This window comes from Protopterus annectens, chromosome 11.part0 (assembly GCF_019279795.1).
Source record: "Protopterus annectens isolate FY-2018-M chromosome 11.part0, PAN1.0, whole genome shotgun sequence".
Classification (NCBI taxonomy): Eukaryota; Metazoa; Chordata; order Ceratodontiformes; family Protopteridae; genus Protopterus; species Protopterus annectens.
The window spans coordinates 749,496,652-749,568,740 of record NC_056745.1 but is presented as its reverse complement, the minus strand read 5'-3'; positions in this window follow the sequence as shown (position 1 = coordinate 749,568,740).

Here is a 72,089-nt window from a genome sequence, read left to right as displayed (position 1 = left end):
CCATTTCTACAAAAATTGTGAGATGACAGCCTCACAGTTTTTCTAAAGCCATTTCTCATGAGACTCTACAGTATTTAGATGGTTTTCACCACCTTTCCCCTTAACTACAGATTAGGTGGCCTGGACATCATATGTCTAAATTGCTACTTGAGAACATTTTGTTAATTTCTGACTTCTGGGCTGCATGATATTGTTAGTTATGGCAGCATTTGGCATTCTCTTTCTCTAGAGTGCAGACGTTAATGCATCAACCACATTTTTACTTGTCTTCCAGTTTAATTATTGAATGATTCCTGAAATAATAGCCTACACATATGAGAAACATGACTTCTTTGAAACAAAACATATCAGTACCCTTGCTGCTCTATGGACAATATGCTACAGATCAGGCCTGCGTATCTTCTCTGCATTGTTTTTATGGTATGCAAAGAAGATGCCTCAGCTCTACCCTTCATGCACTATATGAGTCAATGTTCCTGACTAATATATTGTAGTACTCATTCTTTCTTTATGCATTACCATGTATTTATTTATTCATCCATGTTCACCTGGGTGGGGCCATGATCAACACTGAGAAATTTCTGTTTCAGCCCAAGTTACATTAAACAAGTAAAAAGCAGTTGCAACAAGTGAAAACACTGCAAAATGTAAAAAGTGTTGTAAACAAAGGTTACAATCAATAGCAAATATCAATTTGAGTATAGAGGGTAAGCACTCTCACAATATATTTACATATATACAGCTGTATTTATCCAAAAAGAGAAAATAAACGACAGACGAAGAAAAGGGGTGGAGGGTGATAGCAAATGAAAGTAAACAGGGCACAGAAGGAGAAATGCTGATGAGTACTGGAATAGAATATTGGTTGGGCTGAGGAAAGATGGTTGTGCAAAGGAAATTGATTTGTACATCCTATCCAATATTAGTTGTCTTAGATCACTGGGGGCCTGTTATTTTGTCAGCTTAATTTTAAGCCTTAAAGGCAACCTATTTCTTACAAAAAATATGATTGGATTCCTATCTTTTCTGTTTATTATTACTATTATTATTATTATTATTATTATTATTATGATTATCATCATCATCATTATTATTATTATTATTATTATTATTATTATTATTATTATTATTATTATGCACATATTAGCCAGACAGTGTCAGCACATTCTGGTACTGTTTTACTTTTTCTTCTGAAATTGGTATTACTCTACTGTTTGCAGTAACCCTCCATACTTATCTGATAAAAAAGCTCTGCTCAACATGACTGCAATACATGCTTACTTACCTGTTTGTATGTATCAGTAGATTATGCAACATCCGATTCAGTCAAGGTGATCCATTGTAAAAACATTCTACATATGTATTAAGAGTTGATTTAATCTGTTTTGACAAGAGTTTCTTTAAATTAAACATACCCATGGAATTTATCACTTCGAAACACTGTTGCTACTAGTTCCTGGTGGCGTGACTTTTAGCTTTAGATGATTGTCTCTTTTGAAGGAACACCATGACCCCATGTGCAAAAATGGAAAAAGAGGTTGTTGATGGATGGAAAGATCCCTTTAGTGCTCTTCTAAATTCTTCTATCTCTTAGGCATCTGGTTTACTGTCTTGTAGGATTACTTCCTGTATCTTTCTGACTGGAATTTACTTTCAACACATTTTCTTAAGCATGTCAAAACTCGAATTTTCCAAAATTCATAGCTCCGTGGTGGTGCTGCGGTAGTGGTATTGCCTCACAGTAAGACGCTGTCCGGTTCGATTCTCAGCTAGAGCGTCTTCTGCATAAAGACATGCATGAATGGGCGTACCTTCGTTGAAGGTTGTGCATCAGGGCTGGTAACTCGGCAAGTAAAAATCAACTACCAATCATTAGCGGACCAGAGTTCCACTGTGGCGACCCCTAACTGAGAAAAGCCGAAAGACACAACAACAAAAAGCTCCATTTCCAGTTTCTTGAGAAGCATAGTTATTTCAGATATATTACATATAAGCTTTACACAATACTGCCTCATTTCCATGCAAACTCTGTCTTCTAGCATTGGTATTTGCAATTTCCTCACTTGCAGCTCTTTACAAATGTCTGCTAACTCTAACTCTAATCCTGCCCCTATCTTCAATCCTACATCTTATCTTTGAAAAAATTTTCCATAACACTACCACTGCATAAGATACATAGTCACATATAAAGTACAAAATCAAGCATGCACAGTACTAAACCAATCCCTTCCCTAGCTCTAACTCCAACCCTAACCAGCAAATATTCACACACACTCCAGACACTGAAACACTGTGTATATACAAAACGTTGGTCTTAAAAGCAAAAATATGCATTTACCTTCCACTCAGACACACATCAGAAATAACAGCAATCATGCACAACACTAAATCTATTTCTTTTTCTAGCCTTTAATGTAAATTTAACCCATAAACTGAAAAACTGCCCAAGCCTAGTGGACACACTGGTAACAGGACTGGAAAAAATGACAGTATAGAATCCTCAAGACATGGAAATATTTCTACAGTGGGGTAGGTGGAGCTAAGCTAGGCTTGGGGGAGGGTGCCTCTCCTTGTTGAAGGAAGTAGCAATCAACATGCATCACAAAAACTGAGTGTGGACTTTTGAGGATAAGAAAAATAGTGTTACTAAGCTAGAATTTCCAGATGAAAGATGTACAAAAAGATTGAATGAAATTAGAGGAAAGAAAAATACTTCCCTAAAACTGTCAAGTTTCAAATAAAAATATGTTCATTACTGCAAGTGATGTGTGAAAAACTCTACATAGACCAAGCAATCTTGTCCGTTTGGAAAAAGAAGCGATTGCGGAAGTGTGAAAATTTAAAGAGCAAAATTTTAGTCAATTGAAGGGTTCAAAAGAAATATGGACATGGGAAATACATCTGATCTGGTGCAATAAGAGCCAAATTTAATAAAAAAAAAAGCCAGCCCCAAAGATATTATTAACAATCTGCTGTTTACATAACTTGCTGAGCAAAATTAATTATTAGCAGCACAGAGAGGTACACTGACCACTGTGACCTGGCCCCCACATACCTCCACAGATGGCAGCACAGACACCCAACACTTCAGGGTCAGAGCCTGACAGTGTTACCTCTGCAACCCCTGCCGTACCTGCTCCGATAGCATCATATAGCTCTGGCCCGATTCCTGGTGCATTGGTCCCCTTCAGCAGCAGTAGTAGGGGAGGTAGCGATTTTGTCACCTGGCAGGAGCTGACAGGGGTGGTGGAGGACATAATGGAGAGGAGCCTTGGTGCATGTATTGGCAGGGTTGCAAAGGCACATTGCAAAGATGACGTCTTCTCCGGTACTGACCCATGGAGCTGCTGCAGGGACAGTGATGACAGATCTGAGAATGAACACAAGATTCTCACTGTTCTCAAGCTGGATATGGGTGCACCTCTGATCTCCCCTACTTATTCTCAATCATGGTGCCTCCCAACCTGTCACCATCACCATCCCTGTATGTCTTGTATGTCTGTAGATTCTTCCTAACATACCTTACCTACCTGACTCTCTCATTCCTAACCAAGTTTCCCAATAATCCTCTCTCTCACTGTCCTCAAAAAAAAAAAAAAAAAAAAAGGGCACCGCTCCCACACAAATAATTACACCCCATACTTAGATCTCCACTTCACATATGTGTCATCCTGATACAACTGATCTTGTCCAATTGGTCATACAACAATATTCTGTTGTTGTCACCCATCATTGGTGTGGTGCCTCCTCAAAGTCATAAAAATTGTGTGCACAATTGCGCATATACATTAAGAAGTGGATTACTTTGGTGCTCTGCCATGACCATCCTGCAAATTCATGTGTTCTTTTTCATGTGTGCTACCCTCTGCTTGCCAATCCCTTTTTCACCACTGCCCTATCCAGCCCTTTTTCATATGTTTAATCTGATCAAAAAATAGATCCACACATGACACATATGACCTGAAGTGGCCCATGGAAAAACCTTCACTTTATGTTGTTGGCATTTGTGTGAAGTTTGCCATAGTGCAGCAATGCTGTGCTACAGTGAATGCTGTTTAACTTCTTATTGCAAAAGCTGAGGATTTCAATGTAATTCACAGTGGTCAGGTTACTTTCACACAAATGTGCTTACATTTGCTGTTTTAAGGGAATACAGAGTAAAGGCAGACTAAAGGCAGGACTGTAAAACAATTACTATAACAGTTCTTAGGCTGCTGGTTGTATTTATTTTATTTATTTATTTATTTATTTATGCTCATAAGCCTACTACTTATTTTACAGCAGGAACTTCTTATTGTAACAATTGTTAATGTCTGTTATGTACTTCACAGATAAAGATTCTAGTTGTCTACTGATGTACTATGTTCATCTGTAACTATGTAATTAATTGCTATGTTAATCAAATTGCTAATGCCTATGTAAAGCCAATGTAACTACTGTCTGTATATTTTAACTGTGGAGCTTTTCCCCATGGGCCTCTGCTGAAAATGGACTTACGTCCAGTCGGACACTCCCGGTCAACAAATGTAACTAAATAAATAAATAAATAAACACTCCCACCCACAAATGCCAAAAATTTTGCTATAAAAATTTCAACATTAGAATCTAAAAAATACTTACCTTCTGAAACCCAACTAGTTACTCTTGACACTGACAACAACCAAACGTAACTCCACAACAAATCGACTTGAAAAAATGTCTACACATTTCACTTATAAATACATTTTCTTGCATTCCCCTTCACAATTATTTAGTTTTACTGTTTGTACACAATTACATTCTACTAACCAATGTTTGATATGATCTGATTCTCACTTGAACGTTTTAACATCAAGTAAAAGTGCTTAAAACCCAAATAATTGAAACATAAAAAAACATATTAAATATTTTTGCAAGCCCCCTGCAGCCCCACATTCCCTGAGAAATATGTATATATATATATATATATATATATATATATATATATATATATATATATATATATATATATATATATATATATCTGGTTTCCCTTCAAAATTTCGAAGCTCAAAACTTTGAATTTCATATGATCAAGGATCATATGTTTGAAGTTTCAAAACTTCGAAATCCAGAACGGAGATCGACATACAGCCCGAACTGGGAGATTTCCCTTGTTCTCGTTGTAGTGCGATCTTGGAGTTGGTATAGTTAAGTTGTAGGGGTGTGGGGTGTGCAGGGGGGCTTGCCCCTCTGCATACACATGTTTTAGTGTGTTGGATGGTGTTTGGGGGGGGGTACAATTTCAAGATTCCAAGATCTAGAGATTCTGAATTCAATATTGTGAAACTCAAGATTTTGGGATTTCGAAATTTCGTAGTGACATATATATATATATATATATATATATATATATATATATATATATATATATATATGTAGAAACCAGCCAAGCCCAAAGTATATACAAGAAACCAAGTACCAAGCGAGCGTAGGTAACAAATCCAAAAATTCTGAAAAGTAAATCACCTGGGAGAACGAAAAGTCCACTGTATGAATGGCAATGTTACACCTCCAAAATATCAATCAAGTCCTGGCCCTTCGTTAGATGTAAATTATTTATAGAGTCCAAAAACAACGACCATTCGGTTCAAAACTGTAACTCCTTTATTTTAAAGTTAGCGCTTTCACGGCAAATAATATATAATTTACTAGGTTTTATTGTATGTATCTATTATTTATCAACAGCTGAGCATTTATGTACTTAGCGTTTTAACGCTAATGTTATTTTAATGTTTTTAAGGTCTTCAATGTATTTGTATGTTGGGGACTATTACAGCTTTAATATGATATTGACGTTTAATGGAAGCGACGTCGCTCGACTTAAATTCAGTGTCAGTTGAGCGACGAGTTGTTCTTCTTTTTTGTGTTTGTCTGAGGAAGCGGCTGATATTACTTGCCGTGAAAGCGCTAACTTTATAATAAAGGAGTTACAGTTTTGAACCGAATGGTCGTTGTTTTTGGACTCTATAAAGAATTTACATCTAACGAAGGGCCAGGACTTGATTGATATTTTGGAGGTGTAACATTGCCATTTATACAGTGGACTTTTCATTCTCCCAGGTGATTTACTTTTGGATTTGTTACCTACGCTCGCTTGGTACTTGGTTTCTTGTATATATATATATATATATATATATATACCAGCTCCAAAATTCCACTATGGTGTGCCAAATTCCCCAATTCCCACTGTTTCATGATCTTGCACAACAAAAAACATGGCAATGGGCGCTCATGTGATTATGATCAGTTGTCTCCTTTTTTTTTCTGTCTGATCAATTTGCTTCTTGACCTCCTAAAATACAGTCTATATCTATATCTATATCTATAGCTATATCTATATCTGTATCTGTATCTATATCTATATCTATATCTATATCTATATCTATATCTATATCTATATCTATATCTATATCTCTAACTACCCCTCCATTAACTGGGAAAACTACTCATGTACCAATACATTTGCCCAACTTTTCCTGGAATTCATTAATTCCAATGCCCTGGACCAGCTCATTCTTACCCCCACTAGAGGTAGCAACATCCTTGACCTGGTCATTACTAACATGGATGACCATTGCTCTACACCAATAGTCAAATCCTCCCTGGTTAGATCCGACCACAAACTAATCACCTTGAAAATCAACATCCCTCCCACCTCACCCCCGCAAAGATAACCACCATGAAAAACTTCTCCAAAGCTAACTTTGAGCTCTTAAAAACAGAGGTGGCTAACTTCATGGCACCCATGCAAATGGAGAATAGCTGCATAACCACCTAATCATACACCAATGCACTGTATGAACATGTATGAAAATGTAAACAAATACATGGATCTCACCCTACCCAACAGAACCAAGACGCTCTCCTCCAAAAAAGGAAGCCAATCTTGTGGTCCCCTGCCATAAACAAACACTACAATAGAAGGAGGAAACTGATGTGGAATAAGGTGAAGTCCCAAGTCTGGAAAAACTCTCTTATCAGCCTCAACAGAAAGTTGAGATCCCTCATCAATTCCTCTAAAGCTAGCTATGAAAACAGAATTGCAGCAGATAGTAAAGACAACCACAAAGCCTTCTATAGTTATATAAAGAATCTTCACTGCAATACCCAGATTTGCTCTGAGCTACTGCACAATGGTACCTTCTATACCAAGCCAAGAGATATTGCCAATATACTGGCCGACAGAGTCAGGGCCAACTTTTCCCCTTCCCCCACCAAAGGACCAATCGCAATGCCAATAGATTGCCAGGCACCCAGTATTACTGTTGCACAGGTTAGAACAGCACTGTCCAAGGCCAAGAATACAGTTTCTATGGGACCTGACAATATCCCTGGCTGTGTTCTACATAAACTACAAAGTGAGCTGGCACCTCAGCTATGTGTCCTGCTCAGTCACAGCCTCACCTCAGGCTTTGTCCCTAGCAAATGCCACACTGCTACAGTCATCCCTCTCTACAAAGGAGGAGTGACTACAGACCCTGAGAACTATCTCCCCATTAGCCTGATGAGTCTGATATGCAAAACTATGGAACGCATCATCATGGACCTAATAAACAAGGATATAGGGAATCTCCAAACTCTGGATCCCACACAGTTTGCTTTTGTGAAGGGTAGAACATGCCTGCTCAACTTGGTCAACTTCTTTGAGTCAGTCACCAGAGCTGTGGATGAAGGCAAGGTGGTTCATACAGCCTACCTTGATCTGGCCAAGGCCTTTGATACCATTCCCCACTCAGGAATCATAGAAAAATTCACTAAGCTAGGCATCAATCCCTATATCACTAGGTGGGTTGCAAACTGGCTCACAGATAGAACCCACAGTGTGAAAGTAGCTGACACCAAGTCCGACTGCTGACCAGTCATGAGTGCTGTCCCACAGGCTTCAGTCCTGGGTCCTCTCCTGTTTGATATCTACTTCTCTGAAGTCCAGGCCAACATGAAGGGACTCTGGCTGACAAGTTCACAGATGATTACAAGTTGGGAGCTATTATTAATTTCCTAAGTGATGTTGACATCCTACAGAAAGGCCTCACTGAGACCAACAACTGGTGTCAGAACCATGGTCTTAAGCTCAATGCCAAAAAATGTGTCATCATCCCCTTTGGGAAAAACCTGGTTCCCATGAATTACCACATCAATGTTAGTCCACCAAACACAGAAGGCATTATAAGAGATCTGGGAACAGAGACTGACAGCAACCTCTCTTTTGACCACCACATTGCCACTGTGGTCAGAAAGTCCTTCTATGTGGCACATCTCATTATTAAGGGTTTTGCATCCAGGAAGAAAGAGGTCATTGTTTCTCTCTGCTCTTCCCTCATTAGGCCAATCATTGAGTGCAATGCCCCATTTGGCATGTACCTCACTAGACACCTGCAACAACTGGAGAGACCACAAAAGTACTTCACAAAGAGGATCCTAGGCCTTAAACACTTGTCCTATATGGATAGACCCAAAAAACTCCAACTATTCTCTGTCTCATATCGCCTACTTAGAGGCGATCTCTGTTTGACTTATAAAGCCATGCCTGACCCAGCTCTTTTAGAAATGCTACAGCTAAAGAAATCCCAATCCCTCTGCACCACACGCTCCAGAGACCTCAACCTCATTACCACAATCAACAGAACTCGCTAGAGGGACAAGTTCATAACCAGAGACTGCCCATGCTATGGAATAGACTTCCCATACATGTCAAACAGAGCACCTCACTGGCCCTCTTCAAGAGAAATCTTGATGAGTGGATGGGAAATAGAAAATTCACCCCAGGGATCACTTTAGTGGCTCTACTCAACAGAGGCACTGGGAACTAAGGTCGGGTGGCATGATGCCAGGGTAATCCTATGTGCTAGGCTTGTAAAGGCTCCAGGGACATTAGCCTAGTACACACTTATGAACATGTGAACCTATATCTATATCTATATCTAAATCAAAACATAGATAGATAGATATGGACCTAAGGCATGAGACTGAATGAAAAAGATGAAGTGATAGGTCAGCTCATGTGCAAATACTCTCTCATAACCCATGTCAAGATCCATACTGTAAATATCAGCAGCAACTGAGCATGCCAAAAAAAAAAAAGAATATAAGGAGAAGGACAAGATGCAAAGGCAAGAAATGTGGAAAATGCATAAATATAGTTGCAAGTATAGAAAACTTCTGGAAGAACCTCATGTTAATCAGGAACAAATGCAGGAATGGTTAAGGAGAGCCAGATTCAAACCAAGAGATGAAAGGTTAATACTGGCAGCACAAGAGATTGGGCTATGTACATGTTGGTTTACAAAGTCCACTGAACATGTGGGAGAACCAGACAAATGTAGGTTTTCGAAAACAGAATTGGAAACAGTTGCACGCCTCCTAGCTGGTTACGAAATACTAATGGCAGAAGGTCTGTATGCTGAATGTACTTAATAATGTGGTGGGACTGTTGCACTGGGGATTGTGCAAACATTATGCTACTGAAGTGGCTGAAAAACACTGGAAACATCAGCCACAAAGCATCATAGAAAAAGATGACATCTACATCACATGGGATCATCAATTGTCAGCAGTTCAAAAGATAGATGCTAGAAAACTCGATATAGTAGTCCAAGAAAAGAAGAAAAAAGTAACATTGATCACTGAAATCGCCACACCCAGTGACTAGAGTGTCCTGTGTACAGAGACACAAAGTCATAAAATATCAGGATTTGCAAGCAGAAATGAGAGCAATGTGGAAGAAAGATACCCAGATAATTCCAATAGTAGTAGAGGCAACGGGTCTTATAAAAAAGAGTCTACAATTATATTTAGATATGCTTCCAATACATGTAATTTCATACAAATTGCAGAAGGAGTCATTACTGGGCACATTGCAGGTGCTGCGAAGAGCACCTTTGGCTGACATCAAAGAGTGAAACAATACTAATTTCATGAACTTTAATCGTACTTTGACTTAGGAATGGGGGACATTCCCATTATGGTATTTGAAACCCAAAAGATTTCGAGAAATTAAAAAAGGAGTAAATGTCACACCATATATTGTGGAAAATACCTCTCAAAGTCATTGTGCATTTTGACAAACTTAGTTGTGACTATGAAGCTATATGAGGAAACATTATTATGTGAAGCAAATAAAAACAGTGCATCAATCCAATATGTGATTCAAAAGTATAAGAGAAGAAATTTGCTTCAGTTTCAGACTAAGTGACAGCACTAAGGAAACCATCAACAGTACAACATGACCTGTTGTCCAAACCTCATCTGAAATGGTTGTCATAGCATTGCAGTTTAGGTTTCTTAGGAAAAGGAGTTACTCCAACCATTAGTCTAGTCCTAACCCTGATATCTTGCTCACAAAGTATTGTGTGTATAATACTGTTTAAATCAATTCATGTGTATGACGAGTAAACATCTAATGAGGTGATGCCACTCCTTAAAAGAATTTTTTATCCTAGGCAAACAAAGTTAAAACAACAAAAACACATTCCACATGGTCATGGAGAATATTGTTGACAAAACAATCACTTATATCACCAATGCTGGTGAATTTCTTGTGCTTTCCTAACACATACACCTATTCAAAGTACTTGAATAAGACACCTCCAGAGGAAAGCCTGGTTTTAAGTGAGCATACATAAGTGGGTGAACAATAGTAATACATCAAGTAAACATTGATATGAATGTTTAAAAGCTTTAGACACCTAGATATTAAAGCAAAAACTAGTGGAACTGCTCAAGTTAGACAGAAGAAAGACACAAAACCATAGTCACTATATAACTATCTACAGACTAGTCTACTAAATTGTGTTCTGTATCCTCTGTCTATGACAGTGAGTCCAGAGGCTGTATCACAGTATTTCTTAAAGACTCACCAGATTTCAGTTTCCAGTGAAATATAGTCAAACTCTGTAGAGTGGCATAATCAATAAATCATACACTTTAGAGTCAAGATAACTTGCATAATGAACGTGTGCCCTTCTTGAGGAAAACATCATCCACTGTTGCATCATTAGATACAGATGCCATGACATTGTCTAGATCAATACATGGTGAATAAAGAGACCTGGTGCCCTTACACCCAGAATTCAGTTTTCTTTGTAGAGTTTAACTTCCATTGCCTCAGATAAATGATGATATGGTGTAGACTAACTTTTTATAACTTACTGATGGCACAGATGTAACATGGTCTTTACATTTTTCTGAACATTTGGACTTACTTACCCAGTACTTCAAGCCCTTCATTACTTTTTGTAAGTTGTACAAATAGTACTCTGTGGAACACAGGTAAACCTCTGCAGGACTCTACGCTTTTATACACCTGCTTCAAGGTGCCACTTAATGCATGTAAGTAAACCTTAGACGCCGTTTCTGTTTTACAGCACCTTAGGTGACAATATAATACCTACCTACCTACCTATGTACATATTTATATACTATCCACTCAATATAACACTTCACACTTTAGATGCCTTCAACGTGAGGAAGATAAAATATTATTTGGATTTGTCAAGCTGTTGATTAATTAAATATATAAAACTGCTGTTTACACAAAAGTTTGATGTATGGACATTTTGGCTGCATGCCATTTCAGTTTTGCAATATTTTGATATAACTGGCTATGCAGTCAGAAGTTCAACTAAATCTAACATCGATCTCATTCCATAGGTCCATATATATAAAAGTCAACAACGCAGTGTCTTAGAATATTTAAAACAATACTTCAGTAAAAATGTGTCATGAGAAATTTTGAAAAGTGAAGCTCAATGGACAAGCACTTTTCTCTATAAACCGTACGAATCACCACAAATAGTGATCCTGCCATAACTGCATAATTTCAAAGTACTGCAGTCAGCAGACTGTAAATGGACTCTTCCAAATATGTTGGGTCAAGTCTCATTCCATGTGGTACCAGAACACCTTTGCTGGCAGAAAAGGGAAATACTTGAGGGGGAATTTTATAAAGCCTACATGGTCTTATTTACCACATAGGCATCGTAGCATGCTGCTTACATGAAAGTAACCAGTTTTGCAATCCAGTAAACAGAGCTGCGTGGCACGCATGCACATGCCAACATGGAAGTATCTGTGGCATGCAAATCACCTCATAAGCAGGTGAATTTCATGCAAATGAGGGAGGTAGAGTGATCTAGCAAGCAGAGAGGCAGTCCTGCAGACTTCGTGTTGGTGTCTGTAGTGTACACAGAAAAATTCTGTGTACAGGATTTTAAACAGACAACGGGGGCTGTAAAATTGTAGTTAGAGGGAAATAAAATGAATAGCAGACACAGATATGTGAAAAACTCTCCACTGTGTGTCCAAATATGTAAGGGAAATAAGTTAAAATAATTTTATTTTTTTTAATAATCTGGTTATGTTTGAACAGCACATCACAATGAGCAAACATGCAGTTATGAAAAACTAAAAAAGAAAAATAGTGAAAAACCAAATGTCATAGCATGTGACAGAAATGTAGTATAGGACCCTGAGTGGAATATCCACAATGGGGGAATGGTGCTGTTGCTAACAAGGTAGGGACTGGAACTGTGTAGTTTCCAGGCTGTGTGCACAGAACCCTATGCAAATGAGTTGCGGTTACTGAATAACATAAATGGGTATCTGTATGTCAATGTCCACAAAAAAGTTTGCTGACATCAACATGTCCATATGTGCCTTCTGTGTAGGCACAGAACCACGTTGATGTCCACAGAAGGGGTAGCTGTTAAAGGACTTGTAAGCTCATCGGAGCTCAGCTGCACCTGTTTACATGGCATGCCACTGTGCTCAGCAGGGGGGGGGTATACTGGCTGCTAAGCTTTGTTTACCTTCCGGGCACGTGTTTCAGCATGTTTGCATGGCATGCCACAGTGATGAGTGTAGCCAAAAGCCAGTGGTATATTATTTATTGAGTCACATAAACTAGAGCCATTAAATGCTCTTAATGATGTACTTGTCAGGTGGAATGCATCATAGGTAGCCAATCACACAGCCTACACCTACAGCAGAGCCCAATAAAGGTTGCATACACCCTACAATATGATTTCTCCACCAAACTCTGCACCAGTGGAGTACAGACTTGGGAATTTTAACAGAAGGAATGCTAGGAGCTTTTGCAGGCCTGCTACATCTGTAGGTGCTACATGCTGAAGTCAGTGCTGCTGCTGGTGCTGCTGACAATAGGCCTAGACTGAGAAAGAGAAGAGTGTTCAGGCCCAGGGTAACCTTCTAGAAGCTACATGAGGTGGAGAGTCTAGAGCACTACAGGGTGGACAGGGACATACTACAACAACTCAATGAGCTCTGCTCAGACCCAGAGCCAACAGACAAGAACCCATCCCAGTGGACACAAAGGTATGTGTAGCTCAAAGGATACTAGCCACAGGTACTTTCCAAAAACCAAATGGGAACATGATGGGGTTCTTGCAGGCATCAATATCCAGGGTATTCCACCATTTCCTTGATGCCATGCTACCACATGCCAGTGAGTACATTTATTTTCCCCTCACCCCTGCGGTGAGGGCCAGCAATATGCAACACTTCAAACATGTAGCACACTACCCTGAGGTACTAGGTGCCATAGACTCCATTCATGTACACATCAAGGCACCACCCGGTGAGAAGGGTAGTATCTACATCATCCGCAACCAGTATCACTCCATCAACTGCCAGGTCACTTGCAATGCCCAGGGCATTATGATGAATGTGTGTGCTGGCAGCCCTGGAAGTTATCATGACGTCCATATCTGGCATGCATCGCCGCTGTATGTTTGGGTGCTGAAGTCACGGTTCTGAACCCTCAATATACCTGGCGGAGTCCTGCAGTGCTGTCCAGCCACATGTGCACATATGTTCACAGTATGTGCCAGGCTACACAATATGATCCTGTGGCAACAGCTGCAGCAGGATCAGCAAAGGGAAGGATCAGTCACCTCTCACCATTAACTAGGTCCCCACAGCCACAGGAGGACTTGGAGGAAGAACCCCCTGAGGATATCTGTGTAGGCAGATGTAGGTGTGCCCAGTATGCCCTGGCCTTGGCCAAGAGACAATACATAGCACATGCACTGACAACCTAGGCCCTAAGGACTGACACTTTACTCCGACTTGCATAAAATATAGTAAAAATGATGCCATTCCACACAACCTGTACCTAACCATATATTAGCTGTGTACTGCATGCATCAGACAAAGTCATCAGCGAACCTCAGGTCAGTTAACTGCTGCATTCACAAGGTAAGTCACTCACCTATACACCACTTGTAAGGAGTACTAGAATATGGTAGCATATGTATGGACCTACCACATGTATGCAAGGGAATATAGTGGGTTACTGGGCTACTTGGACAGATCAAACAGCCACATGGGACAACAGGTACCCAGTCCAATAGTATGTGCTCCATAATATTCAATAGGCCACACGTCTGGAATATCCAGTACATTTGTCAAGGGAGATGGTAAACAGTGGGGTCGCAGGACAGTCACACAACTGTCTATATCAGCATATCATGGGCTGCTCGTCATCCACCACCATCACATCAGTGTTCCCATCCAACTGCTGTAACAGTACATCAGCAATGATATATCAGCAGACCAGCCCACCTCAGGGCTGTGACATAAAACCTGGGCACATGTTGGATGTCACACGTAATGCAGGGATGATAATTTATGTCTGTATGCTGCTGATTGTGTGATGAATGACATATCTCTGTCTGGTGGCCTATGTGGCTCAGTGGGCTAGGTACGTTAATATGGGTGATGGTGCTGATGGTTTGAATCTGCCAACATCCACAGCTTTTGCATGTGAGGTATGGGGTATTCTCACAAACTGTCATACCCCTAAATCTGTTACTACAAGAAAGCTGGAAAAAGTCAGAGGGAATGGGGAGACAAATGGCCATAAATAAACTGTCATACCCCTCAATCTGTTACTGCAAGAAAGCTGGAAAAAGTCAGAGAGAATGGGGAGGACAAAGGGCCATAACTACAGACAGGCATTACACATGCTCTGATTACCCTATAAGCTGGTTAGTATAACAGTGAGTTGCATCACAACAGAATATCTGCAAGATGTAAAGTCCATCACTCAAATGTTTCTGTAGGTAGTGCTATTCAGTGACTGCTTATACGATAAGTTATTGGAACACCACAAATGTATGAGGGACAGACCAGACATATGGAGCAAAATGCTGGACTTCCTGCAAAAACATGTACAATGAGAGGTATGCAGACTGTCACCCTGTCTGTAGTGTTACATTATGTACTCCAGTCACATATTAAGTACAACAGACAGCTGAGGAATGCTGTGGACAGGTTCAGAGAAGTGCTGTACTGCAGAATCAGGTGCAGCTGCCAATGTCTGCAGCACAAAAAATCCCGGACTGGAGTACAGGTAGCTATGGTCTGGATTCATCTTGTAAGTACTCACAATCCCACTGGGCATGCTCCTACACTTAGCTAACTTGAGCGCAATTCTGTTGCCTCTCCATCATCACATGAGTAGTGTATTTAGCAGTATTCACCCCAAATACATATAATACTGATATTATATATATATATATATATATATATATATATATATATATATATATATATATATATATAATTGATCTATTTAAATATATTACAATGATACAGAGTCTCGACATATATCTATAGAACACATATACATAACACACACACACAGTGACATTTATAGAGACATCCTTGTTACACACAAGTAAATATATATATATATATATATATATATATATATATATGTGTGTGTGTTTGTGTGTGTGTGTGTGTGTGTGTGTGTGTGTGTGTGTGTGTGTGTGTGTGTGTGTATATATATATATATATATATATATATATATATATATATATATATATATATATATACAAATATATGGGGATGTATGAATTCCCCACATACCCTATGAAAGTTGTGGTTATTAGAACTTTCATATCAATGCAGTTGCCCAGAGGAACAAAACCAAGGCCACAACAGTACATATTACACTTACCCTCAGACCCCTGTGCCTGCAGAATCTTACCCATGTAGACAGACACAGGTAAGCAGGTGGTGTAATGTATAATGGTTCCAACGCATGCCTTTACATGGAAAAGTGTCCCTGGTCACATGTTTGCATATATAAATGTGACCAGCCACATATGGCCATATTGGTGACTGTACACACATAAAAGGGATATTAACAGGTACCTACTCCTAGGACAATAGATACAATAATAGTACCAAGCAATATCACTCTGCAGGCCACATATGCTGTCCAACACAAGCCTTCTATAATCTTTGGTTCATAGGATAAGTATTGTGAGCTATAGTATGTAACAGTAGATAGGTAGAAGTTCTAATCTCATAGCAGCCAACACAGTGTGTGTGCATGTGTAAATGTATCTCCTCATGTTCTATCCCTGTCCAATGGTCATTCACTTTTTGCCCTGTAACTAGCTGCTGCCCTTTAAATCTCCCTAATCTACAAGGCCTACTGAAGTCATCCACCTTAGGAATGCTAGCTGACAATCCAATATTAGATAAACTCCATGGCGCATGCAATAAGTACTGTGAGCTGCATCAACTCAGTGTGTGTGTATATCCATACCACATACATATGATAAACTTTGTAATGTACTCGTTGATAGGATTTTGCATTATTTTACTGGTTGTGGGTGATGTAGCCTCCCAAATGAATGACCACAACATGACCTGCTTATATCAACAAGCATTATGTGTCCTACACAGATAGTACTAGCAGAATGAGACATGGTGTGTGCATACGGTATTGTCCTCTGTACTGTGTACCACTACATAGTCAGTTTTCCACTGTGCATGTAGCTAACATGCACTTTGTGTGTGCTGTGGGGGTCCTGCATGCAGTGAGTGAAAATGCTGCTAGCCTGAATGTGGTCATTTTTGCATATCAGGCTGTGACAGCATTGTGCATCATGTCACAGAGCAAAACGAGATGTGTACATCACTAGCATGATGGCCATACAACCATCACAAATGGAGACATTGCTACCCCTCATCACAGGAAAAGCACATATTGCCCAAGTCCACAGGAGATGCAGCCAAACCCCTGGTGTTGAGATGACATCTGCCCAGTCAATCATACAAATGACATGTGTGAAAGTGCACTGAGGTACTATCTGTACTGCACCAGTATGGAGGGTATGTGTTAAGGGAGCTTTACGTCTGCTACACAAATGTCACCAACAAGCATGTACTACTAGCATCACATAGTGGCTTAATGTCCTAGGCAGTATATACAATTAAGTGGGGTCACACCTCATCCTGTATGCACAGCACAGATCACCCATGAGTATGCTGAATGGCACAGGCGGCACTGACATGAATTGCAGACGAACAGTGGTGAGCAGATACTGATGATCTGATAGGACCCTGTGAGGGGCCAAACTGTCATCTGGATGTACCAAAACAGTTTGAAAAGTATGTCAACACATGGCTATTGTAGTCAGATAGTGGAATATTGAGGGAGAAGTATATGAAGGGCATGGGTATGTCACCTACTGGTGACTGTGACCACAGCTATGCCATATGAATCCTGCCATATCACTGTACATACATGTTGATATGTGGCACATGAGCTGTACACCTGTGTGGCCAAGTCTGTGTGGCTACCTGTCACCCCTACATATGTACATCACATATAGGGACTGCCATGCTACTAACCGGGGACATTGATATCCCCAATGGAAAAGATAGCACATATATATTCAACTGGGGTATATGACCATTACTATGTCACCAGGCATATATTTGCATGCAAGGCACCAACATAATGCAGTGACTGTATAAGTGCTCACAAGTAGCAGGCAGCAGCCAACATTGTTAGCCACAGTCACTCAGCACACCCATGTACTGTGGAGACATGCAGCCAAGCAGTAGAGGACCTGTGACTGTGCCCTGTTGAGCACTGCTGCTTACAGAACAGCTATTGGAGTTGGATGTCCCTATGCTATGTATGTCTGCCATCAGTGGGCCACATAGAGACCACCATGTTGACAGTACTGTGAATGCCTGAGTGCTTTGTACATGTTGCCTAAATGGGTGGTAAAGTAAGATGGCTTGGCTCAGTCTGGGAGTTGTATGCTTTTATGTACCCCCACCCATGTCCCTGTTGACTGCCATGACAAGATTTATGGCAATAGTAGGGCAGTGGGGCATGCTGCCAAATGTGCATGCCATGTACAGACTGGTATGTCAGCTGGTGCATACGCAAGTGTCTAAGAGTCAAACCCTGGAAACATAATCAGCGGACACAGGATATCTGTAGATGTGTCAACTCCATCACCACACCTTGTTGATTTATGTTAAGAGAGCCCAGGTGACATGTATCAAGGGTAGTAGACCTCATCATAAAGTATGAATGGATGATTACACAGACTGACCACACTGAACCTGTTAGCTGTTATAGACTTATGTAACTAGGGAGCCATGCACGTATGCTGCCGTACCTTGCTGATGTCATATTTCTGCTGTGCTATCATGCATCTTGTGCTGCTGTATTGCCGCCATGTATCCTTAGTTTATTCCCTCAGACTGATGGAATAGAAACATACACAGATCCATGAGACACATATCATCCTGTAACACTACCACTAGTACAACATCATGCGACATAAGGTACAAAAAGTTTGGTGCATAGTCATGACACATGCCAGCATACAATATCTGTTGTGTACCACAACAAGTGGCATGGCAAAATAATACTGCATTACAGGTGCACATGTCAAGAGATGTAGTCACACTGTCTATCAGACACATAACGTCATTTCCCTGCATTGATTGCAAGGATGACAGGGATGTGGCACAGGTGTCATCACATGCACAGCATGTGGTGTAGAGGTGCTGGAGGCCTAGGCTGTGCCAAACAGTTGATAGCATGTGTGTGAGTCAGGAAGGGATGGGAGTTAGACTGGCCATAGAGAAGTGTTGTGTGTCTGTAGGGGACCTGCATGTAACAGTGGTGTTTGAGTGTGTGCATGTACACAGTCAAAGCCAGTGTTAGCCCTACATGTGTGTATGTTGGACAGCTGTAGACCATATATGGTAGAGTGGACAGTTCACTGTCCCTCGTTATGAACACGGGAACTGGCACTGCCAGGAGTTGCACTGGCACCACAATGCACAAGGTCAGATGTGGTGCTAATATCTGATGGTGGCTGCTGTCTGCTGGTTCTGTGTCCCTCATGGGACCACCCAGGACCATATGTCCATGGCCTGCCATGTTGTGGTCTGGACAGCACACTTCCCTCTGTAGTGCTGGAGGTACTGCCACTACGGGACTGCAACTGCACATGGTCACATGAAATCTCAACAGTTGGTGTTGCTGACCTATGTCCACAGGTCTGGCACCCAACTCCAGCCAGATGTTCCAGCACAGACAATGTGTGGCCCAAGACAGACACTGTTTCAGTCCCCTGTCTGTCCACTGCATCAATGAACAGATCCATGGTGTCCTCAGTGTGGTGGAGGCGGTCACGGATGTCAGACTGTGCTGCATCCATAACCCTAAGCATATGTCTGGTGTTCCATTCAGAATGTGCCTGTGTCTCCATCATGGTCCAAAACATGCATTGAGTGACTCGAGATGTGACACCAGCAAAATGTGGTGGATGGACGGCAAGCTTCCTACAAGAACCCCTGTCAATCCGCCTGTGTGGGACATTGCTAGTTCTCTGGCTATGGCTACTGTCTATACTCACTGGAGCCATAGTTGCTACACTTCCCTGTTTAATGTATCCACCCTTTGACTGTCCAGTATCTGTGGCCTCTGGGGACTGGGTATGTGTGGGCATACTGACTGTGTGTGGAGACAGTGGGGGCAGAACTGGGATGTCAACCTCTGGGACAGATTCAGCCACAGACAACCCTGTTTGTGCCACACTTTGCCTACCATCATCATCAGAGTCCGATGAGACACTGACATCAGATTGTGAGGGGGACAGACTCCAACCCCCTGATCACTTGTGGAAACCAAGACAAAAGCAGTACATTACTATCTGCAGTTTTATGTATGGTAATCCACACAGACTCATACAAATGAGGATCCACAACTGCATTACCAGTCTTACATCTTCTCGTCTCTGCTCCCATGCACAACAGTCAACCACCCAAAAACTTACACATACAAGTCAAAGCCTTTATAACATGCACATCAGCTAGATCCAGTTAAAGTTGCCAGTACAATTTACCTATAAGGCATGCAATATAGCACTATACATGATAGATCTGCACATTAAACCCAGTGCACCTATCTTGAGAATGATATGTCAGTACTAGTGTTACTGCCTGAGGTATGTAACATCTACCTTTTGTGTTTGAACAGGCATCTTGGATTACTTGCCTCATGTATACCAGGCTGCGTAGTCTCTCATAACTATAAGTACAAACATGTTAATGCTCATTCAGATACATACCTATAATTACCCAGTCTCTGAGCTGTAGTCAACTGTTCCAGAATGGTACATACAAATATTCTAATCTGGATAAACATAACATTAGTACATAGTGCAATATGGCAGCCCTTAACTTTCATAGGGTATATATGATCCATAAAACAGCAGTATCATACTTACCAGGTACAGGACTATGGGCTTGGGCAACTCCTGATGGACCTATGAAAGGGTAAGGGAGAGGTATTGTCAGCACCACATGTTGCAGCACTACAGGGTAATATGTGCATATATCCACTTGTACAGTAGCCACTATTACTGGCTGTATTGCTGAGATTCAAAATATGTGGGCACACCCAAGCTTAACCTCCAACCCCTTGAATGCAGATAGATCTGTCACCCATGTACAGGTATACACAGCCTGCTAAAATGACTGATAAAGTATTAAAATGGTGGACACAGTAAACTTGCCTGGATACTCCTCTGCTGGGGGGAGTACTGTGGCACCCACCTCCAAGATGTATGGTGTGATGGATGCCTGTGAGCTGTCATATGTTCCTAGGTTCACCAGGAATTCCTCTGTGGTCAAGAGTGATTGTACTGCTGCAGGCCCTCCACCAGTGGTGACATGATCCCTGGCAACTTCAGCTGCCCTTCATCATGCAGCCTTCACCATATCTGTGGCTCTGTGTCACACCTGCTCATAGGTCCTGTCCTGCTGGCCAATCTGATTAACATCCTGCACAAGGTCTGCCCACAATGCTGCCCATTGTTCACGATTATGCCTCCTCTGGACAACAACATCTCATGATGTTGCCTTAGTGCATTCACTATTACCTCATTCTCTGCATCAGAGAACAGGGCATGTCATCTGTAATACATGGTTCCTGAAAGACAACAAAAGAGGAACACATTACAGGACCAGATACATGGATGTCCACTATGTACAGATTCAGCACACCCGTAATGGCCTGTACTACCCACTGCTCCCTCACACATCATACCCCACAATCTGGCAGCATACTACATGTGTAGATCCCAGAAAGATAGTAGTACTACAGGGGTATGTCCCAGTGTACCGTGACAGATTCTGCTGTATAATCCTACATCTACCACTGCAGTGTACTGTGGTGTGTCCCCTACGGGTAACATCCCACTACTATGTCATATGGCCACTGTAAAACAAATGGCTGTGTGCTATTACAACCACTATATGGGGACAGTCCAGCAATACCAGTGTGCCACAATGACAGAAAACAATGCAAACCTGCTGTAGAATACATTCCCTGTAGGCATCCTACCCCTCAACTATACAGATGTTTGCAGAATATCAGGATGTTTGCATCATACCTTTGGTCATTTTCACACAACATTGCAGATTTCTGACAAAAGGTTGGACAATCATCGATGTTTGATGTCAGAAAATAAAGATAGACATCTAAGTTTTAGACATCATACCCTCCAGAACACAGTTATGCTGCTGTAATATCTGTTATTCTATTCTCTTTGTTACTTTGTACGAGCAATAGTTACAGTGTCCCTAATTTTGGACCTTTGTCCCTTCATTAATTATGGCTTTGTTCAGATGTCTTGCTGTAACAGGTTGACAGCTATAAGAAATATACCAATATCGTTCGCTCCTAAAGTATCCTTGCAGCAAAACACACTCAAGTACTTGTAGTAGCAAAAACTGTCAGGATACACCACGAGAATAAAACGTAGATAAATCATAAAAACTTCTTTATTCACATAAACACAGGGAACGGATAAGCGCTTTCACATGCTCAACGCATGCTTCATCAGATCAGTTAAACTAAATATTCAAAATCCTTATATACCCAACATTCACCAATCATATCTTCTGGTTAGGTTTGTGATTAAACAATTAATTAATTAAGCATTCAAAATTTGTAACCAATCTATTCTCCATTATAGCTGTAAGTCTTAGAGCAGTATTGTTATTTGCCCTCTTTCAAAAGAACAGCATCGGATCTAACGCTCATTTCTTATGTGTATACAAAAGTCATTATTAAAAAGTGCTTAAATATGATATTATCTTATGATAAAAACTGTTAAAACATTCATAAAAACTTTCTTTATAACATTTCAGATCCATTTAACTTGTGCTTGCAACAAATCTCATCAACAACAGCAAAACAACAGCAGCAAAATAAATGCATATGTTAGGCATAGCTCTCTACCAGACAGGGACAGATGTCAACATAATCATGGACTTAGCCAGAGTACAGCAGGGACAATCAGGGACACTTTTAAAATGTTCAAAGTATTTATGTGAGACATTGACAGAATGAGAGGAGATGAATTAGTGTACATTGTCTGACATTACAGGAGTATACACCCTTACTTATTGTTGCTATGTATTATGTGTAATTCACTAGCTTTCCTACAACAGCCAACCATTGTAGGAGGGATTAAGAGGGATAGAGCTAAGATGTGAGTGGAAATTAGGGACATTTAAGAGGCAAGCCTGTAGGTGTAGGACAGCTGAGTATCAATGACATGTCATTATCATAAATCTAAGACAGGCTTACTGCTGTAATCCCAGGTCCCCATACCTCCATCCTCCCATCTGCATCCTGTTATATGGAGAACTCAATTACATACCTAGTGGATTGCAGTAATCCTTTGTTGAGCTTTGCTTACAGTAATCCTTTGAAAATATGTTGTCTGTGTGAAGTAAGTCTCATACAGACTTGTTCCCAATAACCAGCTGCTTGCCTTTTTAAGGTACTGCTCATTAGCAGGTACTTGCCTCTGCACCAAATATGTGGCTCTGATATGGTAATTCCAGCCAAAACCGCTAAATTGCACTATCATTAGTCAATGACATGCCACCACAGTGCAATATATAAAGCCTTTATGTAGACCTGGGCTCCTTTCTTAGCTGTTACGATGGACATTACTGAGGTGTGAAGACTACAGCATCGCAGAGCGTAGGTACCATACCTGTCAACTGTAGAGATTTTTTGCAGTATGTCCACAGTTTCACCTCATATGTGTGGTCAGTGTCCCATGAAATTGTGGTCATCTGGCAATTCACTGGCACACATTATGGGTTGAGGTCAGTAATGGAAGACACACATTTGAGTGTCAGACTTCATACCCCTCTGTATATGCATGCCAATGCAATAGCTGTTATTCTATCAACTTACTTTCTATGTAGGAGCAAACTGTAAAACATGTCCCAATCTCTGGACCTTTGTCTCCCCCATTAAGTTTGGCTGTGTCCGGATTCCTTATGCTAGGGGGTTGGAAGGCATGGCAGGTCTGTACTAGCTACCTTTACATACAGGTGTGTGTGTGCTAAGCAGCCTAGAATACATAAGGGGGAGTGTGAAAACTTAGAAGGACAACAAGCTGTACGTGTAACTGTGGCAGCTGTGACAGCCCTGTCATTATGGCAAAGCCAGGATAAGGGTACCCTTTACAGACCAATCAAGTCATGTGATTAAGATACATCTGTTTTGCAACAGTGCCAATAACAGAGTAGTAGGTGAGATATAGTTATGCTATACGGATATGTGCAGTGTGTCCCTAACTGCAGGCCTTTGACTTGCAAAACAGGATAGTAGTTCATTAATTAGCAGCACCTGTGCAGATAAAGATTGCATGACTCAGTCATTAATTGCTGTCTTTACAATAATGTACTTGAACTGCAACACAAGATATGAACCCAGGACTGTGTGTGGCAAAATGCACTGGATGCAAGGCATTTAACAGACTGAGCTACTAAGTCACTGCTACAGCAGGTGTATTTGCTAGGTATATGTGCAGACATATTGGCTGTGACACCCATCATACCCATCAGTCTGTGCATGATTTTCTATGGCTGTATTTCTGCACCAGGGTCCAAGTTGACCATGTTCTTTGTCGTTGATGCCTTAGCAGGTGTCTTTCTACATGTTGCTGATACAAGGGCACATTTACCTGCTATCGCAGGCCTCACTTACATGCATTTTATATCATTGGCTGTCTAGTGGTGTATTATTGCACCAGAGTCTAAGGTACACTCACATTTTTCCCATTAATTTTTAATTCCAGATTGTTTGGTGTGGCATGGCACACAGCTCTGCTGAGACATGCCTAATGGCTGTAAGTGTCATTCACTATGTTTTGATGAAAACACGTTTTAATTAAGATCTGTGTGGTGTGTCAGGTTAATGCAGTGTGCTGTGGCTGTAATGGTCTCGGGTTTAAAACATGGCAGAGGTGTCTATTTTGTACATGTGTCTAACAATATTAGAAACACTTTTATTCATTAATGCTCTATTTAACAGAGCTAAGAGAAGCTACACAATGGGGCAAACTGTGCAGCTCTGCAGTAAACAAATATAAAGAACAGAAAAAAAACAGGATATTAAAGTGGTGAAATGGAGTAAAGCAGGAGGAAAAACATAGTAAAAGGCAGGTAGGGATGTGCAGGAAGGGTGTAGGAAAGAAACATAGCTATCCATTTCTTGTACAGCAACAGCTGTGCACTTTGACAGATTTTGTAGGTGAATTTGGACTCTCAAACCTTAGAGCGAGGGGTGAGGACAACATAACTCTATTGTCAAGCCAACTGGACAAAATTACTTGTGTCCAGTGGGCATGTGTGCAAAATGGAGAGCTATGTATGAGGCAATTCTTTTTTGGGGGGGATAGGTGCCAATTTTCTTTTTACAAAGATGAGAGTGAAATGTTGGGGAAGAGACATAGGTACATGTGGGAAGGTAAGTTGGGTAGGAGACGATGCATTTGCAAACAAGACAGACAAGAAAGCAGACAGAGGTGGTGTGTGACACATGAGGTGGGGTAACACCTTGGATGGGAAGAGTGTTGTGGAATCCAAGTCATACATGCCTCCAGATGGCAGCCTGACTCACATCCTCACCCATGGGACTGTCTTCACTACTCATTCACTGCATCAAGAGTGGCTATGCTGGATGTTGGGCTCAAGGGTGAGGCTGCCCCACCAGGTAGGCCAGTGTGCTCTCAATCTGACGCAGGTGATGTTCATAGCTATGATGAAAAATCCTGCCCACAATGACTGGCAGTTGATCCTGGATGTCAACAGCCCCTCTGCCACCGCTCCCAGGGGGAAGTCGGGCCCCATCCCCTGAGGTGGTCCCACCCAACACTGCAGGTTTTGCAGGGGCAGCAAAGGGGGAACCACCAGTCTGGGTGCCAGATGTGGCAGGACCCAGTGCCACAGCCTGTTGAGGCAAGGTAGGGGGATCAGCCGGAACCAGCCTACCTTGACATGCTGTGGTAATGGAGGTATAGCAATAAGTATAGATTAGTTGTGAACAAATCATTGCTAGTAATAACAGCATGGCAGAACATTGGAAATAACCCAATTATATATCAGTGCATATTATGTGAAACACAACAATAAATAACAAAACAGTCAGTACATTAACAGCATGCCAGTAACAGTTACAGCATAATGCTAACAAAATAGGTAATTTAACAAGATATGTTAATATGCAGCCATTATAATACATAACAATAATAAAACACATGTCCCAAATACAGTTAATGTAACAACATATGTTAATAGTAAACCATAACCAATGAATAACAGTAAGATATAAATGAAGATAAGGGGTGGGGAGAGAGAGAAAACCACTCCATTAGTAACAGTGCAGATTATTTCCTCGACAGCAATACTGCTGTCTACTCTATGGGTCTTTATTTTCTTTATGTATACAGTGACTACAAGCCTCCTATAGCTGGTGTAGCATGTACGTACCTCTCAAGCTATTTGCATGGGACAATATGGGCCAAGCAATAAAAACTGCAGGTACACAACTACACAGAACACTTGCACATCAGGTGGACCTATATAACTACCAAGGTGTTCTGTGGGCTGATTTGTTGATACTTTGCAATCTAGGTAATCATTTCAATGGTAATCCTGTGACAGATGGATTACACATTATTAATCACATAATGTGAAATTGTGACACTTGAAAGACATGTATGTGTACAGTGCAGGCACTAAACAGCTTTCATGCTTTGGTTGGCAGTCATCAGAAAAGAACCCAATAGCAGTGACTACACGGGACATATGCATAGAATGTATTAATTGACTGCAGCAACTTTTAACAGACACTCCAGGCATACAGCCATATTGGCATTACACATTTTATTTCTTTAAACATTGCTGATGAACACAATCTTGCTAATGACTTTAATGGTCTGTGACATCTAAACACACATGTATCTACTCATAATATGGGCTACCTCACCCATTTGCCTGTAGTTCCTTTCTGTGAAGAGAGAAATTGTAAGCATTACATGGCTGCTACTATAATATTTACTGCTATATACCACTGGATTTGAATCCCTGGACTGTGTGTGGCAAAATGCACTATATACAGAGCATTTAACAAACTGAGCTGCTGAGTCACTGCTGATTACTGACCGACTAATATTTACTTAGACCTGACCTGGAACCAAAATATGACCTGATAGTACTACTACAGTGTTATACTGGACTGCAGTGACAGTAGAATGCACATGCATGAAATACAAGCATAACGTAGATAGTAGGTAAGCTATATTTCAGTATCATATATGTGAGAACAAAATACCAGCAGCACAAAAACGTTTAACAACAAACGAATGACTCAAATAGCAACAGTACATTTATTGAATCCAGACTGCAAAAGGTTGAGCGCTTTCACTTGTATGAATACAAGCTTCATCAGAACACTATAACTGATGTTAACAGATCTTTAAATAACTTTTTTGGTGCCAATTCTTTTTGAAATCAGTCTTACTAATTTTTAAGACATACATACACATTAACTAACATAGCAATACTACTATAGTAAATTGTTGTATTACATACAAAAAAATAAACATGAATTGTAGTTAAAAATATACTTCAAAAAATCAGTTAAAAAAATCAGCTTAATAACCATAGAATATATAAAATATATAAGAAAATGTCAAATATATAAAATATATCAAATATATGGATTATATTATTCTAGTCACAGAGAATATAAAGAATTACAATTAAAAAGTTGATATTTAACACTCCAATGTCAATGGCTTACTACAATGAACATAAAAGAAACTACTTAATAAATATATCATTTCAAGGCCAATAATGGTTTAATAGATATAGTGTCATTTAAATCTGGTGAAACAGAGGCATCAGTATGAATTTACCACCATAATTCTTTATATAGGAGCAAGCCTTAATCTCCCCCTCTTGGGTTAACCTGCACAATGTATACTATACCAAAATTAAAGAAGTGACTGTCTCCGTGCTCCTTAATATGTCTATAGAGCGCATTTTTGTCATCCTTTCTTTTAATACTATATAGATGGGAATAAATGCGTCTATTGAATCTCCTTTGTGTCTTGCCTATGTAGAACTCAGAACAGGTCCTACATATAGCAAGGTAAATTACCATTTTGGTTTGACAGTTACCTCCACAAAACTTTATACAAGTGTGGTTATAGTTGTGCAACACCACACTGTCACTCTGAAATATAGTGTAACATTGTTTGCATGCCCCACATTTAGTTGTGTTCCTATATATGGGGGTCTTATTTATATGACCGCTCTCTAATATAAGTTTAATGTTAATGCCAATTTTATTGACAAATCTGGGGCCTTGATCTAAAATAGGGGCAATATCCTGATCTACTAATATAATATGCCAATTATCAGTCAATTAACCTTACCAATATGTGCTCCATATTCCAAAATACATGCCCTTTCAAAGGAACTATCATCTGTCATCTTAACAGCTAAGTTTTGCACCACCTTTTCATTACTGTTGTTATATCTTTCTCCCAATAAGGGTGTATATTTTTCCCCCACTCATTAATTACATATTTCCTAACTTTGGACATGGCTTTGACATCATATCCTCTTTCCTCAAATAGTGAGGTGATGAATGTCACTTCATCTAACATGTCAGTGTATACTGATGTCATCCTGACTGCTCTAATAAGTTGCCCCTTATATATATTCATAAATTGCCTTTTTGGATGATTGTTAGAATATTTTAAATAGTTATTTGAAAATGTGTTTTTCCTATATATCTTAGAACTAAACTTGTTGTCATCTCTAGAAACTAGTGTATCTAAGTAGAGTTATAGTTAGTTGGGGGGTATAGTTATTTATGACAGTCTACTGTACACCTGTAAAGTACATGAATTGTTACATACTTCAGGTACTTCACAGCGCTCCATGCTGTGCCGCACAAAAATGCTTTTTTTTTTTTTTTTTTAAATAAAATAAAAATAAAACAAAGGGGCACTGAAGGGAGTCTCATTCTCATTTGCAACCACGGTTAGCACTACACTTCTCCCTACACTGATTCAATAACCCCATTCCTTGGCTTTCCCTCAAGAACAAGCATCATCATTAACATGCATGGTGCACTGCAGAGGGGCAACCATGACAACAAACATGGATACATTCCATGTAGGCTCTACATGGTGCCTACATGGATTTTATTAAATCCTGGGTTGGTTTCTGTACAAAAATAAAGTATTTGCCTGTCTCCTTTCTTTGTAGTGGTTAAATAATTTGCAAAGTGCAGTGCTTGCATTAATACATTTTACCCACTTCTATTTAAAGCTATAGAGACTGAGTTTTAAAAAGTGTGAAGTCAAGATCATTCAACCAGTTAGTAATATTTTATGACAATATTTACTTGTTTTTGTTTTCTTTAAAATGATTATTTTTCTTTTCTGTGAAGTGTTTGGCTATTGCTTTGAGCCTGTGGAAAAGATTCTAAAACAGTTTACTCACAAATGGCAAGATTCATTCATTTGTTTGTATGACTATGTAATTATTTCTAAGTTGTGTTTACATTTCCTGACCAAAGACTTAGATGTAGAAAGTTTTCATGTTACTGGAGTCCGAGGAAGAAAAGCTGAAGAAGTTCCAAAGTATTTAAAGTTAAGGCATATGAGAAATATTTATAAGACATTATGGCATAGTATGTGGTGGGCAGCCACGGTGGTGCAGCGGTTAGTGTTGCTGCCTCACAGCAAGAGGTTCTCTGGTTCAATCCTCAGCTGGGGTGCCTTCTGTGTGGAGTCTGCATGTCCTCCCTGTGGTTGCGTGGGTTTCCTCCGGGTGCTCCAGTTTCCTCCCACATCTCAAAGACATGCTGTAGGTGGATTGGACACTCTAAATTAGCCCTAGGTGTGAGTGTGTGCATGTGCGTGCCTTCTGTGGAAGGTTGGGCTCTGGGCTGGCAACTTGACACTGTAAAACTCCACTGCCAATCATGAGCGGACAGGTGATCCGCTGTGGTGACCCCTAACTGGGAAAAGCCAAACAAAGAAGAAGATGGCATAGTATGTGGTATGATTCAAAGCAACGTGAACTGAGACAATAATAAACATTGCAACATGCAGTAAATACTAATTTTAGATGGTAATGTTAGATGTCTTGTAAAGGTTATTTTAAAACATAGAAAAAAGCTGTATGCAGCTGCTATTGAAATATCGGCTGAGAAACTGAAAAAAAAACAAGACAGAAAACAAAGAAAAATATCGCTCTTCTCATTTAAACTTCTTTACTGCAGGAGGTCCAAGCCCCCACACACCTCCCAAAGTTATATATACCAACTCAGAGATCACTATACAGCAGAGAAAAGGTAACATTCTGAGAAATGGCCATCTTGGACTTAGTATATGTAGTCCATTTTCTAGCCATTCAGTCTCCATGTTTCGGAACTCGCACTGGCGGGTCTCAATGTTTCAAATCATTACTCTTCTATGCTTATGTTTCAGTTGATAAAGCTCGGAATAAACTGGCCAAACACTCACAAAATAGTAGAAAAGCCACAGAAGAACCAACCAGCAGAATGTGAGCAATCCAAAGGACACCAAGTTTATTGAAGTTAAGCACTTCCTCTCTATTACAGAGACTTCCTCAGAACAATATTGCACAAAAACCAGCCAAATATAGGTGAGGGGTGGGTATATATTTGGCTGGGTTATTGTGCAATATTGTTCTGAGGAAGTCTCTGTAATAGAAAGGAAAGCGCTTAACTTCAATAAACTGGCCAAATGCACTGAATTTGATGAATTTTTTTTCAGAAGGTTAACTCAAGTCATGGACAGTGGTCATGCTGTCCATGCAGTATACTATGACCTCGCCAAGGCATTTTATACCATACCACTTAGCGACATTATCAACAAGATAACTGAACATGAAAATTAATACTTATGTAGTCAGATGGATAGCTAATGGGCTAAGAGACAGAACCACACTGTAAGGATAGCAGGAACATACTCCGGCAGCATGAAAGTAATCAGTGGATATCATAGGGATTCTTGCTGGGTATTCTGCTGTTGAGCATATGGTTCTCCGAGCTCCAAGTCAGAAAAGGGGAACTCGAGTTAAATTCTTATAAACTGTAAATTATGCTTAAATACAATTTCTATATGCAGAACCTGCAAAGTTAATTTACAGAAATTAACAGATGATGGTCTGAAAACAGACTAAAACTAAATGATAAAAATGCAATACTGTTGCATTTGGCAATCAAACTGTCCACCAGCTTATAGTATAGAAGCACCACAATCCAAATGAAGATTTTGTGAGATACTTAGGAACATGGGTAGAAAACTTCATCTCCTTTGATCATCATGTTCCATCAGTGGACAGAAAATCCTTCCATCTGGCATAACTGATCACAGAGAAGTCCATACCCTCTGTATTCTGCACTGATGAGGTCCATCATCAAATATGATGCACCTAATCTATTTCTTAGATTTTCTTAAAGGGACCCCCAACTCAAATCCAAATTCTCTGTTCTGCTACAACTGTTACTGATATAGGCCATCAGCTCTTCCTTTGATATTCCACTTAGCCTACTTGCTGGTGTTTGGTGATCCTATCTATGCTCCTTGTTATATCCATCCAGCATCCTTGGTGGTAGCAGCATGCCATGTTTTATTTATACACACACACACACACACACACACACACACACACACACACACACACACACACACATATCTGTGTGTTTCTGAGTGTGTTTGTCTCTCTCTCTCTCTCTCTCTCTCTCTCTCTATATATATATATATATATATGCTTATATTTTTTTCTCACACCTTTCCACCTGATCCTATTGCACTGACAAATACTTATTGATTTGCCCACCATCCTAGTTCTGTCTATTCTTACTGTTTTATGCAATTTGCTAAACTTTATTATGTGCCTATGCATACCAAAGCAATATAAAGAGTTCACATGCAATCAGTTAAAATACCTTATTTTCTATTCTGTTCTGCAACTATTTGCGCATTGCTGGTAAAAACATAACATTCTGCTGTGGGCCTCCCGTTGGTTAAACTGAACTTCATCCACATTATTGTTTAAGACAAGATAGCCACCATGTCCTCTGACTTTTTTGATAGCACAACTTTAATTACACAACATTGTGCCCTTCCAGACCTTCCTTTAATTGGGAAGTATATTTCTATCAAATAAACAGTGTTGCAGGACACTTTAAATATGTAATTATGTCATAATTCATGCTGACATTAGCATGATAGCCACAACCATAATTAACATTTTTTAGAGAAGAACAAAGACAATGTGATTTAAATGCTCAAACATACAATTCAGCAATTAAACTGTCATCTAATAGCATTCTGTTCCCATAATTGCACTTTTAAACTTTCAAATATCACAAAATAAACAAAGTTATGATTCTGAAGTGTTAGACATTTCTTCAGAGTATTATCAGATGCTCAATTGTTCCATCTGTTTTAGGAAAATGGCAGACATTAATCAACAGGGTAATCCTATGGGCTAGGCTTGTAAAGGCTCCAGGGCCATTAGCCTAGTACACACCTATGAACCTATGAACAGCCATGAGAGTTGAAATCATGACATGCCCCAGATTCTGTAAGCCTTGCACAGTGTGCAGGATTAGTGCAGGAGCTCCAGCAGGCAATATATCTGCCGTGCAATCCAGGAATAGCCTGCAGGGGTGTGCACTAGCACTCCTGCACTAGTCCTGCACGGATTAAACCCCTGTATGCAAATTACCCCATTTGCAGGAGAAATCCATTCAAATGAGGTGAATTTGCAATCTAGGAAGCTGGAAACCAGCCATGCAGGGCTAGTGTAATCTGCAGAAATGTACTTGGTTAGTAACCGAGTACATTTCTGCAAATTCCGAAATAGAGCCGTGACAGCTCCAAATAAAGGGTGCATATCAGTCAGGAAGCATGCCAATGGCCAAGTATAAGGCTACTGGCATTGAAAACAGCTTAAAATATAAAAAAATCTACTTTTATTTTTTTTTTTTAGCCGATCTCAGCTGTTTAAGCATAGGCAGCGGCACGCAAATGGGATTGTGGGGAAAATAAGAAAATAAACCTAAAATAAGCATTCTAACTAAAATCACTATTCTGCCATTAAAGTCAATGGCAGGCAGAATACAACATGGCCAGTGAGTAATGGCTGCTAAGGGGGAAGGTTCAGTGTGAGACATGTAACCAGGCATTAGTAGGCAATCCTATGCAAAAGAGGGGAATGATAGTGAATCCCAGTTTTCCCCAGCATGCTAGTCAGGTCGCAACAGTGTAAGAGCAGGAATAGCTTGGTGCAAGCCTAGGTGTTAGCTGACATCATAGGGGCATGTGTCAGGCATACTGTAGGTGGATTGGAGCCCTGTGGCTCTGGTTTGCTTCTAACTAAGCACAGCTAAGCATGGGGGTGTGTCTGAGTCTGCCTACCACTCTTTACATTGCCTAAGCTGGTGTGTGTGGCTCGCACTGGGTTTTAAAGGAAAAAAAAAAACTTAAACCAGGAAATAGCATCTCTGTACGCATTTAAGCACTGTGTTTGCACAGCATGCCCCTGGGCATAAACAGGAAGGCAAAGGGAAGGGAAAACAGCAGTAGGAAGGTAATTTAGTAGAACTAGCATAGCTGGCATTTGAAATGTATCAGAATCAGCCAATTACACAGGCAGCAGACTAGCCCAACCCAGAACATTACTATAAACTATGCAAACACCTTCCCCTCTGGTTTTTCCCACACTCCACACCACCAGTGTATACAAGTTGGGAAACTTTAACAAACAAAACAACAAAATGATAGGGGCTGCAATAGCTATCATACAACAACTTGTGGAAGAGGCTGAGGGTGGTGGGGATGTAAATGCTGTCGACCAACTCACAGTGAGGAGAAGGAGAAGAGTGTACAGACCCAGGGTAACATACCAGGGGCTACTTGAGCTGGAGATAGTGGAGTGCTATAAGGTGGACAGGGACCTCCTACAGCAAATTGTTGAGCTGTGCCGGCCACGCCTCACACACAGAACTAACACAGAGGAACCCATCCCAGTGGATATCAAGGCATGTGTAGGGCTAAGAATACTAGCTACAGGTACCTTCCAAAGATGAACTGGGGATATGATGGAGATATCACAGGCATCAGCATCCAGGGTACTCCACCAGTTCCAGGATGCCATGTCAGCATATGTCGGTGAACACGTATATTTCCCCAACACCTGTGAGGCGTTGGCCAGCAATATGCAACTGTTCCACAAAATAGCATAATGCCCTGAAGTAGTAGGTGCTATAGACTGCATGCACATATGCATCAAAGCACCACCCGGTTTGTGGGGTAGGGTCTACATCAACCACAAGGGCTTTCCCTCCATCAACTGCCAGGTCATGTGCGATGCCCAGGGCATAATAATGAATGTGTGTGCTGGCTGCCCTGGAAGCTATCATGATTCCCACATCTGGCATCTGAAACAGCTGTACCAGAGATTTGCTAATGAGGACATCCCTCACGGTCACCTAGTGGGGGATGCTGGATATGGACTGGAGCCGTGGCTGATGACACCCATCAGAAATGCACACACACCTGAACAAGAACTCCATAATAAGGCACACGCACAGACCAAAATTATAGTAGAGTATGTGCTTTTGATGCTCAAGTCATGGTTCCAGTGTATGGACACATCCAGTGGAGCCTTGCAGTACTCACCAGCTACATGTACCCAAATTGTCATTGTATGTACCATGTTACACAATATGATCTTGCGGAAACAGGTGCAGCAGGAACAGCACGGGGCAGGGCCACTTAGCCCCCCACCATTGCCAAGGCCTGCACAGTCACAGAGTGACTCAGAGGAGGAACAACTTGAGCCTGCCCCAGTAGGCAGAAGGAGGCATGCCCAGTATGCCCTGGTCTTGGCAAAGAGGCAATGCATAGCACATACACTGACACAGGAAAGACCCAGGGAATAACACCTCTCTCTGACTCTCACATACAGTAAAAGGGATGCCAAACATGACACTACCTGTGCTCAACCATGTGTAGGGAGTGTACTATGTGCATCCGACATAGGCAGACCTGCAGCACCATCCTCAATACTGGGATACCCACAAGGTAAGTGACTCACACATGCCAGTCAGGAGGGTTCACATACCCAACAACAATCACAACCAGCAGGACAGGTGTAGACAAACACAAACAAAGGCTGTGCTATGGCCTCTGAATGATGCCTATGGGTAACCTCCTCCCCCAGGCCTACACAGACAGACTACAGCAGGTCAGGCAATGGAACATTAGTTTTGATGGGTAAGAAGGAAGTCAGAAACTAATATGTAGGCCAATCAAAGATAACATCTGTAGTACACTGATATGCCTGTAGTCAGCATGATAGGTTAGAACAGAGAATGAAATGGAGTACCTGACATACCAGTACAGTCATAGCAAATGTGTAGAAGTGTCAGGTGCCCCCCCATCCTACATAGTAATGTAATAACAGTCAGGTGCCCCCCCAATCCTGTGTAGAAATGTAGAAATAGTCAGGAGTGCCCCCCAATCCTGTGTAGAAATGTAGAAATAGTCAGGTGTGCCCCTCAATCCTGTGTAGGAATGCAGAAACAGTCAGTTGTGTCCCCCCCAATACTGTGTAGAAATGTAAAAATAGTCAGGTGTGCCCCACCCATCCTACATAGAAATGTAGTAACAGTTAGGTGTACCCCCCAATCCTGTGTAGGAATAGAGAAACAGTCAGGTGTGCCCCCCCAATCCTGTGTAGAAATGTAGAAATAGTCAGGTGTGCCCCCCAATCACACAAGCTGGCAGTAAGCCATTGCAAACATATGGTGGTAATATGTGTCACCATCTGAAAGACTGACATGGCATGGCTGTTGGACTAGATATACAAGCAGTACACAGGGGAAAGTACCCCAGAACTACAGTATATATTGTGTCACTGTGAAATGGATACACCCTTGGAAAGTACATACAAGTATGCATCACATTATCTGGTCCTGTAGTAGGGGATACTGGTGTTGTCTGTCCAAACACTCGCAGATCACAAAGGAGGTAGGACTGATGTATTGGGAAACAGCTGATGTACTTGCACATGCAAGCATAACTGGAATGTCCAATGCATATCTGTGTGTCAGATGCAAGTAGTGTCCATAGCACACATGCACCCAGCTCATGCAAACACTACCCACAGACATCTCTCTGGTTATGTCCCTGCCATGGGGAAATGGGTACAGTAAGAACCCTCCTGTATATGGCAATAGTGGAAGACTGCAGCATGCAGTGCAGGTGTCCCATGCAGGTGTGACCCTAGCTGTAGCTAGCACCCTGCCAGCATCCACACCACCTGAGCAAGACTGTTAGGAGATATTTGCATGAACACCTATCACACCTACCCTGTCACCCCAGGGGAATATACCTTATGGTGGTCTGGGACTGTAGGGCTGACAGAATGCAACAACCTGCCACATCTGGCATGCAGCAACACCTAATGCCCCACAGGCGTCTGCCAAAGGCCTGTGTCTCAAACATACTGCCAATGCATGTTATGTCATGGACACCAAAATAACAACATAACACACTCCACATCAGCCATATGCAAGGCCATGTGGACAAACCACAGTAACATGTCCACCATGTCCCACTGCATGAACTGTGGACCAACACTAACATACACCTGTGATGGGGTGATAACCTTAGGGAAGGTATCAGAGAATGTATGCATAATGTAGGAAGTGGTTAGAATAACAGAGGAGGGGGTGGGAGCATGGGCAGCATGGAATGTGCAGGGTCTGACACCAAGCTGTGTGCACACACTATCCCTGGTTGCAAACACATACATGGGTGGCTACACACCTGCCTGTACACCACGATAGGATAAATGTCCTGACCCATGGCCCCTGCCCCTGGCTAACCTGTGCGAATCTGTACACCTGTGAGGCATTGCCACAGCAAGATAAGCCCATACTGCCATGTTGATGGGCGTACAAGTATGGTATCTTCTGCCAGCACTATACCAAGATGCTGAACTGGATACACAAACTCAGCACCAAGTGTCTGTAGCTCCCCCTCCAGAATGGCATAACTTACCATGAATACGTAGGTGTCTGCCCACAATACCGGACACAGCTGCAGTCACCCTTGTCCCCCAAGACATCACTGTGAGCAAGAATGTTCACCTGACAGTACATGAGGACAGAAAACATCACTGTGTATAACAGTACACATACGAATATCTCTGCTAATAGCAGTACCATGCAGCTGAAGCAGCACAGACACAATCACCTACAGTACATACAATCCCCTGCACAGTTTGTCCCCATATTGCCAAATGACCGATGGATACCCTGCATAAATGGTATGCTACCTATAGGCGTACAACACAAAGTTCTGCACTGCAGTACAAACTACCTGGACTCGATCCACACATTCAATACAGATGAGCATACTGGGCATGCTCACACACTTAAACAAATGAAGGCCATGTCTGCAAACACCAGTGGACCAGACATATCTGGCAGTCGCAGATGTTAGTGCAGACACTCCTCATTATGCACCACTCATGCTTTGCACACACAGTGGATAGGAATACAGACATATATTTAAGGACAACACACTATAATAAGCCAAAAGTAGACATACATAGATGTGTGGAAGAGGGTGGCTGTGACAAGAAGCCATCTAGGCCTGTCCCACCCAGCACACAGCCAAAGGGCTACAACCACATGAGGTTCAGATGTCACTCACTGTAGATACTAGCCACCGGTATCTGTCAGCATTACAGACTATGTGGTGCAAATGCTAGCTGTGCAACATCACTGTACAAGGAAGTAGTCATCTAAAAGCTGTATAGATGTACCTGTGGAATATGACCCAGAGTGTGCCCGCATGTGGTGTGTCAACATCTAGATGAATGGGTTATGGCCCATGCGCACACACTGCCCTCTCCATAGCCCTACAATGACAAGCCTGCTGAGGTTATCCACTGTGAAATACACCTTTGGGAAAGTTGCAACCCAGTAATCTCCGTGGTGTGACCTATAATTGTGTACTTCTATAGTGTGATAAACTAGTTAGATAGGAGTTCCAATCCCAGACATGACAACTGTGTGTGTGTGGGTTTATGTGTCTGTCTCTGTCTGTGTAGGGAGCAATGTTTTTTAGGTTAATCACATTCCCTACAATTCAAATGCCCTACTTTGGTAAGGCTGCTGATGTCATCCATCTAGAAATACACCTCTGGAAGGCTGTAGCCCAGTAATCTCCAAAGCCCATCCCATAACTGAGTACTGCTATAGTGTAATAAAATAGTTCGGTAGGAGTTCTAATCCCAGACTTGGCAAGTGTGTGTGTGTGTGTGTGTGTGTGTGTGTGTGTGTGTGTGTGTGTGTGTGTGTGTGTGTGTGTGTGTGTGTGTGTGTGTGTCTGTCCCTGTCTGTGTAGAGAGCGATGCTTTTTAGGCTAGTCACAGCCACTACAATTCAAATACCCTACTTTGGCAAGGCTGCTGATGTCATCTATCTTAAAATACACCTCTGGGAAGGTTGTAGCCCAGTAATCTCCATAGCACGTCCCATAATGACGTACTGCTGTAGTGTGATAAAATAGTTAGGTAGGAGTTCTAATCCCAGACTTGGCAAGTGTGTGTGTCTGTGTAGAGAGTGATGCTTTTTATGCTAGTGACACACTACATTTCAAATGCCCTACTTTGGCAAAGCTGCTGATGTCATCAACCATGAAATACACCTCTGTGAAGGCTGTAGCCCAGTAATCTCCGTAGCACATCCCATAACTGCATACTGCTGTAGTGTGATAAAATAGTCAGGTAGGAGTTCTAATCACAGACTTGGCAAGTATGTGTCTCTGTCCCTGTCTATGTAGAGAGCAATGCTTTTTAGGCTAGTCACACTTCCTACAATTCAAATGCCCTACTTTGGCAAGGCTGCTGATGTTATCCACCTTGAAATACACCTTTGGGAAAGATGTAGTCCAGTAATCTCCGTGGCATGTACTGTAACTGTGTACTGCTGTTGTGTGATAAAATAGTTTGGTAGGAGATCTAATCCCAGACATGGCAACTGTGCACGTTTGTGTGTGTGCCTCTGCCTGTATAGGAAACAATGTATTCTAGGCTAGTCACACTCAATGTAATTCAAATGCTCTACTTTGTCAATCCTGCTGATGTCATTCACTGTGAAATATACCTTTGGGGAAGGGGCATTCCAGTAATCCCCATGGTGCACCCTATAACTGCATCATGCTGTAGTGTGGTATAGAACTCTGGTAGGGGTTCTGTTCCCACACATGGCAGTTGTGGATGCTTTGTGTGTGTTTCTATGGCTGTGTAGGGAGCAATGCATTTTAGGCTAGTCACACTCAGTACAATTCAAATACCCTACTTTTTCAATCATGATGATGTCAGTCACTGTGAAATACACCTCTGGGGAAGGTGTATTCCAGCAAGTCCATGGTACGTCCTATAAGTGCATCATGCAATAGTGTGATATAGATCTCTGGTAGGGGTTCTATTCCCACACAAGGCAGTTGTGGATGTTTTGTGTGTGTTTCTATGTCTGTGTGGGAGCAATGCATTTTAGGTTTGTCACACTCAGTACATTTGAAATGCCCTACTTTGCCAATCCTGCTGATGTCATTCACTGTGAAATACATCGTTGGGGAAAGGGCATTCCAGGAATCCCCATGGTGTGTTTTTTAACAGCATCATGCAGTAGTGTGATATAAAACTTTGGTAGGGGTTCTCTTACCACACATGGCAGTTGTGGATGGTTTGTGTGAGTTTCTATGTCTGTGTTGGCAGCAATGAATTTTAGGCTACTCACACTCAGTACAATTCAAATGCCCAACATTGGCAATTCTGCTGATGTCATTCACTGTGAAATACACCTTTAGGTAAGGGGCATTCCAGCAATCACTGTGGTGTGTCCTATAACACATCATGCTGTAGTGTGATATAGAACTCCGGTAGGGGTTCTATTACCACACATGGCAGTTGTGGATGGTTTGTGTGTGTTTATATGTCTGTGTAGGGAGCTATGCATTTTAGGCTAGTCACACTCAGTACAATTCAAATGCCCTACTTTGGCAATCCTGCTGATGTCATTCACTGTGAAATATACCTCTGGGGAAGGAGTACTCCAGTAATCTCTGTGGTGCATCCTATAACTGCGTTGTGCTGTAGTGTAATATACTAGTTAGGTAGGAGTTGTAATCCCAGACATGACTGGTATGTGTGTTTGTGTTTGTCATTTGTATCCTGTGTGGAGGTGGTTGTGAGTGTGGAACGACTGGACTCAATGTGGAATGGGTTTTGCAAACTTCTTATATGGTGGCTCAAGTATATATTACAATGTCCACCGTACAGGGTTAATAAATGTGAAATAGCTGAGAGGCTGGGGTGCAGATCCATACCCCTAAATGTGACATCAATGCCAGCTGAACAAAGTTAGCAACCCTTGTATTACTCAGGGAACACTTTCAACCCATGTTTCATACACACACACATTTGCCTAGGCAACAGCCACTATGTTGGTAGCACCCTGCATATTGCCCACTGATAATAACCATGGTGTGATTGCAGTGGGCTAGAGAGGGCATGGCACCCTGTCCATTAGTCCAATAGGCATGTACATGCAGACAGTGCACCACCCCTATGTTCCCCACTGGACACCTCCGATACCTGTGGTGCCATCAAATGTGACACACAAAGGACATACCATGCCTGAAACACAAGCCCTGTATGGGCAGATGCCACTGACACAAGAGAATACCAGTATCATGCTATCAATGTAGGTGCAGGGTCAACCTGCTGTCCGTTAACAGTTCCCACCACATGAGGCCAGGACTGGCACATCTGATGATAACAATCTCTGTACACAACATGGGCCAGACACCCCAGGTACAGTTCAACATGTCACTGTACATGCATGTGGGAGGTGTGCACATCCCAGACACTGTCCATATCATGGACTAAGGAACACATACATGGCAAGCAATGCACAGTATTGGCCACATGCAATAGTTACCCAGGTGACTGGATGGTGAATACAATACCGATGTGTGTGTTCAACTCCAGACACTACACTACTAAGCCACAATGCAGACCATTGTCATGTGGCCTGATGCCAAGGTATACCCATCACCTAGCCTTGTATAGCCATCTGGCACCGTCAAGCACAACACACCAGTGAAGCAGTGCACCCATGCATGTCAGTACTGGCAGCAGCATCTGTGTGTGTGTTGTATGATGTGAAAGACCACATTCACACTCACTACAACCCCCACTGGCATACAGAAGCATGCTGTCTGATGTCAGACACCTCCACATACCCTTTGCACAAATAACCTCCGTATGACCTTTGTGGTGCATGTGATAACTGCACAGTACTGTGTTGTGGCAATCCCACTAGTGATGTGTAGTATTCCTAGTCCTGCTAAGTGTGTCAATGTGTGGCTGTGTTGACGCTGACACCTGTTCATGCAGACAGGCACGTGTACTATATCTACCACATAGCTACCATATCCCTGTTGCAGATGTCACTCACTATCACATATACATTCAGAGGGTTCCTCAACATGTAATCTATGTGGCGCATCCAATAACTGCATGGACATGTGATAGCACTACATAGTCATCAGGGGTTTGATACCCTGTACTGGTAGGTCTGTGACACAAACGTGCTTAAGTTTTACTCTCCCACCCCTCTCCTGGCTTTTCTTTGCCTCTGCCTGCCTCTCTCACTCCCTCTCTTGTGGATGTGGAGATTTATACCTGCTTTGCTTAGGCAGCAGCATGTGTATTTTAAGTGATGCTCAGGATCAGCTGATGGCCTCTGCATGAATTGCAGCCCTCCTCTAGCTGATTGCATGTGGACCAGCTGTGGTAATATTCTCATAGCCAATTGCATTGAAACACACTCCACTGTCTAGGAACATCATGTTAGTGTTGGGCCTTTCATTCACTGTGAGCAGGAACTTGATCTGTTGTTTGGCCAAAAGAATCTCCGTTGGATTGGGGATTTTCCTCTAACAACATACACTGTGGAAATAGGCCAACACACAGGTGGGGGATGTGCCCGACCTGACTACAGACTGTAAGTGCTTCTACACTGCATTTGGAGTAATGCTGGTTTAATAGGGTGCGTGGGGATATGGCTGTCCTACATGTTTTAATACCTGCCATGTCAGTGCTATGTTTATGAGGAAACACCTATCTGTAGGGTCATCTGCAGACTGGCCAGTGTGTGGTGCATTTTGTTTCAGGTGTTACCTACAGAGCACCTATCTGTGAACTGCAGAAGATAGTGTGAGGATTGCAGTCTGTAGATGGTGACAGTCGTGAGAGTTACTGACTTCATATCCCTCATAGGACATATGTTGCAACAGAAACTGTTACAACAGTAAATGTATGAGGTTATCACAGCAACATGTCAATACTGGCCCTGCGTATATGCATCTTGCCACAAACCTGTCATCCTTTGTACATATGTCACGCAGTAAGGAGTGCATATGTGCTGTACACCATAATTAGTGTCATCGTATCTGACAACAAGCTGGTGAGATATCAGACTGCTATACATTATGTATAGTAGGGGTTATATTTGATGACATAACCTGGACATTCTGGGTTGTTTGTACAGTACTGAGGTCTGTGTACTTATGGTGAATGTCGACAGTGTATGTATTGTTAATATGCTCCTTGGCCTGTGTACAGACTGTGGTAGATGTCATTGTTCTTGGTCCTGTTCTATCTGATGTTACATGTTGCTCCACCGTATGTTACGCTATCGGCTTACATGTTGGTAGGGCCATACACGCACATGTCTCATACCACAGACAGGCATTGGACCACAATATGTAGCAGCCCAGTATATGTAGAGTTAGTGTGTGAGTGGCACATATGAGGTTGGTGTTGAACAGATAGTTCATATACTGTAATACCACCCTAACATACCATATGTGGCTGTGGTTGTGTTCACATTGGTTGTGGTTATGCACTTTAACACAGATGTATGCTACTCTGTGCTGTGGCATGCCTGTAGAGCTTGCTATATATGCAGGTACATGTGCATTCTCCCATAGAAAATGTAGGCTAGTGTTGAGCTGGTCTGCCTGTAGCCTGCACAGTAATGTCCAGATACTTGCCAGATGTACTGCTGCTGGACCACCATAACAGTCATGCATGTCAGACAGAGCAGTGGGATGCTGTACAGATGTATGTCAATATCTAGTGGGTAGTATCTGGCCATGGCACGTCTGTACCAGTGATTATTATGTGGCAGGACAGACAGGGATGTGTGAATGCATACCCTATGGGGGCGCATGTATACCAGTAGCTACATGTTATACTCATCGACATGGCTAACATCCACATTGTCAGGATTGGTCTACATGTCTTGCAATAAGGGGTTATGTGTATACCTCTGGACTGTCCAGAGTGTGTCAGACTGTCCACATATATTGCCCATTATCTCTGCTGTAGTCCACAGGAGCATTACGTGCTAGCAGTGGTACTGTAATATGATGTCCTTAGGATGTCTGTCAGTAACCAGTGGTGCACATGTTAAATACAAATGTGACCTCCCACATGCACCATGTCTGGGAAGACACTCCCTATTACAGTAACAATAGTCTACAAATATACCTGCTATACATACCTGATATCCACTTTCACTACGAAGTTGGGACTATAGGGGCTGAGGTAGGGCTACACTCCATGTTAAGGACATATGGTGAAGATATATGTACATATAATTATCTCTCTCTCTATATATATATATATATATATATATATATATATATATATATATATATACGGACATACACATATACATGTCGACATACATAGATGGATATGCATATGTGCATAGATATACATATACATATAAACACCCAGATATATACAAATACAGAGCACTATATGTCTACACATATACAGATAGAGATACATATTCACATATATATATATATATGGATATCTACATATATATATATATATATATATATATATATATATATATATGGATATCTACATATATATTGACAGTAGTAGGTATATCAGAACAGATATGTATGCACATATAGTTACTGATATCTACATATATACCAACATAACTAGGCAAATCTGCACACATAGGATGTGCCTGCATATATAGCTATATATTCATATATCTATATATACATATGCATATATCTATATATACATATATCTATATATACATATATGTATATGGGAATGCTACAGAATCCTGAAAGCCCAAAATCCTGAAGACTATCAGGGGTGAGCTGCCTTAAGGTATATGGATGTACATTACCATACAATCCACCTTGGGTTTATGCAGGCCTACTGCCACCTGCCATACAGACTGTTCTGTTTGTCAGTGTGCTTCTGATGGTGTCAGTTATGCCTTGTTATAAACAGTTACATCCCATTGTGTCAACTGAGGTCTTTACCCCCTAGGGATTGTCTACAGATTGTAGATAGAGGCAGCTGAACTATACATCTGCATTACTTACTGTTGATTGTTTGGTATCCTGTGGCCCAGTCTGTCTTTACTATTGTACTACTTGATGGCATGGACTGGACAGCAACATTTGTTATCATTTCCAGATTACTGTATTAGTATAACTGTTTCACAGTTGCATTACTCAGTTTATATGAATGTCCATGTCTAAACAGCTTGTGAAGACTGGTAGAGATGGGTGAAGGCTGCCAGCCTAGTGAAATCTGGTACATAATTCTGTCCTTTGTAAATATGAATGTTGAAATGCAGGCTTGTTTTCTTAAATGAAAGAATATGCTGTGAAATATTGAATTTCAAAAAAATGTAACAACATTTCACTTTGCTGTAAGAAAGCTAAGACAAACATTTCATGTATGTCCTTTGAAGTTAGAATTACTTCATGTCTGTCCTTTGAAGTTAAAGATCCAGAGTCACTCCATATGAGCTAGCACATTCTTTCTATTGTTTTAACCAAGAGTTAGGCTGCTAGATTTAAACATGCACATGCATTTTTATTGCTCTGGTTTTTGCCTAGGTGAAAAAGAATGTAGATGCTTTTTCTCTTGGCCTGGGAATTCCAGGAAGTGTGAAGAATGATGTAATGTTTATCAGAACTGCAATTTCAATTTAAACAAAGAGAACCAGAGAGATATAAGCATTTTGTCTTGACCATCCAACTCACAACACTGTCTTGCTCATATGTAAGTTATCTTAGACTTGTGTTTTCTTTTAGAAATAGCTAGAAACTAGAAAGATTAGACTGTGTTTTTCTGTGATATCAGAACTGTACTACTGAATTATGTTAAATATTTCTTTGTGATCTCTGAACTCTAGACTAGCACTGTATAGTAAGAAGTATTGTCTTGTGTTTTTATTATGTATTATTAAATATTTTAAAACCTTTCAACTGTGGCTGTTTTGTGTAGAGATAAGTTAAGCTCTAAGAGTACATTGCATGCTTATATTGATCCTGTACCAAGTCACTCTAATAAGCCTTGACTGTTTAGTCACACTTACCACTTGGATAATAATTTTGCACAGTAATAATTGGACACCTTTTTACAGGCCTTTGAATAGCTGATAAGTATTAGTGGGTGGTGGCAAGTGGAACTATCGTATAGTCTGGGAGAAAGGGGCACAGCTGGAGAAACTGGACCAGCCTTCCCCAGGAGTGTCTGTGTGGCTGTATAAACTCTTTTCAAAGTGTGTGTGTGTGTGTGTGTGTGTGTGTGTGTGTGTGTGTGTGTGTGTGTGTGTGTGTGTGTCAGCTACTTGGACAGGGACACGAAGCATTGGTTGGACAGAGAGGGTGGTAGAAGTTTCAGCTTGCCCACTAAGCTGAGATCTGGACTCTATAGCTGTGCCAGTGGGGAGTCTTACTGGGGACCTGGAGAGCAAGGGAGCAACCAGCCTCGGACTGACTGTGATCTCTGTGTGCTCTTAAGGGAAATTGCACTTTACTGTGTGTATTTGTTATACTTTCCTCATATATGAGACGCTCTCTCTGATGTTAGTGATGAAGACTGAGGCTCCTTGATTGCTGAGCCAGGGCATGGGCATCACATTTGTATTTGGCAGCGGTGGGACATCCACTTCACATATTAATTAGCTGGCAAATACTAATTGGATTGTAGTGGTGTGGGTAGGGTGAATCCTGTAGCTTGTGTACAGTGAGCTTTGAATGTGTTTTCATACTCTAAAACAGCCATGCAGTGAATACTCAGAGTTCAGATCACAATTGTTTTATTTCTTTTGTTAGCTTAGTTAGTCAGGGTGAGCAGGCAGCATGCCAGCAGAAGAGTATGGAAAGCTGACAAGGAGCCAGCTGGTGGAGATGTGGCAGGCTAGGGGACTGCTGCATGGAAACCTGACTAAGGCAGACCTGATTGCAGCCTTGGTTATAGCTGCATGAGAAAACAGCAACCAGGAGGACAATCAGACTGGCAGCAGAGATATAATACCCTTGGAGAATGGGCAGCTCAATCTTTCTCCAGTGGACTTAAAAATCCAGCTGAAGCTAAAAAGACTTGAGTTGTAGGCCAGGTGTGTGGAATTAGAAGCAGCTGAGAGACTGAAGCATCTTGAGAGTAAGGAGAATGAGAAACTGCTACTCCTAGAAGCTGAGGAAAAAGATAGGCAGAGGCAGCATGAGAAGGAGATGGTGACCCTTTGCCAGAGTCATGGAGATAATTGGGAAGGGGGCAACCTGACCCCAGAAGCACAAAAGGTCAGTACATTTCTTCTGCAGTTTAAAGAGGAGGATAATTTTGATAGTTTCATTCATATGTTTGAGAGGGTATGTAAACAGTATGAAGTTGACCACGGGCTCAGGGTACTGTTCCTGACCCCTTTACTCCATTGTAAAGCTGTAACTGTATTATCTAAAATGTTTAATGTTGCATGTTGTGATTATGTTGCTGTAAAAAAATGTCTATTAGAGTTTTTTAAGCTAACACCTGAAACGTATAGGAAAGAGTTTCGTGAGCATAGATGCAAGGCCGATGAAAGTGTGTGTGAATATGTTGCTGAATTGAGCACTTATTTCCATAGGTGGGTGAGTGGATGTCAGGTCACCACTTTTGAAGGGCTGACAGACCTTGTGGTGAGGGAACAAGCCCTTGGCACTTTACCTGAGGACATGAGGATCTGGTTAGCTGATAGACAATGTGCTACTTCAGATGAGTTGGCGAAGAAGGGGAGACCTATACATGGGAAGCAGGGCAGCTCTGCACAGGAAGGGGACCCCCAGTACTGCTCATGGGTCTAAAGGAACCCATGGTGGGCAGCACAGACTGCCCCAACAGAATCTGCCAGTAGCAGGGGAAGCCACTAGTCCAGGTACACATCCAGGAGCTAGGGTTAAATGTTTTGAATGAAACCAGTGGAGCCATGTGGCATACAGGTGTCCACAGAGGCAAGGTGGGTAAAAAAAGGTGAGGAAGCCAGTAAGTGGGAAAGACAAAATGTCAATAGTAGGTTATCTTGAGACAACAGGGGTACCAAACTACCATCCTGCAGATGTCCTGATAGGGAAGGATTTGGATGAAGCAATACCTTGTGCTTATGTAGTTACACGAAGTCAGACTAGAAGACAAGCATGTGGGTCTGGTAGTCTGGGGAAGACCCGGACAGACTGCATACTTGCAGCCAGGATGGGTGAGGTGGTTACTTCAGTGAGGGAGCTACCCTGTAGCAGTGAGACTGAAGGTGAGCCACAGCTGCTTGTGGGTACTGATGTTCCCTTGGACAGAGTGACTGCAAAGGTAGAGGTGAGTAGTAGTACCCAGGCTGACAGTGAGGCACCACTGTCAGAGGATACCAAACGTCCTGTGGAAGGGGAGCTTGGAAGGATTACAAGGAGAGAGTTGAGACAGGCTCAGCTCTCAGACCCTACATTGCAAGGCCTTAGGCAGGTAGCTAGGGAAGCAACTAATCCTCAAGGAAAGGGGGAATCTGTATACTAGGATAAAGGGTTACTATACAGAGAGTAGACCCCTGAGAGAGGGCTAGAAGGTGAGAGAGTACAGCAGTTGGTAGTGCCTAGAGCCTACCACCCAGTGCTTCTAGCCATAGCCCATGATATTCCCTTTGCAGGTCATATGGGCATAAAATGTACAAAGAGGTGTATTATGCAGAACTTCTTTTGGCCTGGAATTTCCAGAGATGTAACAGGGTACTGCAAGACCTGTGAGCACTGCCAAAAGGTAGGCAAGGCAGGAGACAAGGTGAGATCTCCTTTGATGCCTTTGCCTGTGATTGATGAGCCATTTCAGAGGGTAGCTATGGATATTGTGGGTCCTCTAAGTACCCCAATTTCCACAGGAAAAAAAGTATATCCTAGTGGTAGTGGATTATGCTACACGATACTCTGAGGCAGTCGCTTTGTCTTACTTTGAGGTAGAGAAGGTGGAAAATGCTTTGTTAGAGATTTTCAGAAGGGTAGGTTTTCCAAAAGAAATACTGACTGACAGAGGTGCCAATTTCATGTCAGACCTGCTGCCTTGTCTGTGTAAGTCCTGTGGGGTTAAGCTCATGAATACCACTCCCTACCATCCCCAGACTAATGGTCTTGTTGAGATGTTAAACTCTACAGTTTAGTCCATGCTACGGGCATTTGCAGATCAGTTTAAGCAGGAGTGGGACAAATATTTGCCCCATCTGTTGTTTGCTTACAGAGAAGTCCCCCAGGAATACAGAGGTTTTTCACCCTTTGAGTTGCTGTATGGGCATTCAAGATGAATGGGAAGGTGAGTGTGAATCTCACAAGGAGCCTGTTGTGGCATACATCCTAAACCTCAGGACAAGGCTCAGGGAATTCATGAGCTTGGTCCAGGAGAACCTGGCAGAAGCCCAACAACAGAAAAAGGTGTGGTATGACAGGAATTCTTGAGCTAGAGAATATGCTGTGGGGCAGCAGGTAATGGTTCTCATTGCTGTCAGACACAACAAGCTGCAAGCAGCTTGGGAAAATACCTACAAGGTGGTAAGAAAGGTAAGTGATGTTAACTACATAGTGGAACTGCTAGGCAGAAGGCAGGGGCACAAATTGTACCATGTTAACATGATGAAAGCTTACAATGATAGGGAGGCCCTTGTGCTGAACATTTGCAGTGGATTGCAGGAGGAGCCTAAGGGAGATCTGGGGACTGATCTCCTCAGTGCGGCTCTGGCTGACACCTCAGTGGAAGGGGTAGCAATGTCCCAGCAGCTATCTCCTAAGAAAGATCTGAGCAGTGTTGCAGGAATTTGGGGACATGTTCACTGGGAAACCAGGGTATATTCATCTGGGGCAGCACCAGGTGGATACAGGACCCCAAAGGCCTAATAGGCAGGTCCCTTATAGAGTGCCTGACAGAGTTAAAAAGACTTTGAGGGAGGAGGTACAGGAGATGTTGGAACTAGGGGTGATTCAAGAGTCCAACAGTCCATGGGCCTCCCCAGTGGTGCTGGTGCCAAAGAAAGATGGCAGCACCAGGTTCTGTGGGGACTACAGGAAATTGAATAGTCACACAGAATCAGATGCTTACCCCATGCCTAGGACAGATGAGGCCCTAGAGCAGCTGGGTGGGGCTAAGTATCTTACTACTACTGATCTTACCAAGGGTTCCTGGCAGGTACCCTTGACTCCCAGTGCTAGAGAGAAGTCAGCCTTTGTGACCCTTTTAGCTTGTATAAGTTCACAAAGATGCCTTTTGGGATGAAGAATGTCCCAGCAACTTTCCAGAGGCTAGTAGATCATATCCTAGCAGGAGCAGGAGGGTTTGCCCTTGCTTACTTAGATGATATTGCCATCTACAGCCATTCCTGGCCAGAGCACCTTCAGCATGTCAGGGAGGTGTTTGGCAGAGTACAGAGGGCAGGGTTAACCTTTAAGCCGAACAAATGTCAGGTGGGTATGGCAGAGGTCTCCTACCTAGGACATAGGGTGGGGAGTGGTAAGATAAGGCCAGAACCTGCCAAAGTGGAAGCAATTCAGACATGCCCTGCACCTGTTACTAAAAAGCAGGTGAGGGCATTTTTAGGGACAGCAGGGTACTACAGAAATTTTGTCCACAGTTATAGTACCATAGCTGCTCCCCTCACAAACCTGACAAGGAAGAACAGGACAGATAAGGTAGTGTGGACCCCAGCATGTGAGCAGGCATTCCAGAAGTTTAAAGAAGCTTTGGGAGGACCCCCTATGTTAGCCAGTTTAGATTACAGCAAATAATTTGTTGTGCAGGTGGATGCTTCGAACCATGGGGTGGGGGCTGTACTTAGCCAGATTTCTTCCCAGTGGTTTATCTCAGTCATAGGCTCCAACCCAGGGAGGAATGCTATGCAGCTGTAGAAAAGGAATGCCTAGCCATAATCTGGGCAATGCAGAAACTTCAGCCTTATCTGTAAGGAAGGAAATTCACTGTTATGACAGATCACAACCCCCTAATATGGTTAAACAGAGCCACCAGCAAAATGCCAACTTGCTAAGATGGAGCCTAGGGTTGCAAGCAAATGATATGTCAGTGCAGCACTGCAGTGGGAGTAGCAATGCCAATGCAGATGGGCTCTTAAGACAGGAATGGGGTAGGTATACTTATAAAAACCTGACCCTCTCAAGCAGCGTTTCTCAAGGGTCACTTGAAAAACTAGCTTGAGTTCTCTGTGGGGGGGGGTTGAAGACTGCTAGAGATGGGTAAAGGCTACCAGCCTAGCCAAATATAATCTGGTACATAATTCTGTCCTTTGTAAATATGAATGTTGAAATATAGGCTTGTTTTCTTAAATGAAATAATATGCTGTGAAATGTTTAACTTCAAAAAATGTAACAACATTAAGAAAGCTAAAACAAGCATTTCATGTCTGTCCTTTTAAGTTCGAATTACTTCATGTCTGTCCTTTGAAGTTAAAGATTCAGAGTCATTCCATCTGGGCTAGCACATTCTTTCTATTGTTTTAACCAAGAGTTAGATTACTAAATTTAAACATGCAAATGTATTTTTATTGCTCTGGTATCTGCCTAGGTGTAAAAGAATATAGATGCAGTTTCTGTTGGCCTGGGAACCCCAGGAAGTTGTGAAGAATGATGTAATGTTTATCAGAACTTTTTATGAGAAAACCAGAGAGATATAAACATTTTTGTCTTGACCATCCAACTCACATCACTGTCTTGCTCTTATGTAAGTTATCTTAGACTTGTGTTTCTTTTAGAAATAGCTGGAAACTAGAAAGATTAGATTAAGTGTTTTTCTGTGATGTCAGGGCTGTACTACTGACTTATTTTAAGTATTTCTCTGTGATCTCTGAACTCTTGACTAGCAGTGTGTAATAAGAAGTATTGTCTTGTGTTTTTATTTATTATTAAATATTTTAAAATCTTTCAACTGTGGCTGCTTTGTGTAGTGATAAGTTAACCTCTAAGATTACATTGCATGCTTATATAGATCCTGTACCAAGTCACTCTAATAAGCCTTGGCTGTTTAGTCACACTTACCAATTGGATAATAATATTGCACAGTAATAATTGGACACCCTTTTAAGGGACTATGATTAGCTGATAAGTATTAGTGGGTGGTGGCAAGTGGAACTACCATATAGTCTGGAAGAAAGGGGCACAGCTGGAGAAACTGTACCAGCCTTCCCCAGGAGTGTCTGTGTGGTTGTATAAACTCATCTCAAAGTGCATATGTGTGTGTGTGTGTGTGTGTGTGTGTGTGTGTGTGTGTGTGTGTGTGTGTGTGTGTGTGTGTGTGTGTGTGTGTGTGTGAGTTACTTGGGCAGGGACACGAAGCACTGGCTGAACAGAGAGGGTGGTAGAGGTTTTAGCTTGCCCACTAAGCTGAGATCTCGACCCTATAGCTGTGCCAGTGGGGAGCCTTATTGGGGACCTGGAGAGCAAGGAGCGACCAGCCCCTGACTGGCTGTGATTTCTGTGTGCTCTTAAGGGAAATTGCACTTTACTGTGTGCATTTGTTATCTGTTCCTCATATATGAGATGCCCTCTCTGGTGTTATTGGTGAGGATTGACATTCCTTGATTGTTAGGCCAGGGCACGGGCATCACACAGCTATATGACATGGCATATACAACTGTAATAGTATACAAATACAGCTTTCCCATTTATGCAAACCTGTGTTTGGTGTTATATCCTTTGATCTCTCTGTAGGTATATGTTGCAGGCAATGATTGTTATTTGATGGGTGGCTCATACAGTCTCCAGTTGGTAAGGTGGTAACTGTAGGAATAGTGGCTGTTCCATATTGTGTACACCTTCTACATATTTATCTTACTATTCATATATCTGCGTGTGTGTATGTGTAGTTTATATATATATATATCTATATATCTATATATCTATATATCTATATCTATATATCTATATATATATATATATATATATATATATATATATATATATATATATATGTGTGTGTGTATATCTGTATGTGCATATATGTGTCTGTGTATATGTATCCTAGGGATGTTGATTGCTACCACATTGTACATTCCCTATGGGAGCCAGACTGCACTGCATGATATGTTACTGATACCAGCCTGACATCATGCAGGTCAGATGCAGTACTGTTAACATCTTGTGCCCATGTCATGTCAGGTCCTGGGTATCGGGGCTGCAACATTTGGCAGTGTATTGCAGGACAGATGTGTTTGACTGTGTGGGGGGAATACCTAATCGTATAAGACATATGTTGTTTGGGGCCTCTCACCCCCAGTAATGGTGCATGTGGACATATATGTTTATGTTATGTTCCCATTGTTGTCTACAGATGTATAGCATATATACCTATGTAGATACATATATCTGCTTACATATGTATAACTTGCTGTATATATGTAGACATATAGATGTAGACATATATATCTATAGATGTATGCATTTGTATGTATATATGTTTACATTTATATATATGTTGTTTGTCTTTCGGCTTTTCTCGGTAAGGGGTCGCCACAGCGGAACTCCGGTCTGCTAATGATTGGCATTAGATTTTTACAAAACACTGAGGTGCCAGCTCGATGCCCAACCTTCAACGAAGGCACGCCCATTTATGCACGCATGTGTTTCGAATGCTACCCAACCGCGGGGAGGACATGCAAACTCCAAACAGAAGGCACTCCCAAGTCCAGCCGAGAATTGAATGGGAGAACCTCTTGCTGTGAGGTAACAATGCTACCACCATACCACCGCGGCATTTATATATATATATATATATATATATATATATATATATATATATATATATATATATATATATATATATATATATATTTCTATATTATATCTATATCTACATATATAGATATGTTATATCTATTTAGATAATATCTATACACACACACACACACACACACACACACACACACACACACACACACACACACACACACACACACACACACACACACACACACACACACACACACATACATGTTGTAATACATTCCCTGTACTGTTGAATGTCTGGGCTGGATGATATGTTTGTGAAAACACCAGGTTTATATATATTTGATATGGCTTAGTGGTAAATGTGCAGGGTCTGGGTTCAAGACTTGCAGAGGCTATTTATTTTGTTGCTGTGCAAAACAAGGGCCATTGGATACAGAGTGATTAAGGCACTTTTGAGCAGTTGTAAGCGGGTTTGTGTGGGTTTGCACAGAGGTATGCACTGCTAACTTCTGGTTACAGTTTCTTATACTCAGGTAGCTTCTAAATTTCTTAACCTGTGTAGGCATTGCTTACCCCAACGCAAACAGGCTTAAACCCACTTACTGCTGCTTAAAAGTGCTTACTCCCACTTACCCCCATGCTAATTTCTTTAAAAGAAAAGAAAAAAGGGTTGATAGGAAAGTGGTAAAAAAAGGGGCACAAAGAGGGAAAGACACTAGGAATAATAGCTAGGGATGTGCAGGAAGGGTATAGGGAAGGTCCATAGCTGCCCATTTCTTCTACAGCAACAGCTGTGCATATACACTGAATTTGTAGGTAGATTTGGACACTCAAACCCCTGAGAGAGGGGTGAGGACAACAATAGTATGTTATGATACCAATTAGACCTGATTACATGTATCCAGTGGACATGTGTGCAAAATGGACAGCTATGTATGGGGCATTAATTTTTTTTTTGGGAACAAATCGCTCTTTTTTATTTTTCTTAAGATGAGCATGGGATGTTGGGGAGGGGTAGTAGGTATATGTGGGGAGCTAGGTTTGGTAGGTTAACAGACAAGACAAACAAGACACATACAGGGGCAGTATATGACATATGTGGGGGGTAAACACCGCGATGGGGAGGGGTGTTGGGAAATCGGAAGCCCAAGAGCCTCCTAATGGAAACAGTGGGACTGAGGTCCCCACCCATGGGAAGTCACCACGGCACCTTCACAGCCCCGATGGTGGCTGTGCTGGAGGCTGAGTCACAGAGCCAGACTGATACTCTAGTCATGACTCACAGCTTTCAAGCTGGCATAGAATATCACCAAGCTGCTGGATGAGCTCTCTATGTACCATGACCCGGACCTGGCAATGGGTGACACCCACTCTTGGGGGGGTGATCCCCTGAAGTGGTTTCACCCGAAGATGGTGCAGGACCAACGGATGAGGAGGTCCTGGGTTGAGCCCCAGACATGCTGGTGCCCGGTGCCACGGCTAGCTGAGGTGGGACAGCTGGGTCCACCCTTCCCAAAAGTGCTATAGTGTTTAGATTTTATCATCATATGTGGGTTAGTAATAGTCAACACATTCCAGGGTTAGGTATAACAGCATACATAGATATTGCCATTAACCCAGCCACCAGATATGGAACAGTTGCATAGCAAGCAGAACACATGCATATATAGGAACACAGTGGTAATAACAACAGCATGCAGGTACATTGATTGCACCATGCCACCAATGTTGGAATAATTCAATATAGCACATGCATGGAAACAAATATAAATATTTATTAACCAATATGGCATAATCAGAACACTGGAGACATTACATACTGGTTGGGGTGGGTATCTAGTTTATTGTTGGAGATATGGTGGGAGGGAGAAAAAGATGTCAATTAACAACTAGTATATTCCTGTAGTCCACATTACTTTCCTAGTCAGTGCTGTTATCTGTACCTTACAAGTCTTACTTCACTACCCTATAGCCTTAGTGTGGACAGTGATATTGCTGTTGTCATCGTTATACATGAACTGGTTTTACCTGCAGTATACACTTCTTACCTGGTATACCTGTGGATGAAATGTTTGTTAACACTAACTGTTTCTACACATACTCCTAGATTCCAGGTTGATGTTGTGCACATAGCTATCCCATTCTTTCTGCACAGACTCTGGCCATGCCTTGACCACATGCAGGTGTACTATGACATATCTAGACTATTGCCTCTTCATCCTTTATTGACTTGACACACACATATACATGCTTTCCTGCACAGTTATATTATGTAGTACATTGTGGGTGACAATGATCAGTGATACTTTATTATTCAGAGAAACTGCAACACTCACTATTCCCTACAGTACCAGAGCAAACAGTACCAGTACAGGGTATGAAGGGTTTTATTTCTTGGCACAGTGTTCATATCCGACATACCTGTGGGATCACAATCATTACTGTACCTCTCACTCTCTAAGAGCAAGAAAGCTGGACAAAGCCATAGATAAAAATGGGACAACGGCCCAAAGATAGGGGTGATTTTAAACCTGGCTCTTGCAGGCTTAGAAAGTTGATATAATTAATCTTCTGTATGGTATGAAGTCTGAGACTCAAATGTCTGTCATTATTTTCAAACTTCAGTCTTTGATGATTTGCCACTAATTTGCCAGAACCATAACTTTATGAAAAACAGACCACACATGTGAGACAAAAATCTGGATATTCTGCGAAAATCTGTACATCTGAGAGTATTGTTAACTTGAAAAGTTGACAGGAAAAAAAAGAATGTGAATTAACATGCATTTTATGAAGCAAAATAAGTCTGTAATTTTAATTATTCCATGCCCTTTTATCTCCAAATCGTCAGTTTAAAGAAGGATTAGGAGGGACAAATCAAAAGTCTGAGCCAAAATCAGAGAAGTCCCTGAAATCAGTGATTTTTGTGAGATATAACCATTACAGATCCCCCAGCCTCATTAAATCCAACTTTATTTCTGACCCCTTGGATGATATAACATGCCTGGGTTTGCTCACCAACTCTTAAAAACTCACTTGTGGTTTACACAAGGCTATGCGCATGTCTGCACGTGCACCACATGTGCACATTGTAACTGGCTAGACAATTGGCTTTGGAGCATCAGTGGACTGCTGCATCCTCCCTGTATTGGTACATTGAGATCACATTACTTCAGGATGAGCCACAATGGCAGTAAACAATGCCTTCCTAATTTTGACTCAGATTCTAGTTCTGGGATTTTAATCCCCCCAAAACTGGTGACTTTTGGAAAAATGCTGGTGAAGTACACTTTAGAATTAATGACTATATTAAATCCACTTTCTCTTATTCTGTCACTGTCTAAAGTTGATGGTGCTTATATTTTAAAAGTGCATCTAGTTATTTCTGGATGTGTCCCTGATTCTTAGAGATTTGTCCTTGATTTGTTGAGAGATATGAGATAAACCTTTGTGTGTGCCTTGAGTAGATGGGTGCATATTCATCAGCATTGTTCCTATCATAAAACGTGTCTCAGTATCAGACTGGCTGCTTTTTTGTAATCATGCCATTTCAAATCAATCTCTGAAAATAATTAGCATTTTGAAGCATCTTCAGTGTCCAAAAAAATTCAAGGACCTATAGCTCCTCAACCAGATGAAAGCTTGGGGAAGTGAATGGTGTTGACATGCGACATACCTGTTTAGCTTCCACTCTCCATCATTTGCAAACCTGCACCTGCTACACCAAACCTCAACATGCAAGTAAATTTGTAAAAAGCAATGCGTCTCACTTTTCACTTTTTTCTAGGACCCCACCATGAAAACAGCTTATCTTAGTCTGAACGGTGATTAAATTAAATTTTAGTAACATAGTAGTAACAATTATCTGTAGGATCTTACAAGCAGAGACCTGGAGAGAAAAAAAGCTTCTCAGGCAATTCAATTATACAGAGTATTAACAATTGGCAGACAAGTATGTGAGTTGTTACAAACAAGGTTTTAAACAATTAGCAGAAGAAAATGTGACAAGTTACAATATTATTTAAGCTGCTTAGAGCAAAATGAGTTAATAGTTAGGCAGATGCTTATTTAAAGTGGGTAAAGTGGGTGGCGCAGTGGTACAGCGGTTAACGTTGTCACCTCATAGCAAGAGATTTACCGGTTCGATTCTCGGCTGGGGTGCCTTCTGTGTGGAGTTTGCATGTTCTCCCTGTGTTCGCATGGGTTTCCTCCGGGTACTCTGGTTTCCTCCCACATTCCAAAGACATGCATCTGGAGCATTTCTCCACTGAAAACAAGCCCTGTGGAATCTAGTCAGACTTTCCTGGTCAACAAATAATAAATAAATAAAAGGATCTAGTTGTATAGGAGTATGGAAACAAGAAAGGAAATTAATAATGGCTAGTAGGGGAGGTAGAGTAGAAGAGACACACTAGACAGGTAGGTTGTTTTGAGACTAAGAATTAAGAGTGGTTGGAGATAGAGGAAGGGAAGAGGTAGAAGAGGCAGGGGAATAGTGTTAGAGATACATTAAGAGTGAGGTGGTGAAATAGGTGAAAGGATGGCAGTTTCAGGGTGGTTGGCTACAGTGGCAAGACCACTTTGCTTTTAGGTATTTCTTTGTGGCTAATTTGAAATTTCTGCTATGGTGGAGAGATTTTATTTCCAAGGGGAGTTGGTTCCAGGATGTAGCTGGGTTATAGTTATAGAGAAGACAGCCTATTTTGGATTTGAGTTTGTAGATGTCTAATAATTCTTGATTTGAGGTGCATAGCATCCTAGCAGGGGAATATTTGGATATGATAGTGGAGAGGCTGGGGCAGAAGGAGTGTAGATAGAGGATGGCGTGGATGATTTGTAGTTGGCATAGTTGGACCAGTTGAGGGGAATTCTAGTCAGTCTAGTTGCTGTAGTGCTAAGCAGTGGTGTGACTTGTATATTTGGTTAGCTGCAAATCTGGCAATCTTATTATAGGTAGTTTCAAGCTTGGAAATAAGTGTAGAATTTAGGTCTGTGAATATGTGGCAGCTGTACAGGAGTGTTGGGAGTAATAACGCCTGGGAGAGAGTTATTCAGGCAGTGTTAGTTAAGTATTTCTTGCTATGGAAAAGGTGTCCAAGTTTCTGATGATTTCTTTTTACTGAGTTAGTAATATGGAGATCAAACTTAAGCTGATCATCTATTGTAACACCTAGCAATTTAGTACTAGATTCAGCTGAGATGATAGTGTTGTTGCAGGATAAGATGGTAAATGTACTTTTGAGTGTAGCTTGTTAGTGTAGCTATGCTGACCTGAAGAGGCGTAAGGGGGACCTCTTGGACCAGTGTATCCAAGAGGCTAGAGTGGAAGGGATATCCCAGCCATGTGTAAGTATCACCCCACTATGTGTGTAATAATTGCCAGCTCAAATATATCATGGTTATATATGCTACACTTATATTGGGAGCCCTGGTACTAGCCCTGCAGCAGTCTCCAATCATGGTATTTGACAGAGTCCTGCCATGACTCTGGACTCCTGGATGCACCAGAGCTGTGCCCAAAAGAGCACACCTTCTTCCCTTCCTGAAATGGTGCCTGCAAGGGGAAGCTACAACCAGTTATGAAATGTATTCCCACCTCTTGGGTTTAAGTAGGGTCGATTTCCCACACGTTTCCATGATTGGCCAGTTTTGAAAAGGCTAAGCTATGGGCAAACCTACTTACTTAGGGTTGACATTGTTTAAAGGGGTATACCTCTGGGCACACTGAGTTAGCCAAATATATCATGGATATATATGCTACACTTATATTGGGAGCCCTGGTACTAGCCCTGCAGCAGTCTCCAATCATGGTATTTGACAGAGTCCTGCCATGACTCTGGACTCCTGGATGCACCAGAGCTGTGCCCAAAAGAGCACACCTTCTTCCCTTCCTGAAATGGTGCCTGCAAGGGGAAGCTACAACCAGTTATGAGATGTATTCCCACCTCTTGGGTTTAAGTAGGGCCGATTTCCCACACGTTTCCATGATTGGCCAGTTTTGAAAAGGCTAAGCTATGGGCAAACCTGCTTACTTAGGGTTGACATTGTTTAAAGGGGTATACCTCTGGGCACACTGAGTTAGCTAGCCTACACATTGCTTACACCTTCTAAGCTGACCTGTGCAATGCTTAGCATTGCTTACATTAGACTTTGCATTATATTTCCTTTTTGGCATTGATTTATTATTCATTACACCTTATATGTACGCCTGGTATCCATGATTCATGTGTACGTACACTGTATGGGGTCCTTGTGTTTTATTGGGGACTTCAACACTCTATTACAATTACACCTGACTTTTGGGCTTACTGCTGTACTCCAGTTCACATATTTATGTTATGAAGTGGGTTGAGGCACATATGTCTGTATACTGATTCCTTTCACAGGCTCAGTTTGATTTTACTATGGTGAAGACTTGTTAGCTGATACCTCATTCTTCTGTACTTCTGTGATGGCTTGGTGGTTTACTACTGTGACTATAGTGTAGAGGGTCCTGGCTTCATGACCTGCAAGGCTGTTTATTTTGTTGATGGGCAGAACAAGGGCCATTGGATACAGAGTGATTAGGGCACTTTTGAGCATTTGTAAGTGGGTTTGCACTAGGGTAAGCAATGCTAACCTCCGGTGTCATATGCTTACAGAGAGTTAGCTTCAAAATTGCTTAACCTGTGTGCACATTGCTTACTCCCACACAAGCGGGCTTAAACCCGCTTACTAGTGCGTAAATATGCTTACTATTGCTTATTGGTGCTTAAACCTGCTTACTGGTGTTTTATTCATTATGATACTGTCACATGTGCATTTACTGCAGTAATCCAGTTCATTACTATATGTTATTTAGTGGGTTATGCAACATAAATACTAGTCATAATGTGCTTTGCCATAGAAAATGGAATGTGCTACAGTGGGACTTGTACCAGGAATGACCTGCTCATAAGGTGAATGCTCTACCCACTACACTATTGCTATGCTGCTTTATTTAACATAACCTTTGTTTGTGTTTGTCTACACCCATCCTGTTGGCTGTGACTGTTGTTGGGAATGTGAACCCCTCTGACTTGCATGTGTGAGTCCCTTACCTTGTGGGTGTCCCAGTATTGAGGGTGGTGCTGCAGGGCTGCCTATGTCAGATGCACATAGTACACTCCCTACACATGGTTAAGCACAGGTAGTGTAATGTTTGGCATCCCTTTTATTGTATGTGAGAGTCAGAGAGAGGTGCTATTCCCTGGGTCCCTCCTGTGTCAGTGTATGTGCTATGAGTTGCCTCTTTGCCAAGGCCAGAGCATACTGGGAATGCCTCCTTCTGCCTACTGGGGCAGGCCCAGGTTGTTCCTCCTCTGAGTCACTCTGTGCTTGTGCAAGCCTTGGCAATGGTGGGGGGCTGTGTGGCCCTGCCCCGTGCTGTTTCTGCTGCAGCTGTTTCTGCAGGATCATATTGTGTAGCATGGCACATACAAGGACAATTTGGGTACATGTAGCTGGTGAGTACTGCAAGGCTCCACTGGATGTGTCCAGGCACTGGAACTGTGACTTGAGCATCCCAAACACACGCTCTGCTATAATTTTGGTCTGTGCATGTGCTTCATTATGGAGTTCATGTTTGGGTGTGTGTGCATTTCTGATGGGTGTCATCAGCCACAGCTCCAGTGCGTATCCAGCATCCCCCACTAGGTGACCGTCAGGGATGTTCCCATTGTCAAATCTCTGGTACAGCTCCAGCAGATGCCAGATGTGGGAATCGTGATAGCTTCCAGGGCAGCCAGAACACACATTCAATATTATGCCCTGGGCATCGCACACAACCTGGTAGTTGATGGTGGGGAAGCCCTTGCGGTTGATGTAGACCCTACCCCACTCACCGGGTGGTGCTTTGATGCATATGTGCATGCAGTCTATAGCACCCACTACCTCAGGGTATTCTGCTATTTGGTGGAATAGTTGCATATTGCTGGCCAATGCCTCATGGATGTTGGGGAAATATACCTGCTCACCGACCTGTGCTGACATGTCATCCAGGAACTGGTGGAGTATCCTGGATGCTGATGCCTGTGAGATTCCCATCATATCCCCAGTTGGCCTTTGGAAGGTACCTGTATCTAGTATTCTTAGGCCTTCACATACCTTGGTATCCACTGGGATGGGTTCCCTTCTGTTAGTTCTGTGTGTCAGATGTGGCTGGCACAACTCAACAATTTTCTGTAGGAGGTCTCTGTTCACCCTAAAGCACTCCACTATCTCCAGCTCATGTAGCCCCTGGTAGGTCACCCTTGGTCTGTACACTCTTCTCCATCTCCTCACTGTGGGTTGGTGGACAGCATTCACATCCTCACCACCCTCAGCCTCTTCCACAAGTTATTGTATGATAGCTATTGCAGCCCCTGTCATTTTGCTGTTCTGAGTGTTAAAAGTTAATTTATGATAATTTTGTTATTTTCCCTCGATCCTGTTTGCGAGCTGCTGCCCTACACTTAAACAGTCGAAATCGGCTAAAAAAAAATAAAAGTTGTTTTTTTTTTATTTTTTTCGCTGGTTGCAATGCCAATGTCCTTATACTTGGCCATTGGTATGCTTCCTAAGTGATATGCAGCCTTTATTTGGAGCTGTCATAGCTCCGTTTTGGATTTTGCAGAAATGTACTCGGTTACTAACCGAGTACATTTCTGCAGATTGCACTAGTCCTGCACCGCCGGTTGCAAGTTTCCTGGATCGCAAAATCACATTTGCATGGATTTCTCCTGCAAATGCGATGATTTGCATACAGGGGCTTAGTCCATGCAGGGCTAGTGTAGGAGCACTCGTGCACACCCCTGCAGGCTGTTCCTGGATCGCACAGCAGACATATCGCCTACTAGAGCTCCTGCACCGATCTTGCACACTGTGCAAGGCATAGAGAATCCAGGGGTTTGTCTCTCCAGAGCTTTAAAGTTATCCTTCCTTCTAATGACTGTAGAATTAAAATGAAAATCTTTAAAGGTCACTTTCTCAAAACTAAACATTGTTTTGTTTGATGAAGGACAAGTGAACTTGCAGACATTAAAATCATTATATCCAGTGACATTTTCTTGGCTGTCATCCTGATTTTTGAAAAGTAATTTTAATTTTATTTTCCTAGTAAAGGGGAAAATTAAATCTTTATTTAATAACTGCATTTCATAAACATTACAGCTGTATGAATATAGGATGTTATAATCATTAAGATTAGTTTTTCATTTATTTGTCCATAATTTTTTGAAACAATGGCATGATGTGTGTTCTTTCTCTTTTGTTGCAACACTCTTGGCAATGTTTATTAAAGGGGATGTAGAGTTTCTGCTGCCCCTTTTTATAATTAGAGATGTTGATTCTCTTTATAAACCATTTTTGCATGTCTATGAGGCATCATCAGCTGTAAAATTATCAGAAGACTCTCCCCCGGATTTACTAAACTTCCATGCAGGACTAGCTTAGTCCTGCACAGAAGCAACCATTTAGGAGCAGGATGGTAGCATGCCATGCATATTAATAAGGTACACTGCCCAAGCTCCTAGGCTTACAAAGAGCATGTAAGAGTGCCGGGGGCATGTCTGATAGCAGTGCTCTCAGAATAAACATGCCCCCACAATGTAGGACAGTAGAAAGGGGTATGCAATGAGTGAGACCGCTCACAGGTGTCCGCATATCCCCACCAACAGTCCCCCTTGTGTATAACAGCAACAGAATGTAGTAATAAAATGAAGAAACCCTAATTTATTTTTTTAAAAATTCGATTGAAGCTAACCATAGGTGCACGGGTGTGCCCATCGCTTAGCTACGGTTAAAGCAGCTTAAAAGGCTGAAGATGATAACAAGGAAGATATATGCAAATGAAGCAGCACAGCAATAGTGTAGTGAGCAGGCATTCCCAGTTCAAGTCCCACTGCAGCACATTCTATTTTACATGGCTAAGCATGTTATGACCAATATTTTTGTTGCATAACCCACTAAATAACATATATTTATGAACTGGAGTACTGCAGTAAATGCACATGTGAGGTGTCAGTATCATAATGAATAAGGCACTAGTAAGCAGGTCTAAGAACAAATAAGCAGTAGTAAGCATAACTAAGCACTAGTTAGCAGACATAATCCCATTTATGTGGTGGTAAGCAATGCCTACACTAGCTAAGCAATTCTAAAGCTAACTCTCTGTAAGCAGATGTAACGGCAGGTTAGCAGTGCTTTCCGTCATGCAAACCTGCTTACAACTGCTCAGAAGTCCCTTAATCACTCTTTATCCAATGGCCCTTGTTCTGCCCATCAACAAAATAAACAGCCTTGCAAGTCTCAAACCCAGAACCCTATACACCATAGTCACAGCAGTTATCCACCAAGCCATCACAGAAGTACAGAAGAGTGAGGTAGTAGTAAACATGTCCCTCCCATAGTATAACCAAACTGAACCTGTGAAAGGCATCAGTATACAGTCATGTGTGCTATACCCCACTACATAACATAAATATGTGAACTGGAGTACAGCAGTAAGTCCAAAAGTGAGGTGTAATTGTAATAGAGTGTTGAAGTCCACAAAAAAACACAAAGACCCCACAGAGTGTACGTACACATCAATCAGGGATACCAGGCATACATATAAGGTGTAATGAATAATAACACCTTGCCAAAAAGGCATTATAATGAAGGTCTAATGTAAGCAATGCTAAGCACTGCACAGGCAAGCATAGGAGGTGTGAGCAATGTGTAGCCCAGCTAACTCTTTGTGCCCAGTGGTATATCCCTTTAAACAATGCCAACCTTAGGTAAGCAGGTTTGCCCATAGCTTAGCCTTTTCAAAACAGGCCAGTGATGGAAACATCTAGGAAATCAGCCTACTTAAACCCAAGAGACAGGAATGCATCTCATAACTGGTTGCAGCTTCCCCTTGCAGGCACTATGACAGTAAGGGGAGAAGGAGTGTGCTTCCGGGCGCAGTGCTGGTGCATCCAGGAGTCCAAGGTCATGGTAGGACTCATAGTTAAAGACCATGCACAGAGGCTGCAGGGCCAGTACCAGGGCTCCCAATATAAGGTGGAGGCCTGGGACCATTTCACCCATGACCTCACCAGTGCCTCTGCCATACCCTGAACTGGTGAGCAGGTCAGACACCACTATGCTGACCTGAAGCGGCGGAAGGGGGACCCCTTGGAGGAGTGGTTCCAAGAGGCTAGAGCATCAGAGGATGTATCAGATGTGTGTAAGTATCACCCCAGTATGTGTGTAATAAGTGCCAGCTCAGGTATATCATGGATCAGTATGGCTAAATATTCCTCTTATGTCTCCCACAGCTGCAACGGAGTGGGCTACGGCCCACATCTGCCACCTGGCAAGGTTATGATGCGAGGTAGGTCAGTAATACTCATGCTTTTACTGCCATAGGAAATAAAAATAAAAGTAGTAGTAAACTAATTGCTAGTATAAAACCTGTATTGTTCAAGGCAAGTACTGCATACACTAGAGAATATGGCAGGAAGAGTCTCATATTGTTTGTATGGCAATAAAAGTGTAATATCCTGACAAAACAAGTCTAACTGCTGGACTGCATGTGTATATTCTGGTATCATATGGTAATGTAGATTTGCAATCATGTAATAGTACTGCAGTATTAAGCACTGTTACCCACACCATGCACCATAAATTGAATGTGTAGGAATGCCTGTATATGACATATGACAGGTGTAATCTCCAGAGGTCATTTAGTATAGCTGAGAGACACATAGACAGTAAACAGGGAAAATGCAGACAGCAAAAACCAAATAGCACATGCAACTGAGATGTGAACTGTTGTTTTTTTAGCGCACACAGCCATGGTTCAAATCCTGCCAGTGGTAGTAGTCTGCAAACAGAATCATACCTCACAACTCTACAGATATGTCCAGAATGTCTACTAAAGTGGCCCATATCTATTGCCTATCAACCTGTCCCCCTGTGAAATCAGTGGGATGATCCCAGACGTATAGGCAGCAAACAGGAAATACAACTGATTGACACACATCTATGACAACAAACCTGACACACAATCAACTCCCCAATACCTTATGTGACTAAGAAGCCCCGTATGTCCCATTTACACCCCAACTTGTCAAGCTGTGGACAGTAACAGAGTGAGATGTATGTGCATAACAGTAATTTAGAACCTGGTACTGTGTGTGGGAACATTCAGGTAGTGCTAATAAACATTCCTCCCACAGATTTATCAGATACCAACATTGTGCCCAGAAATACAAGAATGATATGCAGTTGCTCTGAATAATGAGGTATTACACATCACTGTCACCCACACTGTCCTACAACATACAACTGTCTAGGAAATCTGTATAAGAGTGTTGTTATACAAGGTCAGAATGCATAAGCACAGGGGATTGATAAGACAGAAAGCAGATTGGAGATATACAGCAATATCAATATAGCAGACACAGCTGTGATGGACAGTGTTTAAGTTGTAGCAGACACAGCCATGATCTGAATCCTGGGAGTGGAATTAGACTGCATACAGATTCATACCCCACAACTGAACACCTGAGGCCAGAATGTCCAGTATATGTGCCAATATCTGCTGCCTACTCCCCTGTCCCCCTGGTAAGTCTGTGGGATGATCCGATATGTGTAGCCAGCAAACAGGGAATACAAGTGATTGTCAACCATCATGAGAACACACCTGTCACTGTAGCAACCCCCGAAACTGTTAGGAGAGTAATATTTCAAGCATGTCCTATCTACACTCCCATGTTGTCAAGCTGTGACCAGAGTGTGTACAGTAACAGAGTGAGATGTATGTGCATAATACTAATGTGTAATCTGGAACCTTGTATGGCAACAGTCATGTTGTGCTAACAAACATTGCTCCCACAGGTACGTTGGATATGAACACTCACTGCACTGAAAAGTACAGACCGATATAACCTGTCCTGGTACTGTCCACCCTGGTATTGTAGGGGATTGTGAGTGTTGCAATTTCTCTGAATAATAAAGTATCCCTGGTCACTGTTGCCCACACTGTGCTACATAATATAACTGTGTAGGAAAGAATGTAAATGTGTGTGTCAGGTCACTAAAGGTGGAAGAGGGCAATATTCTAGATATGTCCAGGCACAACAGCATGTGGCCAACACATGACCAGAGTTTGTGCAGAAAAATGTGGATAGCATAGTGCAAAACATCAACTCAGAATCTGGGTGTATGTGTACAAACAGTTAGTCAGTGTTAACAAACATTCCCTCCACAGGTATACCAGGTAAGAGGTGTAAACTGCAGGTAAACTGGTTCATGTGTAATGATGGCGACAGCCATATCAGAATCCAACATAAGTCTATAGGGTAATGTAGTAAGACTTGTAAGGTACAGATAACAGCACTGACTAGGAAAGTAATGTGGTGTACAGGAATATACTACTTGTTAATTGACATCTTTCTCTCCCCCCACCTTATCTCCAACAATAATCAGCATACCCACCCTAAATGGTATGTACTGACTCTGAAAATGTCCATTTGTTTGATAAATATTTGAATGGTTCCCATGCATGTGCAATATTGAATTATTCCAACATTGTTGGCATGGTGCCTGCCATCAACGTACCTGCATGCTGTTCTTATTACCACTGTGGTCCCATATTTGCATGTGTTTTGCTTGCTATACAACTGTTCTGTATCTGGTGTCTGGGTTAATGGGAATATCTATGCATGCTGTTATACCTAACACTGGAATGTGTTGACTATTACTAACCCATATATGATGGTGAAATCTAAGCACTATAGCACGCTTGGGAAGACCAGTCCCAGCGGACCCACATGTCCCACTTCAGCTGGCCAAGGCACCTGGCACCAGCATGTTTGGGGCCCAACCCCAGACCTCCCTGTCCATTGGTCCTGCACCACCTTCAGGTGGAACCGACTCAGGGGATGGAGCTTGCCACCCCCCCCCCCCCAGGAGTGGGCGCAGACAGGCACTTGTCACCCATCGCCACTTCGAGGTTGTGGTGTGTAGAGCAATCAATGAGCAGTTCGGTGATCTTCTATGCCAGCTCGAGGGCCGCATGTCATGATTAGAGAGTCAGCCTGGCTCTGCGGCTCAGCCCCCAGCGCAGCCACCTTCTGGGCTGTGAAGGTGCAGTGTTGACTTCCCATGGGTGGGGACCTCAGTCCCACTATTACCACAAGGGGGCTTGTGGGCTTCCGATATTCCAACACTCCTCCCCATCAAGGTGTTTACCCCCCCACATGTATCATATACTGCCTTTGTATGCGTCTTGTTTGTCTTGTCTGTTAACCTACCTCCCCAAAAATACCTACTACCCCTCTCCAACATCCCACTCTCACCTGAAAAAAAAAGAAAAAATACAATCTGTTCCCACAAAAAAATCACGCCCCATACATAGCTGTCTATTTTGAACATGTATCCACTGGACACATGTAATCCAGTCTAATTAGCATCACAGCTTATTATTGTTGTCCTCACACCTCTCCCAGGGGTTTGAGTGTCCAAATCTACCTCCAGATTCAGTGTATATGCACAGCTGTTGCTGTAGAAGAAATGGGCAGCTATGGACCTTCCCTACACCCTTCCTGCCCATCCCTAGCTATTTTCCCTACTGTCTTTCCTTCTTTGTGCCCCTTTTTTCACCACTTTCTTATCAACCCCTTTTTCTTTTAAAGAAATTAGCATGGGGGTAAGCGGCAGTAAGCACTTTTAAGCAGCAGTAAGCGGATCTAAGCCTGTTTACAGAGGGGTAAGCAATGCCTGCACACGTTAAGCAATTTAAGCTGAGTATAAGAAACTGTAACCGGAAGATAGCAGTGCTTACCTCCATGCAAACAAGCACACATCTGCTTACAACTGCTTTAAAGTGCCTTAATCACTCTGTATCCATTGACCTGTGTTCAGTTCAGCAACAAAATAAACAACCTCTGCAAGACTCAAACCCAGGACCCTCCACACAAAGACAAAGTGATTTACCACTAAGCCATGCCATGGATATATTAAGCTGATGTTTTCAGAAACATATCATCCAGCCCAGTCATGCAACAGTACAGAGAATGTATACCAACATTTAGATGTAAGTGTGTGTGTAAATATATTAGCATCTAAACAGATACAACATATCTATATCTCTCTCTCTCTCTCTCTCTCTATATATATATATATATATATATATATATATATATATATATATATATATATATATATATATCACCAAAACAACAGCTACCATGCAGAGTTCAGTCCAGGAAATGTTGCAAAATTGCATAAAATCCAAGGAATAACCAGTCCGTAGTAAAAAAATCAAAATTGTAGTTTATTAGTGCACTCAGTAGGTTAGCGCTTTCACAAGTTAGCTTCTTCAGACCATATAACTGAGTGAAGACCAAACATCCATTTTAAAAACATGTATCACCAATCAGATTCTTACACATCATGAATGGCTCATTAATTATTAAGTGCATTATAAAATCCATTACATCATTTAAACATCAAACTATTCCTAGAAAATGGATAAACAATCTAAAAGTGCATTTAAATGAACACTCAAAAAACAACCTTTAAAAGTCAGAAACATTATCCTAATTGCGATTATTGACTTCATGTACCTGATATATAAAAACTATCAAAAAATAAATAATAGAGTTATATGTATATCAATAGAAATGTATATATATGAAAAAATATGTAACTAGTAACATCTATCTAACCTTCAACCTTTTGGTCCGAAGAAAGGGCTTCAAAGAAACCCTTTCATTCAGACCTTTACCCACATCAGCATGTAGTCTGATAATCCAGTTGGCCTCTCTTTCTTCTGTCAAAGCACTAATATTGCCACCCCTTATACCTAAATGTACCACTTCAATGACCACAAACTCAAATATGTGTTTGTGTCCCATGGACATGACATGTTTTGCTAGTGCATTAGTCACTGTACCTGTTCTGTTATTGTGTAAATGCTCTCTTATTCTGTGTCTGAATTGTCTGTCAGTCTTTCCTACATAGAAAGACTGACATGCTCCACAGACAGTCAGGTAGATCACATGTTTCATTCCACAGGTGGCTACACAATTAAACCTAAATTCTCTCCCTGTATCAGGATGTATAAATGTGTTAGTGCATCTAACATGTTGACAGAAGTTGCACTTACCACAAGGTGTGGTACCTACTACGTCTCCTCTGGCTTTCCTAGCATTTTTATGACATAATATCTTCTTTATATTTCCCTTATTTTTAAACCTAAATTTTGGAGAGTCCCCTATATATTCTTTAATTTGTGGGTCAGTCATCAATACTCCCCAGTGTTTTTGAAAAATGTTTATAACATTATCCTTATCACTAGTAAAGTACATGGGAATTCTCACTGCGTTATCTGCTTCTGTTAACTGTTTCAAACTATTTGATTGGCTTGAAAACTAGGGCTTAGCTCTGTCCTCTCTCATTGCATCAATAGTGGACAAACCTTCATCAAGATCAGCAGTGCTATAACCACGTTTCTCAAACCTCTCTCTAAGATCTGACATTCCCTTGACAAAACCTTCTTTAGTATTGTTCAATACTGAGACACGCATCCCCTGTCCCTTAACAACATTACGAAAAACGTAATTGGGATGCATGCTCCTTCTGTGAAGTAATGCATTTCTATGACAGACCTTTCTAAAGACACCTGTAGTGAAGGAACCATCCTCCAATCTCTCTACAAAAACATCCAAAAATGCAACTTTTGTATATGAAAAATTCATAGAAAACCTAAGGTAATTTGTAATTTGATTAATTGCATGAACAAATTCATGAAATTCATCTGACCCACCGTTCCATAAGAAAAAGGCATCATCAACAAAACATTTATAGAAGACCACACTTCTCTTAAATTGTTCCATCACAAATAATTGTGACTCCTCCCACATAGCAAAGAACAAGTTGGCATAGCTATTGGCACATGAAGTGCCCATAGCCACACCATCAAGCTGAATGTAGGAAGTGCCATCAAACATGAATAGATTATTCTCAAGTATGGTCTCTAAAAATAGACACAATAAATCAATAAATTTACAATCATAGTCACTGTGCCTTTCTAAATAGCATCTCACAGCAGCCACCCCTTCATCATTCGGAATAATGGTGAATAAGGACTGGACGTCGAGGGTTAATAATACAAGTTCCAAATTATTAATATCAGCACTATCACAAAAGACATATAGCTCTTTCACAAATTGTTGCGTGTCTTTCAAAATAAAGGAATTAGAATCCACTATACGTCGCAAAAACGTTTCTACAAATAATGAAAGGGGTTCCGTGCACCATCCCCTCCCAGATACTATAGGTCTCATGGGTGGGTTAATGCCATCTTTATGGGCTTTGGGTAACCCATGTATAACAGGTAGGATGGGGTTTTCACTATAAAAATGCTGAAATAAGTGTCCAGTAATAATTTCAGACCTAACCAAGTCATCCAACATGTTTTTGATACTTTTAACTCATCTGAGTATGAAGTCTTGATCTATCTGTTTATAAAAATTCACATCACTCAACATATTAACCATAGAACAATTATAATCAACAGCATTCATGACAACAATTGGACCGCCTTTATCTGCTGGCCTTATACTAATACTTAAGTCATTCTGCAGCCTCTTTAAAGCTTCGCATTCATCCACACTCAAATTATTTCTAAGGCCTTGCATGTGTTGGCCACAATTGTAGTACTTATATAAATCTTCTTCTACTAATTTGTCAAATGCTTGTAGCAGGGGATGACTATTAGGCATATACATACTAGACTTCTTAAAAGTACTTGACTTTTTCCTGTGAGTGTTTCCCATCTCTAATTTCAAGGTAACATTTCTAACAAACATTTTAAGGTCAACAATAACATCGGTTAATTGGCTCATACATGTGGGTATAAAGCCAAAACCTTTATTAAGAATAGATTTTTCAAAAGTGTCCAAAGTCCTTTTTGAAATGTTCCATACTAAGTCGTCCCTACCTGATTCCACATTTTCTTTAATGTGTGTCCATTGCCTTTCTCTGAGGGAAACCTCCGTTTCTGTCTCCCCCGACTTATTGATCGTGCTCTCTTTAGACCCCTTTCTTCTGTAGTGATCGGTAGAGGAAACCGATGAAAATTTACAACTTTGTTGTTCATTTCTGGATCCCTAGTTGTAACTGTTCTAGTCACACCATTAGGACGAATGTCTGATAAAGAGGTCTCATTTGCAGCAGTGGGACTGAGTAATTGAATTTCATCCCTTTGTACCACTGAACAGTTACTTTTTACTAAACCAGTTTCAGTCCGTTCTGTTGTAACAACAATTTTTTCTGTGTCTATGGACTGAACATCTTTATTGTCTACTGCATTCAAAGCTACCTGTGTATTTCGACTACTATAGGTAGTCGCATTTTTAGTTCTTGACGGTTTAAACATTGTAGCTCTCTCACCTTGTGGGCCATTATTATTAACAACCCTAGGCCAAGTGAATACATTACCAAGTTGGAAATCCCTGACATCTCTGTCAATTTTAGCTTTCTTTTGTAACAGTAGCCTCCTCTCAAAAACGGAGACACTATCCAATAGTGCCTCCATAGAAGCATTCACATTAGTCTTATTAAACTGTTTATATAAATCCATTTGCTGTTTACGAATAGATTCCCTAAGGCAATCTTCCTCAGGTTTAAAATAATCTATCGACAGAGTCATATATTTCATACTAACCTCTAGATTGAGCAACTGCCATTTCGCCAGGAGGTCGGGGTATTGAGTCCCATAAGTTGGCATTTTGAGTACACATAAACCCCTTGGAACAATCTGTTTGGAAATGCATGCTTCAAAGTGCTGCTCTGCAGCTGTAGCCGCTTTAGCATGACAAAATCTGTTTCCAACTTGTCTATCGCCCTCTTCAAGTCTTCATAATCCGCATCTATAGCCTCATCCACCTAACCTGTGGAAGTGGTTTGATATGAGAGCAAAGGATTATTAGCTTCAGACACCATGCTGAAAAACCTTTCATAGGAGTTAGAACTTATATCTTCTCTGTGTTGACTTGATTCGGCTCTGCTGTTCAGCTCAGAACCCATCTGTATAACCTCAGGTCTGTAGTTCAATTCAACTACAGTAGTTGAACCTTCTGCCATGTCCCCATGGAAAGATGCAGCCACCAAAAAGTAAAGGGAATATACAACAAAAAAGCAGGCTAAAATCCAGG